The 72,089-nt window shown below is 39.2% G+C and overlaps 2 non-coding genes across 2 annotated transcripts; both read right to left on the reverse strand.

Annotated features, from left to right (window-relative positions):
• Positions 1–32,341: 32,341 nt before the first annotated feature.
• LOC130950822 (small nucleolar RNA R71) lies at positions 32,342–32,445 on the reverse strand. Its single transcript, XR_009073748.1, has one exon. It is a non-coding gene; the product is annotated as a small nucleolar RNA R71 (small nucleolar RNA).
• A 29,899-nt stretch (positions 32,446–62,344) lies between these two features.
• Positions 62,345–62,452, reverse strand: LOC130956175 (small nucleolar RNA R71). Its single transcript, XR_009077027.1, has one exon. It is a non-coding gene; the product is annotated as a small nucleolar RNA R71 (small nucleolar RNA).
• Positions 62,453–72,089: the final 9,637 nt, after the last annotated feature.

Genomic DNA, 72,089 nt, shown 5'->3' on the forward strand with positions numbered 1-72,089 from the left:
GCATTTCTTGGCGTTGAACTTTGAGTTATGACGTGTTTTGGGCGTTCAACTCCGGATCATGACGTTTTTCTGGCGTTTAACTCCAGACAGTAGCATGAACTTGGCGTTTAACGCCAAGTTACGTCGTCATTCTTTGCATAAAGCATGGACTATTATATATTGCTGGAAAGCCCTGGATGTCTACTTTCCAACGCCGTTGAGAGCGCGCCATTTGGAGTTCTGTAGCTCCAGAAAATTCATTTCGAGTGCAGGGAGGTCAGAATCCAACAGCATCAGCAGTCCTTTTGTCAGCCTTTTTCAGAGTTTTGCTCAAATCCCTCAATTTCAGTCAGAATTTACCTGAAATCACAGAAAAACACACAAACTCATAGTAAAGTCCAGAAATGTGAATTTAACATAAAAACTAAGGAAAACATCCCTAAAAGTAGCTTAAACTTACTAAAAACTACCTAAAAACAATGCCAAAAAGCGTATAAATTGTCCGCTCATCACAACACCAAACTTAAATTGTTGCTTGTCCCCAAGCAACTGAAAATCAAATAGGATAAAAAGAAGAGAATATACTATAAAGTCCAAAATATCAATGAATATTAATTTAATTATATGAGCGGGACTTGTAGCTTTTTGCTTCTGAACAGTTTTGGCATCTCACTTTTTCCTTTGAAGTTTAGAATGGTTGACTTCTCTAGGAACTTAGAATTTCGGATAGTGTTATTGACTTTCCTAGTTAAGCATGTTGATTCTTGAACACAGCTACTTATGAGTCTTGGCTGTGGCCCTAAGCACTTTGTCTTCCAGTATTACCACCGGATACACAAATGCCACAGACACATAACTGGGTGAACCTTTTCAGATTGTGACTTAGCTTTGCTAAAGTCCCCAATTAGTGGTGTCCAGAGATCTTAGGCACACTCTATTGCTTTGGATCATGACTTTAACCACTCAGTCTCAAGCTTTTCACTTGGACCTTCATGACACAAGCACATGGTTAGGGACAGCTTGATTTAGCCGCTTAGGCCTGGATTTAATTTCCTTGGGCCCTCCTATCCATTGATGCTCAAAGCCTTGGATCCTTGCTTTAAAATTTTCGCCCCTTCTCTTTTTTTTTTTTTCACTGCTTTTTCTTGCTTCAAGAATCAATTTCATGATGTTTTTCAGATCATCAATAACATTTCTCTTTGTTCATCATTCTTTCAAGAGCCAACAATTTTAACACTCATAAACAACAAGATCCAAAGACATATGCACTGTTCATTCATTCATTCAGAAAACAAAAAGCATTGTCACCACATCAATATGATTAAACTAAATTCAATAATAATTTCGAAAATTATGTACTTCTTGTTCTTTTGAATTAAAACATTTTTCTTTTAAGAGAGGTGAAGGACTAATGGATTTTATTTCATAGCTTTAAGGCATGGTTACACACTAATGATCATGAGAGAAAGACACAAAACATAGATAAACATAATAATTAAAAACCGAAAACAGAAAGAAATAAAGAACAAGGAATGAATCCACCTTTAGTGGCGTCTTCTTCTTGAAGGACCAATGATGTTCTTCAACTCTTCTATGTCCCTTCCTTGCCTTTGTTGCTCCTCCCTCATTGCTCTTTGATCTTCTCTTATTTCTTGGAGAATGATGGAGTGCTCATGATGTTCCACCCTTAATTGTTCAACATTATGGCTCAAATCTTCTAAAGAGGTATTGAGTTGCTCCCAATAGTTGTTGGGAGGAAAGTGCATTCCTTGAGGCATTTGTTGATGATGAACTTCCTCATGTTCTCCTTGAGGGCCGTGAGGAACTTCTCTTGTTTGCTCCATCTTTTTCTTGGTGATGGGCTTGTCTTCTTCAATGGAGACATCTCCTTCTATGATAACTCCAGCTGAGTAACATAGATGGCATATAAGGTGGGGGAAGGCTAGCCGTGCCATGTACGAAGGATTGTCAGCTATTTTGTAGAATTCATTGGAGATGACTTCATGAACTTCCACCTCCTCTCCAATCATGATGCTATGGATCATGATGGCCCGATCCACAGTAACTTCAGATCGGTTGCTAGTAGGAATGATGGATCTTTGGATGAACTCCAACCATCCTCTAGCCACAGGCTTGAGATCCAGTCTTCTTAGTTGGACCGGTTTGCCTTTGGAGTCTATTCTCCATTGGGCGCCTTCCACACAAATGTCCATAAGGACTTGGTCCAACCTTTGGTTAAAGTTGACCCTTCTTGTGTAGGGGCGTTCATCACCTTGCATCATGGGTAAGTGAAACGCCAACCTCACATTTTCCGGACTAAAATCCAAGTATTTCCCCCTAACCATTGTAAGATAATTCTTTGGGCTTGGGTTCATACTTTGGTCATGGTTCCTAGTGATCCATGCATTGGCATAGAACTCTCGAACCATTAAAATTCCAACTTGTTGTATGGGGTTGGCTAGGACATCCCAACCTCTCCTTTGGATTTCATGTCGGATTTCCGGATACTCATTCTTTTTGAGCTTGAAAGGGACCTCAGGGATCACCTTCTTCTTTGCCACAACATCATAGAAGTGGTCTTGATGGCTTTTGGAGATAAATCTCTCCTTCTCCCATGACTCGGATGTGGAAGCTTTTGCTTTCCCTTTCCCTTTTCTTGAGGAAACTCCGGTCTTGGGTGCCATTGATGGTGAATGAAAAACAAAAAGCTTAAGCTTTTTACCACACCAAACTTAAAATTTGCTCGTCCTCGAACAAAAAAAGAAAAGAAGAGTAGAAGAAGAAGAAGAGAAGTTGGTAGAGAGGGAGAAGAGAGGGTTCGGCTATGTAGGAGAATGTGGGGTTGTGTTGTGTGAAAATGAAGGGGAATTTGAAGGTTATTTATAGGGAGGGGGGAGGTATAGGTTCGGCCATTTTGGGTGGGAAAGGGTGGGAAATTGATTTTGAATTTTATGAAGGTAGGTGGGGTTTATGGGGAAGAGTAGATTGATGTGAATGGTGAATGGGGTAATTGGGAAGAGGAATTGAGGTGATTGATGAAGAAGATGTTGGGAATTGTGACATGAGGAATCACATCACAAAAACTAGGATTGGGAGGTAAGGTGGGAATATGTTAGGTGGGGATCCTGTGGGGTCCACAGATCCTGTAGTGGGGATCCTGTGGGGTCCACAGATCCTGAGGTGAAAACAAATACCATTCCTTCACCATATAGGCATGTAACATGCCTTCATGCACCATTCTGGCGTTCAAACGCCCATTGGTGCATGTTCTGGGCGTTAAACGCCCATGTAATGCTTGTTTCTGGCGTTGAACGCCAGTTTCAAGCTTGTTTCTGGCGTTCAGCGCCAGATTGTCCTCTGTGTGCGCATCCTGGCGTTTAACGCCAGGTTGTTGCTTGTTTTGGGCGTTCAGCGCCAGAATGGTGCTCTGTTCTGGCGTTAAACGCCGGCCAGATGCACCTTCTGGGCGTTGAACGCCAGCCCGTGCTGCCTCCAGGGTGAAAATTTTTTTCTTCTGTTTTTGACTCTGTTTTTAATTTTTTTTGATCTTTTCGTGACTTCTCACGATCATGTACCTAATTCAACACAAAAATAACAACAAAACAAAATAAAATAAAATTAGATAAATAAAATTGGGTTGCCTCCCAACAAGCGCTTCTTTAATGTCAATAGCTTGACAGTGGCTCTCATGGAGCCACAAGGTGATCAGGTCAACTTAAGTGTGGTATTCCCAACACCAAACTTAGAGTTTGGATATGGGGTTTGGACACCAAACTTAGAGTTTGGTTGTGGCTTCACAACACCAAACTTAGAGTTTGACTGTGTGGGCTCTTCTTGACTCTGAACTGAGAGAAGTTCTTTATGCTTACTCTCTTTTGTCACAGAGGGATGGCCATGTGCCTGAAACACAAGGTAATCCCCATTCAATTGAAGGACTAACTCGCCTCTGTTGACATCTATCACAGCTCCTGCTGTGGCTAGGAAAGGTCTTCCTAGGATGATGCATTCATCATCTTCCTTCCTAGTGTCTAGGATTATGAAATCAGTAGGGATGTAAAGGCCTTCAACCCTTACTAGCACGTCCTCTACTATTCCATAAGCTTGTCTTATGGACATATCTGCCAATTGTAATGAGAACAAGGCAGGTTGTACCTCAATGATTCCCAGCTTCTCCATTACAGAGAGTGGCATAAGATTTATTCCTGACCCAAGATCACATAGAGCTTTTTCAAAGCTCATGGAGCCAATGGTGCAAGGTATTAGAAACTTGCCAGAATCTTGTTTCTTTTGAGGTAGAGTTCTCTGAATCCAAGTATCTAGTTCACTAATGAGCAAGGGAGGTTCACTTTCCCAAGTCTCATTACCAAACAGCTTGGCATTCAGCTTCATGATAGCTCCTAAGTATTGAGCAAATTGCTCTCCAGTCACATCTTCATTATCTTCAGAGGATGAATATTCTTCAGAGCTCATGAATGGCAGAAGGAGGTTTAATGGAATCTCTATGGTCTCTGTATGAGCCTCAGATTCCTTTGGATCCTTAATAGGAAATTCCTTCTTGCTTGAGGAACGTCCCAGGAGGTCTTCCTCACTGGGATTTTCGTCCTCCTCCTCCTTGGTGCATTCGGCCACTTTGATTAAATCAATGGCCTTGCACTCTCCTTTTGGATTTTCTTCTGTATTACTTGGGAGAGTACTGGGAGGAGTGTCAATGACTTTCTTACTCAGCTGGCCCACTTGTGCCTCCAGATTTCTAATAGAGGATCTTGTTTCATTCATGAAACTAAAAGTGGCCCTTGACAGATCAGAGACTATTTTTGCTAAATTAGAATTGTTTTGTTCAGAATTCTCTGTCTGTTGCTGAGAAGATGATGGATATGGCTTGCTATTGCCTAGCCTATTACGTCCACCATTGTTAAAACCTTGTTGAGGTTTTTGTTGATCCTTCCAGGAGAAATTAGGATGATTTCTCCATGATGAGTTATAGGTGTTTCCATAAGGTTCACCTAAGTAATTAACCTCTGCCATGGCAGGGTTCTCAGGATCATAAGCTTCTTCAGAAGCTGCCTCTCTAGTACTGTTGGATGCATGTTGCAATCCATTCAGATTTTGAGAGATCATATTGACCTGTTGAGTCAACACTTTGTTCTGAGCCAATATGGCATTCAGAACATCAATTTCAAGAACTCCTTTCTTCTGAGGTACCCCATTGTTCACGGAATTCCTCTCAGAGGTGTACATAAACTGGTTGTTTGCAACCATGTCAATGAGTTCTTGAGCCTCTTCAGGCGTTTTCTTCAGGTGAATAGATCCACCTGCAGAATGATCCAATGACATTTTCGAAAATTCAGAGAGACCATAATAGAATATATCTAATATGGTCCATTCTGAGAACATGTCAGATGGACATCTTTTGGTCAGCTGCTTGTATCTTTCCCAAGCTTCATAGAGGGATTCACCATCTTTTTGTTTGAAGGTTTGAACATCCACTCTCAGCTTGCTCCGCTTTTGAGGAGGAAAGAATTTATCTAAGAATGCAGTGACAAGCTTATCCCATGAGTCCAGGCTATCCTTGGGTTGTGAATCCAACCATACTCTAGCTCTGTCTCTTACAGCAAAAGGGAAAAGCAAGAGTCTGTAGACTTCAGGATTAACTCCATTTGTCTTTACAGTGTCACAGATCTGCAAGAACTCAGTTAAAAACTGGTAAGGATCTTCAGATGGAAGTCCATAAAACGTGCAGTTTTGTTGCATTAAAGCAACTAGTTGAGGCTTAAGCTCAAAGTTATTGGCTCCAATGGCAGGAATGGAGATGCTTCTTCCATCAAACTTGGACGTTGGCTTTGTGAAGTCACCAAGCATTCTCCTTGCATTATTATTAGTATTTTCGGCCATCTCTTCCTCTTGTTCAAAATTTTCTAAAAGGTTGCTTCTGGCTTGTTGTAATTTAGCTTCTCTTAATTTTCTCTTCAGAGTCCTTTCAGGTTCTGGATCAAGTTCAACAAGAGTGCCTTTATCCTTGTTCCTGCTCATATGAAAGAGAAGAAAACAAGAAAAGAAAAAGGAAGCCTCTATGTCACAGTATAGAGATTCCTTTATGTTAGTAGAAGAAGAAAGGGTAGAAGAAGAGGGGGAGACAAAGAATGTAATGTAATGGAAGAAACACAACTGTGAAGATGGCAGAGATGTGAGATGAGATGTTAGGATATGAATGAAGAGAGGTGAAGAGAAGTGTTAGTAATTAAATAATTAAATAGAAGAAGAAAAGAGGAGGGAGATTTCGAAAATAATTTTGAAAAAGAAGTTAGTGATTTTCGAAAATTAAAGATAATAGTAATTAAAATTTAAACATGAAACAATTAATTAATTAAAAAGAATTTTTGTAAAAGAGAGAGATATTTTCGAAAATAAGAGAGGGAAAAGTAGTTAGGTGGTTTTGAAAAAGATAAGGAACAAACAAGAAGTTAGTTAGTTGATTGAAAGAGATTTGAAATCAAAATTGAAAAAGATAAGAAGATAGTAGGTTAGATAAGAGATTTTTGAAATCAAATTTTGAAAAAGGTAAAATTTTTTGAAAAAGATCAAATAAAAGATAGAAAAGATTTAATTTAAAAATTTTGAAATTATTTACTTCACTAACAAGAAACTACAAGATAAGATTCTAGAAATTAAAGATTGAACCTTTTTTAACAAGAAAGTAACAAACTTCAAATTTTTGAACCAATCACATTAATTATTAGTGCATTTTCGAAAATTACATATAAAGATAAGAAAAAGATTTTGAAAATGATTTGAAAAAGATTTTTGAAATTTTCGAAAAATAGAAAAAAAATGAAAAAAATATGATTTTTGAAAAAGATTTTGAAAAGATAAGATTTTTAAAATTGAAATTTTGACTTGATTTGTAAGAAACAACTAATTTTAAAAATTTTTGACCAAGTCAACTCAAATTTTCGAAAATTTGGAGGGAAATAAGGAAAAGATATTTTTGATTTTTAAATTTTTAAGGAAAAACACAAAAATGACCCAAAACATGAAAATTTTGGATCAAGACACAAGATGCATGCAAGAATGCTATGAATGTCAAGATGAACACCAAGAACACTTTGAAGATCATGATGAACATCAAGAACATATTTTTGAAAAATTTTTGATGCAAAGAAAACATGCAAGACACCAAACTTAGAAATTTTTAATGCATGGAAAATATGAATGCAAAAATGCACAAGAAAAACAAGAAAAGACACAAAACAAGAAATCATCAAGATCAAACAAGAGGACTTATCAAGAACAACTTGAAGATCATGAAGAACACTATGAATGCATGGAGTTTTCGAAAAAATGCAAGAAAAAATTTTTAAAAACATGCAATTGACACCAAACTTAAAAATTAACACAAGACTTAAACAAGAAACACAAAATATTTTTGATTTTTATAATTTTCTAATTTTTTTTTGTATTTTTACTAATTATTTTCGAAAATAAAGTTTTGAAAAACGAAAAATAAAAGAAAAATTTTTGAAAAAGATTTTTGAAAAGAAAAGTACCTAATCTGAGCAACAAGATGAACCGTCAGTTGTCCATACTCGAACAATCCCCGGCAACGGCGCCAAAAACTTGGTGGACGAAATTGTGATCAAAATTCTTGTATCATTTGTGATCAATGTTCTAATTATGGCACTGGTTGAATTCACAACTCCGTTCAACTAACCAGCAAGTGTACTAGGTCGTCCAAGTAATAAACCTTACGTGAGTAAGGGTCGAATCCACAGAGATTGTTGGTATGAAGCAAGCTATGGTCACCTTGTAAATCTCATTTAGGGAGATTAAAGAGTAATTGTGATTATCATTAAATAAAAAGGAATAATAAAAGGGATAGAATACTTATGTAGATTCATTGGTAGGAATTTCAGATAAGCGGAATGGAGATGCTGTAGAGCTCACGGACGCCTACTTTCCTATTCCTTCTACTCAATCCTTCTTACTCCTTTCCATGGCAAGCTTTGTATAGGGGTTCACCATCAGCTGTGGCTACTTTCTTCCTCTCGGGGAAATATCCTATGCGGCTGTCACTCGCACAGCTAACCAGTCTGGAGGCATCACCCATGGTTGATAGCTACATCCCATCCTCGCAGTGAAAGCTAATGCTCACGCACTCTGTCACAGTACGGCCAATCACCGGTTGGTTCCCTCCCCTACTGGAATAGAATCCATTGATTCTTTTGCGTTGTCACTACGCCCAGCAGGTTACAAGTTTGAAGCACGTCACAGTCATTCATTACCGGAATCCTACTCGGACACCACAGACAAGGTAGACTTTCCGGATTCCCAGGATCCTACTCGGAACACCACAGACATGGTTGGACTTTCTGGATCCTCATAAATGCCGCCATCCATCTAGCTTATACCACGAAGATTCTGTTGGGGAATCTAAGAGATACACATTCAAGCTTGTGTTGCATGTAGAACGAAAGTGGTTGTCAATCACGCGCGTTCATAAGTGAGAATAATAATGAGGGTTATCTAACTCATCACATTCATCATGTTCTTGGGTACGAATGAATATCTTGGAATAAGAATAGAAGAGATTTGAATAAAAGAAAATAGAACTTCATTAATCTTTGAGGTACAGCAGAGCTCCACACCCTTAATCTATGGTGTGCAGAAACTCCACCGTTGAAAATACATAAGCAAAGGGTTCAGGCATGGCCGAATGGCCAGCCCCCTAAACGTGATCAATGATCTCCTAAGATGAAGAATAAAACAAAACTGAGATCAAAGATGTCTAATACAATAGATAAATGTCCTATATATACTAGACTAGCTACTAGGGTTTACATGAGTAAGTAATTGATGCATAAATCCACTTCCGGGGCCCACTTGGTGTGTGCTTGGGCTGAGCTTGATCAATCCACGAGCTAAGGCATTTCTTGGCGTTGAACTTTGAGTTATGACGTGTTTTGGGCGTTCAACTCCGGATCATGACGTTTTTCTGGCGTTTAACTCCAGACAGCAGCATGAACTTGGCGTTTAACGCCAAGTTACGTCGTCATTCTTCGAATAAAGCATGGACTATTATATATTGCTGGAAAGCCCTGGATGTCTACTTTCCAACGCCGTTGAGAGCGCGCCATTTGGAGTTCTGTAGCTCCAGAAAATCCATTTCGAGTGCAGGGAGGTCAGAATCCAACAGCATCAGCAGTCCTTTTGTCAGCCTTTTTCAGAGTTTTGCTCAAATCCCTCAATTTCAGTCAGAATTTACCTGAAATCACAGAAAAACACACAAACTCATAGTAAAGTCCAGAAATGTGAATTTAACATAAAAACTAAGGAAAACATCCCTAAAAGTAGCTTAAACTTACTAAAAACTACCTAAAAACAATGCCAAAAAGCGTATAAATTGTCCGCTCATCAGGTAGCAGCAGAAGTTTGGGGAGGATCAACTAAATGAACTTGAGGAGTAGGGATCACCCTCCTTGGCCCAGAAGTGCCTGAGATCTGCTTCTTAGGAGGAACCTGAGAGGATCCTTCCCCAGCAGCCTTGGCCGAGATGTTCTGGGCAGCTGTAGCTTTCTTCGCCTTCTTAAAGGCCTTCATGGAATTATTATTCTTAACCATCTCTGAAAAACACAGCAAAAACCAAGTTACAAAACTGGAAGAAAAGAAACAAAATCAAACAAATAAAGCAAAGCAGAAGAAAGAAGAAGTCGACCACTACCCAGCTCAGCTCGGAGAAGTTTGGGATCCCCTAAAAACTTCTTTGTGTCGAGATGGGGAGGTTGCCCCCAATACTCCTCCAACACATTCACAAAGGCCTTCTCGACCTCATCAAGCATCTCCCATGAATATCTCGATACTACAACATTCTTTTGCCAGCATAGGGGGAAGGCAGGTTCATTATTCGACTCTAAGAAAAAAGGCCGAGCTCCCTCAACAACTCGGACCTTGAAATAATAGTTCTTAAAGTCCCTAAAGGACTCATCATAAATAGAAAAAACTTTCTTTCCTTGGGCAGACCAAAAAGAAATCCAAGAAGCTTTCTTTTTTGGAAGTCCCAGCTTTGGTCAAAACAAAGAGGTAAAGAAAGAGAGTTTGAGAAGGCTTGACATCCAATTCTTGGCACAATAACTGAAAGATCGTAATGAAGCCCCAGGAGTTCGGATGGAGCTGGGATGGAGCTACATTACATGACCACAGTAAATCGGTCTCGAAAGAGATAAAAGGAAGGGTAATGTTCATTTGGCTAAAAAAGTAGTCATAAGCAAAAAAAGGGCGTTCCCTCTGGGTCAGAGAAGGAAAGCAAACCCTCTCGTCGGGGTCAGGCGCTACCAACTCATAGTTCTTCTCTTGATCCCTACTACTACAAATCCAATGATGCTTCCTAAGCTACATACAGTATTCAAAATCGACCACAGAGACATACATCAAAACGAGGGAGTCCAGCCAGTCTGACATGTCCTCGAGAACTTTGGAGGATGTCTCGACAATATTTTTGTGAGCAGACATGGGCAACTAGTTCTACAGTAAGAAAAAGAAAAATGGGTTACTAACCAAAATAGCTCGGGCAAATCAAGAAATCAGCTCGAACAAATATGGATATAACTCAGACTAAAGCATACAATAATGAAAGGAGACCCCAGGACTCACACCAAGGTCCAAGGGCATCCTTTATAGGCAGTAACAGAGTAAGGACTCAGAAAAAATCTACAAGTCTACGTCTCGACATCTCTCAACAAGAAAATAATTCTCTTTCAACAAGTGACACTCTAAAAAGAAAGTCGCAAATCTAAAAGTTATCAAAATTGCAAAATCAAAAGGTCTATCAGCAAAGGGAGCTATCACATGCCAAATAGAAATAATCAAAGACACAACCTTTTTCAGAATTAGACAGTTCATTATTCCAAAGCTTCAAATCAGAGGACACAATCAGAGACAGTAACAACATGCAAAACCCTAAAATAGTATCAACTATCAGGAAAAGATTCATACAAATCGAAGAAACCTCAAAATAGTTCCGACACAGCAAATGAAGAAAGATTCAAACTTTTTCCAAGCAAAATCAAAACTTCCTCAAAATCTACATGAAAAAAAAGGCATCAAGGAATAAAGAATGAAAGCAAGAAAACCAACCTGTAAAGAAAGGCGACGAAGGTCAAAATGATGGCAAAACCACAATTACTCCTGAATGCGAAGGGGACACGAGGACGTGAAAGCTAGGGAGAAAGAGAACGAAGAGTCACAGATGAAACAGAAGAGCAGAGAGAAAAGGGGAAGTTACAGTAAGCGCGGAGAAAGGGAACTGAAGGGATGGTACTTTGAAATTTCAAAAAATGAAATAAGAAAGAGGGAAACGGCAAAACAAGAGTAAATGAAATCCTTAAAAGCCTTCACACATTCCCTAGAAAAACACAACGCACGATGCAATTAAAGGAGTGTGAAAACGTTCCGCATTTAAAATCACTAATGGGAGGTTTGATGAGCGGATAATTTATACGCTTTTTGGCATTGTTTTTAGTATGTTTCTAGTAGGATTTAGTTAGTTTTTAGTATATTTTTCTTAGTTTTTAGTCAAAATTCACTTTTTTGGACTTTACTATGAGTTTGTGTGTTTTTCTGTGATTTCAGGTATTTTCTGGCTAAAATTGAGGGACCTGAGCAAAAATCTGATTTAGAGACTGAAAAGGACTGTAGATGCTGTTGGATTCTGACCTCCCTGCACTCGAAGTAGATTTTCTAGAGCTACAGAGACCCAATTGGCGCGCTCTCAACGGCTTTGGAAAGTAGACATCCTGGGCTTTCCAGAAATGTATAATAGTTCATACTTTGTCCGAGATTTGATGGCCCAAACCGGCGTTCCAAATCAGCTCAAGAATGCCCGGCGTCAAACGCCGGAACTGGCACAAGAATGGGAGTTAAACGCCGAAACTGGCACAAAAGCTGGCGTTTAACTCCAAGAAAAGTCTCTACACATGAAAGCTTCAATGCTCAGCCCAAGCACACACCAAGTGGGCCCGGAAGTAGATTTTTATGTCATTTACTCATTTCTGTAAACCCTAAGCTACTAGTTCTCTACAAATAGGACCTTTTGCTATTGTATTTTCATCTTTGGATCTTAGATCATCTTTAGATCTTTGAATCTTTTGATCACGTTTTGGGGGCTGGCCTCACGGCCATGCCTAGACCTTGTTCTTATGTATTTTCAACGGTGAAGTTTCTACACACTATAGATTAAGGTTTGGAGCTCTGCTGTACCTCGAGTATCAATGCAATTACTATTGTTCTTCTATTCAATTCAGCTTGTTCTTATTCTAAGATCTTCATTCGTACCCAAGAACATGATGAATGTGATGATTATGTGACACTCATCATCATTCTCACTTATGAACGAGTGCCTGACAACCACTTCTGTTCTACAAGCAAACAAGGCTTGAATGTTTATCTCTAGGATCCCTTAATCAAAATCTTCGTGGTATAAGCTAGAATTGATGGCGGCATTCAAGAGAATCCGGAAGGTCTAAACCTTGTCTGTGGTATTCTGAGTAGGATTCAATGATTGAATGACTGTGACGAGCTTCAAAGTCCTGAAGGCTGGGCGTTAGTGACAGACGCAAAAGAATCAATGGATTCTATTCCAACCTGATTGAGAACCGACAGATGATTAGCCGTGCCGTGACAGGGTGCGTTAAACATTTTCACTGAGAGGATGGGATTGTAGCCACTGACAACGGTGATGCCTAACATACAGCTTGCCATGGAAAGGAGTAAGAAGGATTGGATGAAGATAGTAGGAAGGCAGAGAGATGGAAGGGACAAAGCATCTCCATTCGCTTATCTGAAATTCTCACCAATGAAATACATAAGTATCTCTATCTTTATGCTTTATTCATATATCATCCATAACAATTTGAATCTGCCTGACTGAGATTTATAAGATGACCATAGCTTGCTTCATACTAACAATCTCCGTAGGATCGACCCTTACTCGCGTAAGGTTTATTACTTGGACGACCCAGTGCACTTGCTGGTTAGTTGTGCGAAGTTGTGATAAAGAGTTGAGATTGCAATTGAGCGTACCATGTTGATGGCGCCATTGATGATCACAATTTCGTGCACTAAGTTTTTGGCACCGTTGCCGGGGATTGTTGAGTTTGGACAACTGACGGTTCATCTTGTTGCTTAGATTAGGTATTTTTCTTCAGAGTTCTTAAGAATGAATTCTAGTATTTCAAGGTGATGTTCTTATCATCACCAAAGCTGATTGATTCTCATCAATTTAGCTCTTGAATGCAATGTCCTGCTGAAGCTTGGCTAGCCATGTCTAATTTATTTAGACTAAAGCTTTAGACTAACATTGCATGATTCCTGGAATTCTCATTAAGAATTTTGATATCTTTACTTTCTTTTCCACTTAATTTTTGAAAAATCCAAAAAAAAATTTACAAAATCATAAAAACCAAAAATAGTGTATGTTTCTTGTTGAGTCTAGTGTCTCATGTTAAGTTTGGTGTCAATTGCATGTTTCTGTTCTTCTTGCATTCATTCATGTGTCTTAAGTGATCTTCAAGATGTTCTTGATGATTTCCTTGCTTTGATCTTTAAATTCTCTTGTCTTGAGTATTTTTGTTGTTTGTCATATGCATTCTCATTTTGTTAGTGTCAGTAGTATACAAACTTCTAAGTTTGGTGTCTTGCATGCATTGTTATTTGATTTTAGTTGCATTTTGATTATTCCTCATTAATTAAAAATCCAAAAAAAATTTAATTTGTGTCTTTTCAAGTCAATAATACAAAGAATTAAAGATTTAGAACATACAGCAGAGGAATTATACAGAAAAAGCTGGGCGTTCAAAACGCCCAGTGAGGAAGGCAAACTGGCGTTTAAACGCCAGCCAGGGTGTCTGGTTGGGCGTTTAACGCCCAAAAGGGTAGTGATTTGGGCGTTAAACGCCAGAATGTATACCATTCTGGGCGTTTAACGCCAGGATGGCACAAGAGGGAAGATTTTGTTTTTAATGCAATTTTTTTTTAAGTTTTCAAAATTTTTCAAAATTAAATCTTTTTCAAATCAAATCTTTTCAATCAAATCTTTTTCACAATCAATTTCTTTCCATTTTCAAAGATACTTGCTAACAATTAATGATTTGATTCAACATTTCAAGTATGTTGCCTTTTCTGTTGAGAAAGGTTTAATGTTTGAATCATATCTTTCCTTGTTAGCCAAGTCATTAATTTTCAAAATCAAATCTTCTTTAAATTGTTTTTCAAATCATATCTTCTCAATCACATCTTTTTAAAACCATAACTTTTCAATCATATCTTTTTAATCACATCTTTTTCAAAATAGTTTTCAATCATATCTTTTTGATTTCTAATTTCAAAATCTTTTTCAAAAATCACTTGATTTCTTTCCCACTTTTAGTTTTCGAAAATCAATAAGTTTTTCAAAATGTTTTTAAAATCTTTTACTTAATTTTCGAAAATTTTCCCCTCTTCTCACATCCTTCTATTTATGGACTAACACTCCTCCTCAATGCACAATTCGAACTCTTTCTCTCTTGATAAGTTCGAATTCTTCTACTTCTTCCTTCTATGTTTCTTTTCCTCTAACACCTCAAGGAATCTCTATACTATGACATAGAGGATTCCATATTTTCTTGTTTTCTTCTCTTTCATATGAGCAGGAGCAAAGACAAAAGCATTCTTGTTGAGGCTAACTCTGAAGCTGAAAGGACCTTGAAGCGAAAGCTAAGAGAAGCTAAGGCACAACTCTCTGCAGAGGACTTAAAAGAAATCTTCAAAGAAGAAGAACCCATGGCAGCCGAAAACAACAACAATGCCAACAATGCAAGGAAGGTGCTGGGTGACTTTACTGCACCTACTCCCGACTTCTATGGGAGAAGCATCTCTATCCCTGCCATTGGAGCAAACAAATTTGAGCTTAAGCCTCAATTAGTTTCTCTAATGCAACAGAATTGCAAGTTCCATGGACTTCCATTGGAAGATCCTCATCAGTTTTTAGCTGAATTCTTGCAAATCTGTGACACTGTCAAGACTAATGGGGTTGACCCTGAGGTCTATAGACTTATGCTATTCCCTTTTGCTGTAAGAGACAGAGCTAGAATATGGTTGGACTCACAACCTAAAGAAAGCCTGAACTCTTGGGAAAAGCTAGTCAATGCCTTCTTGGTAAAGTTCTTTCCACCTCAAAAATTGAGTAAACTTAGAGTGAAAGTCCAAACCTTCAGACAGAAGGAAGGAGAATCCCTCTATGAAGCTTGGGAAAGATACAAACAATTGATCAGAAAGTGTCCCTCTGACATGCTTTCTGAATGGAGCATCATAGGTATTTTCTATGATGGTCTGTTTGAACTGTCCAAGATGTCTTTGGATAGCTCTGCTGGAGGATCTCTTCATCTGAAGAAGACGCCTACAGAAGCTCAAGAACTCATTGAAATGGTTGTAAATAATCAATTCATGTACACTTCTGAAAGGAATCTTGTGAACAATGGGACGAATCAGAAGAAAGGAGTTCTTGAGATTGATATTCTGAATGCCATATTGGCTCAGAACAAAATATTGACTCAGCAAGTCAATTTGATTTCTCAAAGTCTGTCTGGAATGCAAGCTGCACCAGGCAGTACTAAGGACGCTTCATCTGAAGAAGAAGCTTATGATCCTGAGAACCCTTCAATGGAAGATGTGAATCACATGGGAGAAGCCTATGGAAATACCTATAATTCTTCATGGAGTAATCATCCAAATCTCTCATGGAAGGATCAACAGAGACCTCAACAAGGTTTCAACAACAATAATGGTGGAAGAAACAGGTTTAGCAATGGCAAGCCATTTCCATCATCTTCTCAGCAACAGACAGAGAATTCTAAGCAGAGCCACTCTGACTTAGCAACCATGGTCTCTGATCTAATCAAAACCACTCAAAGTTTCATGACTGAAACAAGGTCCTCTATTAGAAACTTGGAGGCACAAGTAGGCTCCATGACCTTTAAGAAGGCTCTGTGTGACCTAGGGTCAAGCATAAACCTCATGCCTCTCTCTGTAATGGAGAAGCTAGGGATCTTTGAGGTACAAGCTGTAAGAATCTCACTAGAGATGGCAGACAATTCAAGATAACAAGCTTATGGGCTTGTAGAGGATGTTCTGGTAAAGATTGAAGACCATTACATCCCTGTTGATTTCATAGTCCTAGAGATTGGGAAGTGCATGGATGAATCCATCATCCTTGGCAGACCCTTCCTAGCCATAGCAAAGGCTGTGATTGATGTTGACAGAGGAGAATTGATCATTCAAGTGAATGAAGAATCCTTTGTGTTTAAGGCTCAAGGATATCCCTCTATTACCATGGAGAGGAAGCATGAAGAGCTTCTCTCAAAACAGAGTCAAACAGAGCCCCCACAGTCAAACTCTAAGTTTTGTGTTGGGGGGCCACAACCAACTTCTAAGTTTGGTGTTGAACCCCCACATTCAAACTCTAAGTTTGGTGTTGGGAGGTTCCAACATTGCTCTGAGTATCTGTAAGGCTCTATTAGAGCCCTCTGTCCAGCTACTGACATTAAAGAAGCGCTTGTTGGGAGGCAACCCAATGTTATATTTATTTATCTTCCTTTATCATTTTATGTTTTCTGTAGGTTTATGATCATGAGAAGTCACAAAATCAGTTGAAAAAGCAAAAACATAATAAAAAACATAAAGAAAAATAGCACACCCTGGAGGAAGATCTTGCTGGAGTTTAAACGCCAGTGAAGGCAGCAAATGGGTGTTTAACGCCCAGTCTGGCACCATTCTGGGCGTTTAACGCCGGAAAGAGGCACCAGACTAGCGTTAAACACCAGAAAAGGACAAGAAGCTGGCGTTAAACGCCAGAAATGGGCACCAACCCGGCGTTTAACGCCAGAATTGGCATAAAGAGCATTTTTGCTCGCCACTTGGTATAGGGATGAATTTTCCTTGACACCTCAGGATCTGTGGACCCCACAGGATCCCAACCTAGCCCATCACCCTCTCTCTTCTTCTTCACCCATTCACCAATCACCTCAACCACTCTTCCCCAAAAACCCCTCACCTATCAAATCCCACTATTTTCTTCACCACTCACATCCATCCTTCATAAAACCTCACCTACTTCACCATTCAAATTCAAACCACTTTCCCTCCCAAACCCACCCATTCATAACCGAACCCTACCCCTCTCTCCACCCCTATATAAACCCATCTTCACTCCTTCATTTTGACACAACCTATACACTACTTCTCCCCTTTTAGCCGAAGCACAAAGCCATCTCCATCTCCTCTATTTCTTCTTCTTCTACTCTCTTCTTTCTTCTTTTGCTCGAGGACGAGCAAACTTTCTAAGTTTGGTGTGGTAAAAGCATTGCTTTTTATTTTTCCATAACCATTTATGGCATCCAAGGCCGGAGAAACCTCTAGAAAGAGGAAAGGGAAGGCAAAAGCTTTTACCTCCGAGTCATGAGAGATGGAGAGATTCATCTCAAGGGTGCATCAAGACCACTTCTATGAAGTTGTGGCCTTGAAGAAGGTGATCCCCGAGGTCCTGTTCAAACTAAAAAAGAGTGAATATCCGGAGATTCGACATGAGATCCAAAGAAGAGGTTGGGAAGTTCTTACCAACCCTATTCAACAAGTCGGAATCTTAATGGTTCAAGAGTTCTATGCCAATGCATGGATCACCAAGAGCCATAATCAAAGTGTGAACCCGAACCCAAAGAATTGGCTTACAATGGTTCGGGGGAGATGCTTAGATTTTAGTCCGAAAAATGTAAGGTTGGCATTCAACTTGCCCATGATGCAAGGAGATGAACACCCCTACACTAGAAGGGTCAACTTTGATCAAAGGTTGGACCAAGTTCTCATAGACATTTGTGAAGAGGGCGCTAAATGGAAGAAAGATTCAAGAGGGAAGCTGATGTGCGGAAAACGATCCGACACAAAACTCACCGGCAAGTGTACCGGGTCGCATCAAGTAATAATAACTCACATGAGTGAGGTCGATCCCACAGGGATTGAAGGATTGAGCAATTTTAGTTTAGTGGTTGGTTTAGTCAAGCTAATTAATCTTTGGTTGAGTGGTTTGTATTTAACAGAAGCGGTATTGCTTGGAATGTAAAGGGAGAAGGGAAAATTGCAGTAAATTAAAGAGCATGAAAGTAAACTTGTAGAATCTTAAAGAACAAGAAAGTAAATGACTGAAACTTAAAGTGCAAGAAATGTAAATTGCAGTAACTTAAAATGCAAGGAATATAAATTGCTTGAATGTAAAAGGGAATTGAGGAATGGGATTTCAGAATCTAAGCAAAGAGGAACTAAATTGCAACAATTAATAGAGCAGAGATTGAATTAAAAGCAATTAGAGCTCAAACAGTAAGGAAATCAAGTGCAGCAAAGGTTCACAGAAGAACCAAAAGGAAATTGGGATCTCAGGTCTCAAGAGACTAGAAAGCAAAGTCTAGATCTCAATTGCCTTCCCAGATCCAAGTTCACAAAGCAATTGACAAGAAATAGAAGAAGAAGCAGTAAAGGGAATGTAAATGGATTCAATTATGCAGAAGAGAAATTAAAGAGCTCTTGAGTGGAGATTGAGACAGAATTTCCTCAATTATTCACATCCAAAACTCAAAACAAGAAAAGTAAAAGTGCCCAAGTAAGAACGAGGAAGAAGAGAGATCAATTCTCCTCCCCAATTCTCTGAAATCTCAGTGAAGTCACCAAGAGAAGTTGCAAAGTTCAAAGCTCCAAAGAAAGTGCTAAATTCAAAAGTCAAGTAAAAGGTAAAATGTAAAAATTCTAATTACATCAAACTAACTCCTATTTATACACTTTCTATTCTTGGATCTTGGGATTTGGATGGGCTTTTGATTTGGTGAAGAAATGAATTAAATTGGATTTTTAATTCAATTTTTGGCCCAAGATCAATTGCTTCCAAGAGGCTGCCCTGCCCTTGCGGAGGGCAGGGCAGAAAATTGATGCGGCTGGCCCATGGTGCGTGCGCGTGGTGCGAGCTTGGTGCGCAGGATGCTGCCCTGCCCTCGCGGAGGGCAGGGCAGAAATTTCTGGTGCGCCATTCTTGATGCCTGTGCGCCAGATTGATGCTGCCGAAGCCTCCTTGGTGCGCCAGAATGGTGCCTTGGTGCACCACAACAAAATGCTGCCCTGCCCTCGCGGAGGGCAGGGCAGTGTTTCCAAATTGAAGCCCCGTGTTCGATCCTTGAGTGACGAACACGCTACTTCTTTTCTTTGATATTCTTGGCACCAAAGTGAGACTTAGTTTCTTATTTCCTCATGGTTCCGTGTTCGACTCTTGTGGTAAGCAATGGTGGGCTTTTTCTTTGAATTTTTCCTTTTTGAGAGCCCGATACTGCCCTTGTGGAGGGCAGGGCAAGGTTTTTCCTTCCTTTGATCCAAGGCACCATTTTGTGCTATGCCCTTGTCGTGGGCAGGGCAGAGTTGCCTCTTCTTGGCTTGCTCCCTTATGTTGCCCTCCTAGAGGGCAGTGTGCCCTTGTGGAGGGCAATGCTTGCTTCCTCCATTATGCGCCACACTTCTCCTTCCTTTGACCACGTTTTCTTCTCCTTGGGCCACACTTTCTTAGGCCACACTTTTCTCTTTTCTTCTTTTCTTCACCTACAATAAACCAAAACAACCACTCCAAGTATCACTAAATTCACAAGGCTTATAAATCAATTAAAAATCAATTAAATTTAGCTTAAACCTCATGAGTTAACATTAATTTCATGGTGGTTGTTTGATTTAAAGAAGTTATGCATTTTCACTCCAAATCAATTACTTAGGATGCAAGAAAGTGCATAAATGCTAATAAAACAAGTGAAATTAGCTTAAAAAAATGGGTATATGATGACTAGTCATCAGAAGCCGGTTCAACTAAGAAGGCATGACCTTAAGCTCGTGGCTAGGGGATGGTTGGAGTTTATCCAACGCTCAATCATTCCCACTAGCAACCGGTCCGAAGTTACTATAGACCGGGCCATCATGATTCATAGCATCATGATTAGAGAGGAAGTAGAAGTTCATGAGGTTATAGCCCAAGAACTTTATAAGGTGGCGGACAAGTCCTCTACTTTGGCAAGGTTAGCCTTTCCTCATCTCATTTATCACCTCTGTTATTCAGTTGGAATTAACATAGAGGGAGACACTCTCATTGATGAGGACAAGCCCATCACTAAGAAAAGGATGGAGCAAACAAGAGATCCCACTCATCATGAAGTCCCTGAGATACCTCAAGGGATGCACTTTCCTCCACAAAACTATTGGGAGCAAATCAACACCTCCTTAGGAGAATTGAGTTCCAACATGGGACAACTAAGGGTGGAGCACCAAGAACATTCCATCCTCCTCCATGAAATTAGAGAAGATCAAAGAATCATGAGAGAGGAGCAACAAAGGCAAGGAAGAGACATTGAGGAGCTCAAGCACTCCATAAGATCTTCAAGAGGAAGAACAAGCCGCCATCACTGAGGTGGACCCGTTCTTTAATCTCCTTGTTCTTTATTTTCCTGTTTTTCAAATTTTCATGCTTATGTTTATCTATGTTTGTGTCTTATTATCATTAGTGTCTTAGTGTCTATGCCTTAAAGTTATGAATGTCCTATGAATCCATCACCTTTCTTAAATGAAAAATGTTCTTAATTGAAAAAGAGAAGAATTGCATGAATTTTAAATTTTATAACAGATTAATTATTTTGATATGGTGGCAATACTTTAACTTCTGAATGTATGCTTGAACAATGCATATGTCTTTTGAATTTGTTGTTCATGAATGGTTGGCTCTTGAAAGAATGATGAAAAAGGAGACATGTTACTGAGGATCTGAAAAATCACAAAAAATGATTCTTGAAGCAAGAAAAAACAGTGAATAGAAAAAAAAAAGAAAAAAAAGGAGAAAAACGAAAAAAAAGAGAAAAAAGGAGAAAAACGAAAAAAAAAAAGAGAAAAACGAAAAAAAAAGAAAGGAAAAAAAAAGAAAAAGAAAAAAGTAATGAAGTTGTGATCCAAGGCAAAAAGAGTGTGCTTAAGAACCCTGGACACCTCTAATTGGGGACTCTAGCAAAGCTGAGTCACAATCTGAAAAGGTTCACCTAGTTATGTGTTTGTGGCATGTATGTATCCGGTGGTAATACTGGAAGACAGAGTGCTTTGGGCCACGGCCAAGACTCATAAAGTAGCTGTGTTCAAGAATAATCATACTTAACTTGGAGAACCAATAACACTATCTGGATTCTGAGTTCCTATAAAAGCCAATCATTCTGAATTTCAAAGGATAGAGTGAGATGCCAAAACTGTTCAGAGGCAAAAAGCTAAAAGCCCCGCTCATCTAATTAATACTGATCTTCATAGATGTTTTTGGAATTCATTGCATATTCTATTCTTTTTATCTTATTTGATTTTCAGTTGCTTGGGGACAAGCAACAATTTAAGTTTGGTGTTGTGATGAGCGGATAATTTATACGCTTTTTGGCATTGTTTTTAGTATGTTTTTAGTATATTTTAGTTAGTTTTTATTATATTTTTATTAGTTTTTAGTTAAAATTCACTTTTCTAGACTTTACTATGAGTTTGTGTGTTTTTCTGTGATTTCAGGTATTTTCTGGCTGAAATTAAGGGACCTGAGCAAAAATCTGATTCAGAGGCTGAAAAAGACTGCAGATGCTGTTGGATTCTGACCTCCCTGCACTCGAAGTGGATTTTCTGGAGTTACAAATACCCAATAGGCGCGCTCTCAATTGCGTTGGAAAGTAGACATCCTGGGCTTTCCAGCAATGTTTAATAGTCGATACTTTGTCCGAGATTTGATGGCCCAAACCGGCGTTCCAAATCAGCTCAAAATTGCCCAGCGTTAAACGCCGGAACTGGCACAAGAATGGGAGTTAAACTCCCAAACTGGCACAAAAGCTGGCGTTTAACTCCAAGAAAATTCTCTACACATGAAAGCTTCAATGCTCAGCCCAAGCACACACCAAGTGGGCCCGGAAGTGGATTTTTATGTCATTTACTCATCTTTGCAAACCCTAGGCTACTAGTTCTCTACAAATAGGACCTTTTACTATTGTATTTTCATCTTGGTAGCTATCTTTAGTCTTATGCTATCTTAGATCTTGAGGCTGGCCTCACGGCCATGCCTAGACCTTGTTCTTATGTATTTTCAACGGTGGAGTTTCTACACACCATAGATTAAGGTGTGGAGCTCTACTGTACCTCGAGTATTAATGCAATTACTATTGTTCTTCTATTTAATTCAGCTTGTTCTTGTTCTAAGATATTCATTTGCACCCAAGAACTTGATGAATATGATGATCCGTGACACTCATCATCATTCTCACCTATGAACGTGTGCCTGACAACCACCTCCGTTCTACCTTAGATTGAGTGGATATCTCTTGGATCCCTTAATCGGAATCTTCGTGGTATAAGCTAGAATTGATGGCGGCATTCAAGAGAATCCGGAAGGTCTAAACCTTGTCTATGGTATTCTGAGTAGGGTTCAATGATTGAATGACTGCGACGAGCTTCAAACTCCTGAAGGCTGGGCGTTAGTGACAGACGCAAAAGAATCAATGGATTCTATTCCAACCTGATTGAGAACCGATAGATAATTAGCCATGCTGTGATAGAGCATTTGGACCATTTTCACTGAGAGGATGGGACTGTAGCCACTAACAACGGTGATGCCCAACATACAGCTTGCCATGGAAGGGAGTAAGAAGGATTGGATGAAGACAGTAGGAAAGCAGAGAGACGGAAGGGACAAAGCATCTCTATTCGCTTATCTGAAATTCTCACCAATGAATTACATAAGTATCTTTATCTTTATGTTTTAATCATTCATCGTCCATAACCATTTGAATCTGCCTGACTGAGATTTACAAGGTGACCATAGCTTGCTTCATACCAACAATCTCCGTGGGATCGACCCTTACTCGCATAAGGTTTATTACTTGGACGACCCAGTGCACTTGCTGGTTAGTTGTGCGAAGTTGTGATAAAGTGTTGAGATTACAATTGAGCGTATCATGTTGATGGCGCCATTGATGATCATAATTTCGTGCACCAGCAGTTAAGTGACAGAACAACCTCTTGGTTTCTTCTTGCTTCCTACTTGTCATCATCAGTATTGGCCTTTATGTCTTTCCTTTGTGTTTCCACATGATGATGCATCTTACCCTCCAAGAGATTGAATAGCTCTTCTGCAAAGAATTTGAAAGTTGCTTGTTCCCCAAGCACTTAAGAGATGGTTATCATGCATGTATGCTTGTGATTTTCTAGACCTAAGTTGGTGTGGGAACACCAAACTTAGTTCCTCGCCTACTTCTCTATGTAGAAGAATCAAGACATACAGGAAACATTAAGTGTTTTTATAACGAAACTAGACTATAAGCTAGAAAATAGACAATTTAATAAAACAACTATGAACTAGAAACTAAACAAATGTTAAGTAGCTTCTCTGATTGTTTTGAGTAAGTGACTAATCATGCTGAGGTTTGTAATGTGTCCTTAATGAAATCTTTGGTGGAACACCAAACCTAGAATTACACATTCTCCCTCAAATTACTTTGGTGTGTAACACCAAACTTAGCTCCTTGTAATACAGAGAAATCTACTTAACTTCGTTATTGAAATAGCTAAGAAAGGAAAACTACCTCTAGTTGGGTTACCTCCCAACAAGCGCTCTTTTAGTGTCATTAGCTTGACATGTTACTGATGACTTTCTTCCTCTTCTTCCAATTTGTTAAGAGGAATGACCTCAGGGAAGAAGAGGAGCCAGCTAGTACCCCTTGTTTTGGCCTCTTCCTAGCAAGCTCCCTTTTGTCATTTGCCTGATTGAACTTGCTTGCTGAATCAGGGGTTGGATTGTTTGCAGTTGACCTTTTCTTCTTCATGAATGTTGTCCTTTGTATCTTGGTCACAATCCTCTTCTTAATGTTTTTGTTAGTTGCCTTCACTTATTGGATATTAAGGCTTGGGTGTTATGTGATTGTCGGAGTGTCATCTTCATCAAAAGCCTCTTGAGTTGGTAGTTCAATCAACCCTTCCTCTATGCAACTCTCTACTTCACTTGAGTGTGGATCCTCTTGATTGACTTCCTCCCTTTCTTCTGCATGATGTTTCATTGAGTCCTTTGGAAGAAATTTCTCATGTCCCTCTGTAACCTCAATTAGCTTCTGTGGATATGGAATCCTAGGCTCAAATACCTCCACAACCTCCTTCATTGAATGTTTACTTGATACAGGGACCTCTTCTTCCACTTTCTTACTCACAGACTGGTCCTCGTCCTCCTTGCTTAGCACTCTTAAGTGCTTCCTTGTTTGCTCGAAGTGCCTATCCATCTTATTGAAGAGGATTCCTCGTTCTTTCCAGTATTGTTCTTGAATTTCCAAGAATTGTCTAGTTCTCTCCTGAGTTTCTAAGACACTTTTAAGGAGATCCTCAGCTGATAGATTAAGGGACATTGGCTCAAGGGATGAAGGTTGAGAAAACTTTTGTGGACATGGATGTATTGCAGTGAAGTTGTGTTGAGGGATATGGAATGAATTTTGTGTATTGTGAAATGAATTTTATGAATGTTGAAATGAGTTTTCTGTGTAGTGTAATGAGTTTTGTGGTTGGTGAAATGAGTTGTATGGATTTTGGAGGGAACTTTATGTAGAGGCATAGTCATGTGACGAAGAGTTTTCAAATGAAAAACTGGGAGGTGCGGTTGGACAATTTTGCATAAATGAATTGAAGGTATGTTCAAGTGATGATGGCTCTTGATAAGTGGAGTATGGACTATTGAATGCTCTTTGATTTTGATCCTCCCACCCACAACTTGAATAATTGTTGGATTCATCACAATATGGATCATTTTGTGGTCCTGGGGAGCAATCTTGCATGAATGCATTGACAGCATAATCATGTGATGATGTCTCTTGATGAATATAGTATGGACCATTAAAATCTTCTTGATTTTGACCTTCCCAGCTACAACATGAGTAGTTGTTAGATTCATCAAAATATGGCACATACTATGTCTCTGGGAAGTGTCCCATTTCATTTGATTGTTCATACTCTATCATTCCTTGTTGATATTCTCATCCACCATTATCATAATGACATGAATCATTTTGTGGTGTTGGACAATATCCCATGCATTTGTCTTGATCATTTTATGGCTCTGAAGCATATCCCCACTGGGTGGATTGCTCATAATCTGTCATTTCTTGGTGATATTCCCAGCCACCATTAAGATAATGACTTGAATCATTTTGTGGTGGTGGGCAATATCCCATGAAATTTGTTGGATTAAAAGATGAGATAAACTCCATTTGAATTATGTAAGGGACAATCACCAATGAAAATTGAAATTACTCATATCACAGATGAGCATTTCTTAGTGAGGCAATAACGCAAACACCTAAGTATCAAGAGAAAATAAAAAAAATAAAAAAATTAAAAGAACTTAAATGACGAAAACAAGAAATACATAATTTAGACTTATCACCCACTTAATCATTGTTGATCTAAATCAATCCCCGGCAACGGTGCCAAAAAGCTTGATGAGGGAAAATCGATTCCACACAAACTAACTGGCAATTGTACCGGATCGCATCAAGTAGTAATAACTCACCAGAGTGAGGTCGATCCCACAGGGATTGATGGATCAAGCAACTTTAGTTGGGTGGTTAATCTAGTCAAGCTAGTGGTGAAAAGAGTTTGGTGAAATAGGCAAAATGAAAAGAAAACAGTAAATCAAAGGCAAGTAAAGAAGCTCAAAGAGAAATAACTGAGAACAAAGAGTCATCAGGGATTGGAGATATCATAATCCATCATGAATCAAATGGGTCTTAACTCCTTTCTCAATCATATGAGTAAATCTATGGCAAATTGTAATTGATTGAATCCCAATTCCTTGGCAATCCAATCTCTCTAATCACAATCAATCTTGCCAATTCCTTGATCCAATTGTCATGCGAAGAGGTTAAGTGCAAGTCTCTCATCTATAAGCCACACAAATTTTCAAGACCTCAATTCCTCCCAAATAGTGTTAGTCAAGAGAATTGTGAAGGATAGAGCCCCAATTTTAATGCCCATGATTCCCCTTCCGAGGCTCACACAAGCATTCAACAGATTCAAACCCCTTCCGGAGTGAATGAATCTCAACCAAAACAGAGGATATCCTATAGCTACACAAATGATTTGAGAAGAAGTTCACTCAATCATGTGAATTATAATAGAGCTCTTCCCCCTAATGAATTGAGGTTTAGTGGATCATAGCTCTAAGAACACTTGCAGAAAATTTAAATTGCAAGAAAATAAATCAAGCTCAATATGAACAGAAATGTAAACTTGCAGAAAGGTAAATTGCAGAAGAGAAGTGTAGGAAAGTGAAATTGCATAAACTAAACTAAGTTCAATTCAATACAAGTGAAATTTAAAATTACAGAAAAGAAATTCTAAGCTAAGCTCACTGGAGTCTCTAATCTTCCAAGAAAGCTCTGAAGTCACTAATCCTCCATCCTCTTTCTACTCTTACTCCTACTGCAGCCTATGTTTTTCATCTTCAAACATTCTTCTATTTATAGTCTTTTTCTTTTCCACAAATGGGTCTTCAGTACTTAGATGTGGGCCTTGGCCTTGATTGAAGCAAACTTGGAGTGGCTTTTTAGTAACGTTGACAAGCTAACGTTCATGACTTGCATGGTGCCATTTTGTATTGAAGTTGGCCTTAACGTTGGTGGCAACATCTGTGTATAAATGTTGGGTCAAACGTTACATAAAAAAATGAATTCTGGGTGTTAGCAGCAATGTTTGACTCAACGTTGGTGCACCAACGTTCGCTTATTCACGCGTGTCCATGGCCCACGCGTACGCATGAAGGATGAAACTTCGCCATTCCATGTGTGCGCGTCACCCACGCATACGCGTCCCTTGCCATTTTCTCATTTCCACACGTACGCGTCTTCCACGCGTAAACGTCATAAGAATTTTTTCCAAGGATGGCATCACGTACGTTGGACTCAATGTTGGACCCAACATTGGACCACCAACGTTTGCCTATCCACGCATACGCATGACCTACGCGTGCGCGCCGATTGGCTAAAACACCCATCCACGCGTACGCGTCGATGCAAATCTTCCAACTTCAGATTTTGATATTTTTTCACGCACATTGGAGGTAACGTTGGACCACCAACGTTGCCTCCAAAGTTGGCACACTTTCAGCCTCAACGTTGGACCCATAGTTGGAGTCCAACTTTGGCTCCAACTATGGTCTCTTGATTTGAAGTTGGGGTCATAGTTGGAGTCCAACTTTGGCTCTAACTATGCACCTCTTCATCTTCATCAAAGTTTGAGGTAACATTGGACCACCAACTTTGGCTCCAATGTTACCTTCTCTTCTTCTTCCTTGCCATTCCTCTGCTCCTTTCCACCTATCATCAACCAAACAAATGCATCAAAGCCTTGGTATAATCACCAAATTTTGCATTATTCATAACATCAACTAAATCTTGCAAAAATCTCATGAAAATGCATAAAATTAACAATATTTGATTGAATCAAGACAAGCATGAATTTCTCATCTAAACACTTATTTATTGCCTAAAAATGCATGAAAACCAAGTAAAATAGATGAAAAAGGCTTGTGAAACTAGCCTAAGATGACTTGTCATCATTGTCTTCTAACAAGCGCTTCTTTAACATCATTAGCTTGATGGTTGGCTCCTTACGGAGATTGATATGGGCTCAGAATTTTGCCCCTTATAGTGAATTTTCTTCCTGTCCTCTCATGGATGAGCTCCACATGCTCTAGAGACAAGACACGACTCACTATATGTGGTATGACTGGCTTCTTGGTGAAGAAAACTCTCATGCCAGGTGAGAGGCCTTCAGTGGGGACTTCCTTATCCCTCCATCCTTTAGGTACTTTCTTCTTAGTACCATTGCTCATAGTGCTTGTTGATGGCTACCCAACACCATACTTAGAATTTATGTTTGGGGCTTTAGCAAAGCTCTGCACTGAAAGAGATGGTTGGAACATTAAGTGTTGTATAGTTATCTCTTTTTTTTTAGAGGGAGAGTTCGGGTAAGGCATCTTGAACAAGATGTGATTCTCCCCTAGTTGTAAAATTGGAAGTGGCTAGGAAAGGTCTTCCAAGGATGATGGATTCATCCTCATCTTCCCTAGTATTTAAGATAATGAAGTTTGCAGGGATGTAAAGGTTTTCAACCTTCACCAAGACATCCTCTACTAAGTTATATGCTTTCTTTATTGACTTGTCTGCCATCTCTAGTGAGATGTTTACCGCTTCTACCTCAAAGATTCCCAACTTCTCCATTACAGAGAGTGGCATGAGGTTTATACGTGACCCTAGGTCACATAGAGCCTTCTCAAAGGTCATGGTGCCTACGGTGCAAGCGATTAAGACGCGTCCGGGATCCAGAAGCTTCTGAGGTAGCTTCTGTTTAACCAAAGCATTGAGTTCTATGGCAAGTAGGTTCTTCCTCAAAGGCTTTGTACCAAACGGCTTGGCATTCAGCTTCATGAGAGCTCCTAGGTAACGAGCAACTTACTCTTCCCTAGTGTCCTTGTCCTCATCCGAAGATGAGCATTCATCAGAACTCATGCATTGCAGGAGTGCATGCAAAGGAACCTTTATGGTCTCTATATGAGCCTTGGCTTCTTATAATTCTTGGATGGGAATTTCTTCACTGGATGCTGAACACTCAGTAGGTATGACATTACTGGAATTCAATGCCAGGTTTGGTGGCTCTTTGGGCATTGATCGCCCATTATGAATCCTTTCACTGGCGTTCAACGCCAGTTTCTTTGCCAAGTTGGGCGTTGTACGCCCAGTAAGACCTTCCTTACTGGCGTTTAACGCCAGAGTCCCTGCCAGTTTGGGCATTGAACACCCAGTAAGGGCTTCTTCACTGGCGTTCAATGCCAGCTTTGATGCCTGTTTGGGCATTGAATGCCCAGTGAGGTATTTCGCATTGGCGTTCAACGCCACCTTCGGTGCCAGCTTGGGCGTTGAACGCGCAGTGAGGTTTTCTTCACTGGCGTTTAATACCATCTCAGTCTATCCAGATTCGGTCGCAGCCTCTATGGTGATGGCCTTACACTCTTCTCTTGGGTTCACTTCAGTGTTACTAGGAAGAGTGTCAGGAATAGCCTCAGGGATTCTCTTGCTCAGTTGACTAACTTGTACCTCTAAGTTTCTAATGGAGGATCTTATTTCAGTTATGAAACTATGAGTAGTCTTAGAGAGGTTGGAGACTATAGTTACTAAGTCAGCAAGGTTCTGCTTAGGGGTCTCCATATGTTCTTGAGAAGATGGGAATGGTGGTCTATTGTTGAACCTATTTTGGTTCCTTCCACCTTGATTGTTGTTGAAGACTTGCTGAGGCTTCTGTTGATCCTTCCATGAAAGGTTAAGATGATTTCTCCATGAGGGATTGTAGGTGTTTCCATATGGTTCTCCCATATAGTTCACCTCTTCAATATAGATCAGGATCATAAGCTTCTACTTTAGAGAAAGCTTCCTGAGTGCTACCAGCTGCAGTTTGCATTTCAGTCAAATATTGAGAGATCATATTGACCTGCTGGGTCAATATCTTGTTCTAAGCCAATATGACATTCAGAGTGTCAACTTCAAGAACTCTTTTCTTCCGAAGGACCCTATTACTCACAGGGTTTTTCTCAGAGGTGTACATGAATTGGTTGTTTGTAACCATCTCAATAAGTTCTCTTGCTTCTTGATGAGTGGATAATTTATACGCTTTTTGGCATTGTTTTTAGTATGTTTTTAGTATGTTTTAGTTAGTTTTTATTATATTTTTATTAGTTTTTAGTTAAAATTCACTTTTCTAGACTTTACTATGAGTTTGTGTATTTTTCTGTGATTTCAGGTATTTTCTGGCTGAAATTGAGGGACCTGAGCAAAAATCTGTTTCAGAGGCTGAAAATGACTGCAGATGCTGTTGGATTCTGACCTCCCTGCACTCTAAGTGGATTTACTGGAGCTACAGAAACCCAATTGGCGCGCTCTCAATTGCGTTGGAAAGTATACATTCTGGGCTTTCCAGCAATATATAATAGTCCATACTTTACCCGAGATTTGATGGCCCAAACCGGCGTTCCAAATCAGCTCAAGACTGCTCAGCGTTAAACGCCGGAACTGGCACAAGAATGGGAGTTAAACGCCCAAACTGGCACAAAAGCTGGCGTTTAACTCCAAGAAAAGTCTCTACACATGAATGCTTCAATTCTCAGCCCAAGCACACACCAAGTGGGCCCGGAAGTAGATTTTTATGTCATTTACTCATCTTTGTAAACCCACCCTAAGCTACTAGTTCTCTACAAATAGGACCTTTTGCTATTGTATTTTTCATCTTGGTTCTTCTGGTTCCCTCTCTGGGGCCGAAGCCAATGATCACTATTATCACTTATGTATTTTTAACGGTGGAGTCTTTACACACCATAGATTAAGGTGTGGAGCTCTACTGTACCTCGAGTATTAATGCAATTACTATTGTTCTTCTATTCAATTCAGCTTATTCTTGTTCTAAGATATCACTTGTTCCTCAACTTGATGAATGTGATGATCCGTGACACTCATCATCATTCTCACCTATGAACGTGTGCCTGACAACCACCTCTGTTCTACCTTAGATTGAGTGAATATCTCTTGGATCCCTTAATCGAAATCTTCGTGGTATAAGCTAGAATTGATGGCGGCATTCAAGAGAATCCGGAAGGTCTAAACCTTGTCTGTGGTATTCTGAGAAGGATTCAAGGATTGAATGACTGTGATGAGCTTCAAACTCCTGAAGGCTGGGCGTTAGTGACAGACGCAAAAGAATCACTGGATTCTATTCCAACCTGATTGAGAACCGAAAGATGATTAGCCGTGCTGTGACAGAGCGCGTTGAACATTTTCACTGAGAGGACGAGACTATAGCCACTGACAACGGTGATGCCCAACATACAGCTTTCCATGGAAAGGAGTAAGAAGGATTGGATGAAGACAGTAGGAAAGCAGAGAGACGGAAGGGACAAAGCATCTCCATACGCTTATCTGAAATTCTCACCAATGAATTACATAAGTATCTCTATCTTTATTTTATGCTTTATTCATAAATCATCCATAACCATTTGAATCTACCTGACTGAGATTTACAAGATGACCATAGCTTGCTTCATACCAACAATCTCCGTGGGATCGACCCTTACTCGCGTAAGGTTTATTACTTGGACGACCCAGTGCACTTGCTGGTTAGTTGTGCGAAGTTGTGATAAAGAGTTGAGATTGCAATTGAGCATACCATGTTGATGGCACCATTGATGATCACAATTTCGTGCACCAAGTTTTTGGCGCCGTTGCCGGGGATTGTTTGAGTTTGGACAACTGACAGTTCATCTTGTTGCTTAGATTAGGCATTTTTCTTCAGAGTTCTTAAGAATGAATTCTAGTGTTTCAAGGTGATGTTCTTATCATCACCAAATCTGATTGATTCTCATCAATTTAGCTCTTGAATGTAATGTCCTGCTGAAGCTTGGCTAGCCATGTCTAATTTCTTTAGACTGAAGCTTTAGACTAACCTTGCATGATTCCTGAAATTCTCATTAAGAATTTTGATATCCTTATTTTCTTTCAATTTTTGAAAAAATCCAAAAAAATTACAAAATCATAAAAACCAAAAATGTTTTCTGTTTCTTTTCCTCTGACACCTTAAGGACTCTCTATACTGTGACATCGAGGATTCCATATTTTCTTGTTCTCTTCTCTTTCATATGAGCAGGAGCAAAGACAAAAGCATTCTTGTTGAGGCTGACCCTGAACCTGAAAGGACCTTGAAGCGAAAGCTAAGAGAAGCTAAAGCACTACTCTCTGTAGAGGACCTAACAGAAATCTTCAAACAAGAAGAAGACATGGCAGCAGAAAACAACAACAATGCCAACAATGCAAGGAAAGTGCTGGGTGACTTTACTGCACCTACTCCCGACTTCTATGGGAGAAGCATCTCTATCCTTGCCATTGGAGCAAACAACTTTGAGCTTAAGCCTCAATTAGTTTCTCTAATGCAACAGAATTGCAAGTTCCATGGACTTCCATTGGATGATCCTCATCAGTTTTTAGCTGAGTTCTTGCAAATCTGTGACACTGTCAAGACCAATGGGGTTAACCCTGAGGTCTACAGACTTATGCTATTCCCTTTTGCTGTAAGAGACAGAGCTAGGATATGGTTGGATTCGCAACCTAAAGAAAGCCTGAACTCTTGGGAAAAGCTAGTCAATGCCTTCTAGGCAAAGTTCTTTCCACCTCAAAAATTGAGTAAGTTTAGAGTGGAAGTCCAAACCTTCAGACAGAAGGAAGGTGAATCCCTCTATGAAGCTTGGGAAAGATACAAACAATTGATCAGAAAGTGTCCATCTGACATGCTTTCTGAATGGAGCATCATAGGTATCTTCTATGATGGTCTGTCTGAACTGTCCAAGATGTCATTGGACAGCTCTGCTGGAGGATCTCTTCATCTGAAGAAGACGCCTGTAGAAGCTCAAGAACTCATTGAAATGGTTGCAAATAACCAATTCATGTACACTTCTGAAAGGAATCCTGTGAACAATGGGACGAATCAGAAGAAAGGAGTTCTTGAGATTGATACTCTGAATGCCATATTGGCTCAGAACAAAATATTAACTCAGCAAGTCAATATGATTTCTCAAAGTCTGTCTGGAATGCAAGCTGCACCAGGCAGTACTAAGGATGCTTCATCTGAAGAAGAAGCTTATGATCCTGAGAACCCTTCAATGGAAGAGGTGAATTACATAGGAGAACCCTATGGAAACACCTATAATTCTTCATGGAGAAATCATCCAAATCTCTCATGGAAGGATCAATAGAGACCTCAACAAGGTTTCAACAACAATAATGGTGGAAGAAACAGGTTTAGCAATGGCAAGCCTTTTCCATCATCTTCTCAGCAACAGACAGAGAATTCTAAGCAGAGCCACTGACTTAGCAACCATGGTCTCTGATCTAATCAAAACCACTCAAAGTTTCATGACTGAAACAAGGTCCTTCATTAGAAACTTGAAGGCACAAGTGGGACAGCTGAGCAAGAAAATTACTGAACTCCCTCCTAGTACTCTTCCAAGCAATACAGAAGAAAATCCAAAAGGAGAGTGCAAGGCCATCAACGTGGCCGAATTTGGAGAGGAGGAAGAGGCAGTGAGCGCCACTGAGAAAGACCTCAATGGACGTCCACTGACCTAAAAATGAATTAAAAAAATGAGGAAAAATGGAAATCTGAGGCTCACACTGAGACCATAGAGATTCCATTGGATTTACTTCTGCCATTCATAAGCTCTGATGAGTATTCTTCCTCTGAAGAGGATGAATATGTCACTGAAGAGCAAGTTGCTAAATACCTTGGAGCAATCATGAAGCTAAATGACAAGTTATTTGGTAATGAGACTTGGGAGAACGAACCTCCTTTGCTCACCAAAGAACTGGATGACTTGACTAGGCAGAGATTACCTCAAAAGAGACAAGACCCTGGGAAGTTCTCAATACCTTGTACGATAGGCTCCATGACCTTTAAGAAGGCTCTGTGTGACCTAGGGTCAAGCATAAACCTCATGCCTCTCTCTGTAATGGAGAAGCTATGGATCTTTGAAGTACAAGCTGCAAGAATCTCACTAGAGATGGCAGACAATTCAAGAAAACAAGCTTATGGACTTATAGAGGATGTTCTGGTAAAGATTGAAGACCATTACATCCCTACTAATTTCATAGTCCTAGAGACTGGGATGTTCATGGATGAATCCATCATTCTTGGCAGACCCTTCCTAGCCACAGCAAAGGTTGTGATTGATGTTGACAGAGGTGAACTGATCATTCAAGTGAATGAAGAATCCTTTGTGTTTAAGGCTCAAGGATATCCATCTGTAACAATGGAGATGAAGCATGAAGAGCTTCTCCCAAAACAGAGTCAAATAGAGCCCCCACAGTCAAACTCTAAGTTTGGTGTTGGGAGGCCACAACCAACTTCTAAGTTTGGTGTTGAACCCCCACATTCAAACTCTAAGTTTGGTGTTGGAAGGTTCCAACATTGCTCTGAGCATCTGTGAGGCTCAGTGAGAGCCCACTGTCAAGCTACTGACATTAAAGAAGCGCTTGTTGGGAGGCAACCCAATGTTATATTTAATCTATTTTCCTTTGTTATTTTATGTTTTCTGTAGGTTGATGATCATGGGAAGTCACAAAATCAATTGAAAAAGCAAAAACAGAATGAAAAACAGAAAGAAAAATAGCACACCCTGGAAGAAAACATTGCTGGCGTTTAAATGCTAGTAAGGGCAGCAAATGGGCGTTTAACGCCCAGTCTGGCACCATTTTAGGCGTTTAACGCCAGAAAGGGGCACCAGACTAGCGTTAAATGCCAGAAAAGGGCAAGAAGTTGGCGTTAAACGCCAGCAATGGGCATCAGCTCGGTGTTTAACACCAGAATTGGCATGAAGAGCATTTTTGCTCGCCACTTGGTGCAGGGATGAATTTTCATTGACACCTCAGGATCTGTGGACCCCACAGGATCCCCACCTACCCCACCACCCTCTCTCTTCTTTACCCATTCACCAATCACCTCAACACCTCTTCCCCAAAAACCCCTCACCTATCAAATTCCACTATTCTCTTCACCACTCACATCCATCCTTCATAAAACCCCACCCACCTCACCATTCAAATTCAAACCACTTTCCCTCCCAAACCCACCCATAATGGCCAAACCATACCCCTCTCTCCACCCCTATATATTCCCATCTTCACTCCTACATTTTCACACAACCTAAACACTACTTCTCCCCCTTTGGCCGAACCATAAAGCCATCTTCATCTCCTCTATTTCTTCTTCTTCTACTCTCTTCTTTCTTCTTTTGCTCGAGGACGAGCAAACTTTTAAGTTTGGTGTGGTAAAAGCATTACTTTTTATTTTTCCATAACCATTTATGGCATCCAAGGCCGGAGAAACCTCTAGAAAGAGGAAAGGGAAGGCAAAAGCTTCCACCTCCGAGTCATGGAAGATGGAGAGATTCATCTCAAGGGTGCATCAAGACCACTTCTATGAAGTTGTGGCCATGAAGAAGGTGATCCCCGAGGTCCCTTTCAAACTCAAAAAGAGTGAATATCCGGAGATCCGACATGAGATCCGAAGAAGAGGTTTTCTTACCAACCCCATTCAACAAGTCGGAATCTTAATGGTTCAAGAGTTCGATGCCAATGCATGGATCACCAAGAACCATGATCAAAGTGTGAACCCGAACCCAAAGAATTGGCTTACAATAGTTTTGGGGAAATGCTTAGATTTTAGTCCGGAAAATGTAAGGTTGGCATTCAACTTGCCCATGATGCAGGGAGATGAACACCCCTACACTAGAAGGGTCAACTTTGATCAAAGGTTGGACCAAGTCCTCATAGACATTTGTGAAGAGGGCGCTCAATGGAACAGAGATTCAAGAAGGAAGCCGGTTCAATTGAGAAGGCATGACCTCAAGCCCGTGGCTAGGGGATGGTTGGAGTTTATCCAACGCTCAATCATTCCCACTAGCAACCGGTCTGAAGTTACTATAGACCGGGCCATCATGATTCATAGCATCATGATTGGAGAGGAAGTAGAAGTTCATGAGGTTATAGCCCAAGAACTTTATAAGTTAGTGGACAAGTCCTCTACCTTGGCAAGGTTAGCCTTTCTTCATCTCATTTGTCACCTCTGTTATTCAGTTGGAATTGACATAGAGGGAGACATCCCCATTGATGAGGACAAGCCCATCACTAAGAAAAGGATGGAGCAAACAAGAGATCCCACTCATCATGAAATCTCTGAGATACATCAAGGGATGCACTTTCCTCCACAAAACTATTGGGAGCAAATCAACACCTCCCTAGGAGAATTGAGTTTCAACATGGGACAACTAAGTGTGGAGCACCAAGAACATTCCATCCTCCTCCATGAAATTAGAGAAGATCAAAGAATCATGAGAGAAGAGCAACAAAGGAAAGGAAGAGACATTCAGGAGCTCAAGCACTCCATAAGATCTTCAAGAGGAAGAACAAGCCGCCATCACTTAGGTGGACCCGTTCTTTAATTTCCTTGTTCTTCATTTTTCTGTTTTTCGAAAATTATGCTTATGTTTATCTATGTTTGTGTCTTATGGTCATTAGTGTCTTAGTGTCTATGCCTTAAAGTTATGAATCCATCACCTTTCTTGAATGAAAAATGCTCTTAATTGAAAAAGAGAAGAATTGCATGAATTTTGAATTTTATAACAGATTAATTATTTTGATGTGGTGGCAATACTTTGACTTCTGAATGTATGCTTGAACAGTGCATATGTCTTTTGAATTTGCTGTTCATAAATGTTGGCTCTTGAAAGAATGATGAAAAAGGGGACATGTTACTGAGGATCTGAAAAATCATAAAAATGATTCTTGAAGCAAGAAAAAGCAGTGAATTAAAAAAAATGAGTATATGCGAAAAAAAAGAGAGAGAAAGAAAAAAATAATAATTAAGTTGTGATCCAAGGCAAAAAGAGTGTGCTTAAGAACCCTGGACACCTCTAATTGGGGACTCTAGCAAAGCTGAGTCACAATCTGAAAAGGTTCACCCAGTTATGTGTCTGTGGCAAGTATGTATCCGGTGGTAATACTGGAAGACAGAGTGCTTTGGGCCACGACCAAGACTCATAAAGTAGCTGTGTTCAAGAATCATCATACTTAACTAGGAGAATCAATAGCATTATCTGGATTCTGAGTTCCTATAGAAGCCAATCATTATGAATTTCAAAGGATAAAGTGATATGCCAAAACTGTTCAGAGGCAGAAAGCTAAAAGCCCCGCTCATCTAATTAATACTGATCTTCATAGATGTTTTTGGAATTCATTGCATATTCTCTTCTTTTTATCTTATTTGATTTTCAGTTGCTTGGGTACAAGCAACAATTTAAGTTTGGTGTTGTGATGAGCGGATAATTTATATGCTTTTTGGCATTATTTTTAGTATATTTTAGTTAGTTTTTATTATATTTTTATTAGTTTTTAGTTAAAATTCACTTTTCTGGACTTTACTATGAGTTTGTGTGTTTTTCTGTGATTTCAGGTATTTTCTGGCTAAAATTGAGGGACATGAGCAAAAATCTGATTCAGAGGCTGAAAAGGACTGCAGATGCTGTTGAATTCTGACCTCCCTGCACTCGAAGTGGATTTTCTGGAGCTACAGAAGCCCAATTGGCGCGCTCTCAATTGCGTTAGAAAGTAGACATCTTGGGCTTTCCAGAAATATATAATAGTCGATACTTTGTCCGAGATTTGATGGCTCAAACCGGCGTTCCAAATCAGCTCAAGACTGCCCGGCGTTAAACGCCGGAACTGGCACAAGAATGGGAGTTAAACGCCCAAACTAGCACAAAAGCTAGCGTTTAACTCCAAGAAAAGTCTCTACACATGAAAGATTAAATGCTCAGCCCAAGCACACAAATAGGACCTTTTGCTATTGTATTTTTCATCTTGGTTCTTCTGGTTCCCTCTCTGGGGCCGAAGCCAATGATCAATATTATCACTTTTGTATTTTCAACGGTGGAGTCTCTACACACCATAGATTAAGGGCTAGAGCTCTGCTGTACCTCGAGTATTAATGCAATTACTATTGTTCTTCTATTCAATTCAGCTTATTCTTGTTCTAAGATATCACTTGTTCCTCAACTTGATGAATGTGATGATCCGTGACACTCATCATCATTCTCACCTATGAACGTGTGCCTGACAACCACCTCCATTCTACCTTAGATTGAGTGAATATCTCTTGGATCCCTTAATCGGAATCTTCGTGGTATAAGCTAGAATTGATGGTGGCATTCAAGAGAATCCGGAATGTCTAAACCTTATCTGTGGTATTTTGAGTAGGATTCAAGGATTGAATGACTGTGACGAGCTTCAAACTCTTGAAGGCTGGGCGCTAGTGACAGACGCAAAAGAATCACTGGATTCATTGAGAGGACGGGACTGTAGCCACTGACAACGGTGATGCCCAACATACAGCTTGCCATGGAACGGAGTAAGAAGGATTGGATGAAGACAGTAGGAAAGCAGAGAGACGGAAGGGACAAAGCATCTCCATACGCTTATCTAAAATTCTCACCAATGAATTACATAAGTATCTCTATCTTTATTTTATGCTTTATTCATAAATCATCCATAACCATTTGAATCTGCCTGACTGAGATTTACAAGATGACCATAGCTTGCTTCATACCAACAATCTCCGTGGGATCGACCCTTACTCGCGTAAGGTTTATTACTTGGACGACCCAGTGCACTTGCTGGTTAGTTGTGCGAAGTTGTAATAAAGAGTTGAGATTGCAATTGAGCGTACCATGTTGATGGCGCCATTGATGATCACAATTTCGTGCACCACTTCTGCAGGCATTTTCTTCAAGTGGACTGATCCACCTGCAGAGCTGTCCCATGATATTTTGGACATCTCAGAAAGACCATCATTGAAGATGCCTAGGATAGACCTTTATGAGAGCATGTCAGAAGGACATCTCCTGATCAGTTGCTTGTATCTTTTCCAAGCTTCATAGAGGGATTCACCTTCTTTCTGTCTGAAGGTTTGAACTTCCACTCTGATTTTGCTCATCTTTTGAGGAAGGAAAACTTTGGCCAAGAAAGCATTGACTAAATTTTTCCAAGAGTCTAGGCTTTCTTTAGATTGAGATTCCAACCATATCATAGCTCTGTCTATAACCGCAAAAGGAAAGAGCATAAGTCTGTAGACCTTAGGATCCACTCCATTGGTCTTAACAGTGTCACAGATTTGCAATAATTCAGATAAGAATTGATGTGGATCTTCCGGTGGAAGTCTATAGAACTTGCAGTTCTATTGTATTAGAGAGACTAATTGAGGCTTAAGCTGAAAATTGTTTGCTCTAATTGCAGGTATGGAGATACTTCTCCCATAGAAATTAGAAGTTGGTATGGTGTAATCACCAAGAACCTTTCTTGCTTCTCCTCCATTATTAGCATTGTCTGCCATGTTTTCAACTTCTTGTTCAAAAATTTCTATGAGGTTTCCTTTGGAATGTTGGGCCTTAGCTTGTTGCAAACACTTCCTCAGGCTCCTCTCAGGTTTATGATCAAGATCAAAGATAGATTCTTTATCCTTGTTCCTGCTCATAAACAAGAAAAAGAAAACAAGAAGGAAGAAGAATAGGAGCTCTATGTTCAAGAATAGAGGACTCCCTGTGAGATGTGAAGAAGGAAGAAGAATGAAAATAGAGAAGAGAGAAGAAGAATTCAAATAAAGGAGAAGAAGAATTCGAAAATTAGAAGCAAAAAGAAAGAATATTTTTGTTTTTATTTTATTTATTAGTTAAATTCGAAAATAAAAACTAATTAACTAAAAAGATTTAAAAATTAAATAATGAATTTCAAAAAAGAAGAGAGAGAAATAGAGAAGTTATTTTTGAAAATTAGAAGAGAGAAGAATTAGTTAGGAAGTTTTGAAAAAGAAGAAAGAGAAAACAAGTAAGTAATTAAGAAAGATTTAAAAACAAGATAAAATAGAAGATTAGAAAAGATTTGAATTTAAAATTTGAAATTTAAAAAGATTTGAAAAATATTTGATTTTTAAAATTCGAAATTTGAAAAGATAAGGATTTGAAAAGATTTGAAAAAGATTTTGAGATAAGGTTTGAAATTTGACTTTTGGAAAAGATTTGATTTTTGAAATTAAAAATTTGAAATTTTAAGTTTTAAATTTTGAAATTGAATTTTAAAATTTGAATAAGATAAGATAAGATTTTGAATTTTAAAGAAAGAAAAAAAGATAAGATTGTAATTTGAAAAAGATATGATTTTGAAAAGATTTTATTTTAAAAAGATTTTAATTTGAAATTTAAAACTAAGATAAGATAAGATAATGATTTTAAAATTAAAATTTAAGAAATTTGTTGATTTTTTCAAAAATTAAGATAAAAAAGATAGAAAAGATATTTTTTTGATTTTTTGAATTAATGAAGAAAGAGAAAAACAACCAAAAGACACCAAACTTGAAATTTTTAGATTTAAGACACTTAGAATTCGAAAATTGTAAAGAAAAACACCTAAAGACACTAAACTTAAAATTTTTAAAATTAGAAAAGAAAACACAAGAACAACTTGAAGATCAAGAGCACAAAGAACACTTTTTTGAAAATTCAAAGAAAACAAGAACACACAAAGGACACCAAACTTAAAACTTGACACTAGACTCAAACAAAAGACACTATTTTTTGAAAATTTGTAGAAAGAAAAAAAGAAATTCGAAAGACTCAGGCACGAAACAAAATACTCAAACAAAAGATCAAGATTAAAGAAAAGAAAAGGTTTTGAAAAATTTTTGATTTTTTTTTATTTTTCGAAAAAGAAAATAAAAGACTCAAACAAAATTGAAAACAATACCTAATTTAAGAAAAATGATAATCCGTTAGTTGTCCAAACTCAAATGATCCCTAGCAACGGTGCCAAAAACTTGGTGCGGGGAATTACACTTAGCTCAATTGAACCAACAAGTAGACATCCAGAGCTTTCCAGCAATATATAATTGTCCATACTTTATTCGTGATTAGACGATGTAAACTGGCGCTCAACGCCAGTTCCATGTTACTGTCCCGCCAGAAACACGTCACGAACCGGAGTTGAACGCCCAAAACATGTTACAACTTGGCGTTCAACTCCAAAAGAAGCCTCAGCTCGTGGATAGATCAAGCTCAGCCCAAACATACACCAAGTGGGCCCTGGAAGTGGATTTATGCATCAATTACTTACTTTTGTAAACCCTAGTAGCTAGTCTACTATAAATAGGATAGTTTAATATTGTATTATATATCCTAGATTGTATTTTTGATCCGGTGATCACGTTTGAGGGCTGGCCATTTGGCCATGCCTGAACCTCTTTCACTTATGTATTTTCAATGGTGGAGTTTCTACACACCATAGATTAAGGGTGTGGAGCTCTGTTGTACCTCAAGTTTTAATGCAATTACTATTATTTTCTATCCAATTCGATTTATTCCTGTTCTAAGATATTCGTTGCACTTCAACTTGATGAATGTGATGATCCGTGACACTCATCATCATTCTCACCTATGAACGCGCGTCACTGATAACCACTTCCGTTCTACCTTAGACCGGGCGCATATACCTTAATCAGAATCTTCGTGGTATAAGCTAGAATTGATGGCGGCATTCATGGGAATTTGGAAAGTCTAACCTTGTCTGTGGTATTCCGAGTAGGATTCTGGGATTGAATGACTGTGACGAGCTTCAAACTCTTGAAGGCTGGGCGTTAGTGACAGACGCAAAAGAATCACTAAATTCTACTCCAACCTGATTGAGAACCGACAGATGATTAGCCGTGCTATGACAGAGCATTTGGACCTTTTTCACTGAGAGGATGGGATGTAGCCATTGACAACAGTGATGTCCTACATACAGCTTGCCATGGAAAGGAGTAAGAAGGATTGGATGAATGTAATAAGAAAGTAGAGATTCGGAAGGAACACAGCACCTCCATGCACCTATCTGAAATTCCCCCCATTGGATTACATGAGTAACTTTATCTTTATTTCCTGTTTATTTTATTTATCTTTTGAATATCTAATCCAATCATATTTGAATCAGCCTGACTGAGATTTACAAGATGACCATAGATTGCTTCATACCAACAATCTCCGTGGGATCGACCCTTACTCACGTAAGGTATTACTTGGACGACCCAGTGCACTTGCTGGTTAGTTGTGCGGAGTTGTGACTAAGTGTGATTCATGTTTGAGAGCGCTACCAAGTCTTTGGAGCCATTGTTGATGATCACAATTCCATGCACCAAGTTTTTGGCGCCGTTGCCGGGGATTGTTCGAGTATGGACAACTGACGGTTCATCTTGTTGCTCAGATTAGGTAATTTTCTTTTTATTTTCTTTTCAAAATTCTTTCAAAAAAATTTTTCTCTATTTTCGTTTTTCAAAATATAATTTTCGAAAAAAATAATAAAAATACAAAAAAAAAATCATAAAATCATAAAAATAAAAAATATTGTGTTTCTTGTTTGAGTCTTGAGTCAACTTTTAAGTTTGGTGTCAATTGCATGCTTTAAAAATTTTTCTTGCATTTTTCGAAAATTCATCCATTCATGGTGTTCTTCATGATCTTCAAGTTGTTCTTGACAATTGTTCTTGTTTGATCTTGATGTTTTCTTGCTTTCTGTTTTTTGTTGTTTTTAATATGCATTTTTCGTTTGTTAGAGTCCATGCATTAAAGATTTCTAAGTTTGGTGTCTTGCATGTTTTCTTTGCATCAAAAATTTTTCAAAAATATGTTCTTGATGTTCATCATGATCTTCAAAGTGTTCTTGGTGTTCATCTTGACATTCATAGTGTTCTTGCATGCATCATGTGTTTTGATCCAAAATTTTTATGTTTTGGGTCATGTTTGTTGTTTTTCTCTCTCATCATTAAAATTCAAAAAAATCAAAAAAATATCTTTTCCTTATTTCTCTCCAAATTTTCGAAATTTTGGGTTGACTTGGTCAAAAAAATTTTAAAAATTAGTTATTTCTTACAAGTCAAGTCAAATTTTTAATCTTAAAAATCTTATCTTTTTATCATATCTTTTTATCTTATCTTTTATCATATCTTTTTTAAAATTTTATCTTTTTCAAAAAAAAAATTTGATTTCAAAATATCTTACCTAACTTCTTATCTTCTTATCTTTTCAAATTTGATTTTAATATCTTTTTCAACTAACTATTTGACTTTTTGTTTGCTTCTTATCTTTTTCAAAACCACCAAACTACTTTTTCCTCTCTAATTTTTGAAAATATCTCATCCCTTTTTCAAAAATTCTTTTTAATTAATTAATTGTTTTAATTTTAATTCTATCTTATCTTTTGTTTTCAAAAATCATTTAACTTCTTTTCAAATTTATTTTCGAAATTTCTTCCCTCTCCCCTTCTTCTATTTATTTATTTATTTACTAACACTTCTCTTCACCTCTCTTCATCTCAAATCACTGCCCCTACCTATTCATTCTTCCTCACTCCTATTCCCTTTCTTCTTCTACTAACATAATGGAATCTCTATACTGTTACATAGAGGATTCCTCTTTCTTTTCTTGTTCTCTTCTTCCCTATATGAGCAGGAACAAGGAAAAAGGCATTCTTGTTGAAGCTGATCCTTAACCTGAAAGGACTCTGAAGAGGAAATTAAGAGAAGCTAAATTACAACAATCCAGAGACAACCTTTCTGAAATTTTCGAACAAGAAAAGGAGATGGCAGCCGAACCCAACAACAATAATGCAAGGAGGATGCTTGGTGATTTCACTAAACCAACTTCCAAATTTGATGAAATAATCATCTCTATTCCGGCCATTGGAGCAAACAATTTTGAGCTGAAACCTCAATTAGTTGCTCTAATGCAACAGAACTGCAAGTTTCATGGACTTCCATCTGAAGATCCTTATCAGTTTTTAACTGAGTTCTTACAGATTTGTGAGATTGTTAAGGCAAATGGAGTAGATCATGAAGTCTACAGGCTCATGCTTTTCCCCTTTGCTGTAAGAGATAGAGCTAGAACATGGTTGGACTCACAACCTAAAGATAGCCTAGACTCCTGGGATAAGTTGGTCACGGCCTTCTTGGATAATATCTTTCCTCTTCAAAAGTTGAGCAAGCTTAGAGTGGATGTTCAGACCTTCAAGCAAAAAGATGGTGAATCCCACTATGAAGCTTGGGAAAGATACAAGCAGATGACCAAAAAGTGTCCTTCTGACATGTTTTCAGAATGGACCATATTAGATATATTCTATTATGGTCTATCTGAGTTTTCCAAAATGTCATTGGACCATTCTGCAGGTGGATCCATTCACCTAAAGAAAACGCCTGCAGAAGCTCAAGAACTTATTGACATGGTTGCAAATAACCAATTCATGTACACTTCTGAGAGGAATTTCGTGAATAGTGGGACGCCTCAGAGGAAGGGAGTTCTTGAAATTGATGCTCTGAATGCCGTATTGGCTCAGAATAAACTGTTGACTCAACAAGTCAACCTGATCTCTCAAAGTCTGAATGGATGACAAAATACATCCAACAGTACTAAAGAGGCAGCTTCTGAAGAAGCTTATGATCCTGAGAACCCTGCAATAGCAGAGGTAAATTACATGGATGAACCTTATGAAAACACCTATAATTCATCATGGAGAAATCATCCAAATTTCTCATGGAAGGATCAACAAAAGCCTCAATAAGGCTTTAATAATGGTGGAAGAAACAGGCTAAGCAATAACAAGCGTTTTCCATCATCTTCTCAGCAACAGACAGAGAATTATGAACAGAGCCCCTCTAACTTATCAAACATAGTCTCTGATCTGTCTAAGGCCACTTTAAGTTTCATGAGTGAAACAAGATCCTCTATTAGAAATTTGGAGGCACAAGTGGGCCAGCTGAGTAAGAAAATCATTGAAAATCCTCCCAGTACTCTCCCAAGCAATACAGAAGAGAATCCAAGAGGAGAGTGCAAGGCCATTGATGTAATCAATATGGCCAAATGCATAAGGGAGGAGAAGGACGAAAATCCTAGTGAGGAAGACCTCCTGGGACATCTCTCAAACAAGAAGGAGTCCCCTATTGAGGACCTAAAGGAATCTGAGGCTCAAAGAGAGACCATAGAGATTCCACTAAATCTCCTTCTGCCATTCATGAGCTCTGAAGACTATTCTTCCTCAGAAGAGGATGAAGATGTGATTGGAGAGCAAGTTGCTCAATATCTAGGAGCTATCATGAAGCTGAATGCCAAGTTGTTTGGTAATGAGACTTGGGAAGGTGAACCTCCCTTTCTCATTAGTGAACTAGATACATGGGTTTAGAAAATCTTACCTCAAAAGAGACAAGATCCTGGCAAATTCTTAATACCCTGTACCATAGGCACCATGACCTTTGAAAAAGCTCTGTGTGACCTAGGGTCAGGCATAAATCTTATGCCACTCTTTGTAATGGAGAAACTAGGGATCATTGAGGTACAACCTGCCTTATTCTCATTACAATTGGCAGACAAGTCAGTAAGATAAGCTTATGGATTAGTAGAGGACATGTTAGTAAAGGTTGAAGGCATTTACATCCCTGCTGATTTCATAATCCTAGACACTAGGAAGGAAGAGGATGAATGCATCATCCTTGGAAGACCTTTCCTAGCCACATCAGGTGCTGTAATAGATGTTAACAGAGGAGAATTAGTCCTTCAAATGAATGGGGACTACCTTGTGTTTAAGGCACACGACCATCCCTCTGTAACAAAAGAGAGTAAGCATGCAGAGCTTCTCTCAGTACAGAGTCCGAAAGAGTCCCCACAATCAAACTCTAAGTTTGGTGTTGGGAGGCCACAACCAAACTCTAAGTTTGGTGTTGAGAAGACCCCACATTCAAACTCTAAGTTTGGTGTTGGGAGACCTTCATCATGCTCTGAACTTCTCTAAGGCTCCAAGAGAGCCCACTGTCAAGCTAGTGACATTAAAAGAGCGCTTGTTGGGAGGCAACCCAATTTTTATTTATTTATCTAATTTTATTTTTATTTTGTGTTTTAGTAGGATCATGATCACGATGAGTCACGAAAAAATATTAAAATTAAAAACAGAATAAAAAATAGCAGAGGAAAAATCACACCCTGGAGGAAGGACTTACTGGCGTTTAAATGCCAGTAAGGTGCATTTGGCTGGCGTTCAATGCCAGAACAGAGCATGAATCTGGCGGTGAACGCCAGAAACAAGAAACATCCTGGCATTTGGACGCCAGGAATGTGCCCTGAGGAAAGTTGGCGCTGAACGCCAGTAACAAGCATGAAACTGGCATTCAACACCAGAAACATGCTGCACATGGGCGTTGAATGCCCATAACGTGCATCACTTCGGCGTTTAAATGCCAGAATGGTATGTTAAGGCATTTTACATGCCTAATTGGTGCAGGGATGTAAATCCTTGACAACTCAGGATCTGTAGACCCTACAGGATCCCCACCTAACATATTCTCCCCTCTTCTCAACATTCATTCTCTCTTTCCAATAAACACTCTTCCCAAAATCCTTCACCAATCACCTCAATCTCTCTTCCCAATTACCCCCTTCACCACTCACATCCATCTACTCTTCCCCATAAACTCCACCTACCTTCAAAATTCAAAAATCTTTCCCACCCAAACCCACCCTAAATGGCCGAACTTACCCTCTTGCCCCTCCCTATATATACCCCTCCATTCTACTTCATTTTCACACAATACAACCCCCTCTTCTATACCTTGGCCGAAACACACACCTCCCCTTTTCCTCCATATTTTCTTCTTCTTCTTCTTTTCTTTCTTTTCTTGCTCGAGGGCGAGCAATATTTTAAGTTTAGTGTGGTAAAAGCATAAGCTTTTTGTTTTTCCATAACCATTGATGGCACCCAAGGCCGGAGAATCCTCTAGAAAAGGAAAAGGGAAGACAAAAGCTTCCACCTCCGAGTCATGGAAGATGGAAATATTCATCTCCAAAGCCCATCAAGACCACTTCTATGATGTTGTGGCCAAGAAGAAGGTGATCCCTGATGTCCCTTTCAAGCTCAAGAAAAATGAGTATCCGGAGATCTGACATGAGATCCAAAGAAGAGGTAGGGAAGTTCTAACCAACCCCATTCAACAAGTCAGAATCTTAATGGTTCAAAAGTTCTATGCCAATGCATGGATCACTAGGAACCATGATTAAAGTATGAACCCGAGTCCAAAGAATTATCTTACAATGGTTCGGGGAAAATACTTAGATTTTAGTCCGAAAAATGTGAGGTTGGCATTCAACTTGCCCATGATGCAAGGAGATGCACGCCCCTACACTAGAAGGGTCAACTTTAATCAAAGGTTGGACCAAGTCCTTATGGACATATGTGTGGAAGGAGCTCAATGGAAAAGAGACTCCAAAGGCAAGCCGGTTCAACTAAGAAGACTGGACCTCAAGCCTGTGGCTAGAGGATGGTTAGAGTTCATTCAACACTCCATCATCCCCACTAGCAACCGATCTGAAGTTACTGTGGATCGGGCCATCATGATTCATAGCATCATGATTGGAGAGGAAGTAGAAGTTCATGAAGTCATCTCCCATGAATTCTACAAAATAGCCGATAAGTCCTCTACTTTGGCAAGGCTAGCTTTTCCTCATCTTATTTGCCATCTATGTTACTCAGTTGGAGTTATCATAGAAGGAGACATCCTCATTGAGGAGGACAAGCCCATCACTAAGAAAAGGATGGAGCAAACAAGAGAGCCCACTCATGGAGCCCAAGGGACGCATGAAGAAGCTCATCACCAAGAAATCCAGGAGATGCCTTAAGGGATGCACTTTCCTCCCAACAACTATTGGGAACAACTCAACACTTCCTTAGAAGATTTGAGTTACAATGTGGAACAATTAAGGGTGGAACATCAAGAGCACTCCATCATTCTCCATGAAATAAGAGAAGATTAAAGAACAATGAGGGAGGAGCAACAAAGTCAAGGAAGGGATATAGAAGAGCTTAAGGACATCATTGGTCCTTCAAGAAGAAGACGCCACTAAGGGGGACTCATTCATTGTTCTTATTTCTCTGTTTTTTTTATTTTTATGCTTCATGTCTATTTATGTTTTGTGTCTCTACTTCATGATCATTAGTATGTAGTAACTATGTCATAAAGCTATGAATAAAATTCCATAAATCCTTCACCTCTCTTAAATAAAAAAATGTTTTTAATTCAAAAGAACAAGAAGTACACAAATTTCAAAAATTGTCCTTGAATTTAATTTAATTATATTGATGTGGTGACAATACTTTTTGTTTTCTGAATGAATGCTTGAACAGTGCATATTTTTTATCTTGTTGTTTATGAATGTTAAAATTGTTGGCTCTTGAAAGAATGATGAACAAAGAGAAATGTTATTGATGTTCTAAAAAATCATGAAATTGATTCTTGAAGCAAGAAAAAGCAGTGAAAAAGCAAAAGCTTGCGAAAAAAAATGGCAAAAAAAATAGAAAGAAAAAGAAAAAGCAAGCAGAAAAAGCCAATAGCACTTAAAACCAAAAGGCAAGGGTAAAAGGATCCAAGGCTTTGAGCATCAATGGATAGGAGGGCCCAAGGAAATAAAATCTAGGCCTAAGCGGCTAAATCAAGCTGTCCCTAGAGAAGCCAATCATTCTGGAAAACAAAATGCTTAGGGCCACGACCAAGACTCATAAAAGTAGCTGTGTTCAAGAATCAACATACTTAACTAGGAGAATCAATAACACTATCCGAAATTCTATGTTCCTAGAGAAGCTAATCATTCTAAACTTCAAAGGAAAAAGTGAGATGCCAAAACTATTCAAAAGCAAAAAGCTACAAGTCCCGCTCATCTAATTAGAATTAATATTCATTGATATTTTGGAATTTATCGTATATTCTCTTCTTTTTATCCTAATTGATTTTCAGTTGCTTAGGGACAAGCAACAATTTAAGTTTGGTGTTGTGATGAGCGGATAATTTATACGCTTTTTGGCATTATTTTTAGGTAGTTTTTAATATAATCTAGTTACTTTTAGGGATGTTTTCATTAGTTTCTATGATAAATTCACATTTCTAGACTTTACTATGAGTTTGTGTGTTTTTCTGTGATTTCAAGTATTTTCTGGCTGAAATTGAGGGACCTGAGCAAAACTCTGACAGGAGGCTGACAAAGGACTGCTAATGCTGCTGGAATCTGACCTCCTTGCACTTGAAATGGATTTTCTGGAGCAACAAAACTCCAAATGGTGCGCTCTCAACGGCGTTGGAAAGTAGACATCCAGAACTTTGCAGCATTATATAATAGTCCATACTTTATTCGTGATTAGACGATGTAAATTGGCGTTCAACGCCAGTTCCATGTTGCTGTCTTGAGCCAAACGCCAGAAACACGTCACGAACCGGAGTTGAACACCCAAAACACATTACAACTTGGCGTTCAACTCCAAAAGAAGCCTCAGCTCGTGGTTAGATCAAGCTCAGCCCAAACAAACACCAAATGGGCCCTTGAAGTGGATTTATGCATCAATTACTTACTTCTGTAAACCCTAGTAGCTAGTCTAGTACAAATAGGATAGTTTACTATTGTATTAGATATCCTGGATTGTATTTTTGATCCGGTGATCACGTTTGGGGACTGGCCATTCGGCCATGCCTGAACCTCTTTCACTTATGTATTTTCAATGGTGGAGTTTCTACACACCATAGATTAAGGGTGTGGAGCTCTACTGTACCTCAAGTTTTAATTCAATTACTATTATTTTCTATCCAATTTGATTTATTCCTGTTCTAAGATATTCGTTGCACTTCAACTTGATGAATGTGATGATCCGTGACACTCATCATCATTCTCACCTATGAACGTTCGTGACTGACAACCACTTCCGTTCTACCTTAGACCGGGCGCATATCTCTTGGATTCCTTAATCAGAATCTTTGTGGTATAAGCTTGAATTGATGGCGGCATTCATGGGAATCCGGAAAGTCTAACCTTGTCTGTGGTATTCCGAGTAGTATTCCGGGATTGAATGACTGTGACGAGCTTCAAACTTCTGAAGGCTGGGCGTTAGTGACAGACGCAAAAGAATCACTGGATTCTACTCCAACCTGATTGAGAACCGACAGAGGATTAGCCGTGCTGTGACAGAGCATTTGGACCTTTTTCACTGAGAGGATGGGATGTAGCCATTGACAATGGTGATGCCCTACATTCAACTTGCCATGGAAATGAGTAAGAAGGATTGGATGAATGTAATAACAAAGTAGAGATTTGAAAGGAAGAAAGCACCTCCATGCACCTATCTGAAATTCCCACCATTGGATTACATGAGTAACTTTATCTTTATTTCCTGTTTATTTTATTTATCTTTTGAATATCTAATCCAATCATATTTGAATCAGCCTGACTGAGATTTACAAGATGACCATAGATTGCTTCATACCAACAATCTCCGTGGGATCGACCCTTACTCACGTAAGGTATTACTTGGACGACCCAGTGCACTTGCTGGTTAGTTGTGCGGAGTTGTGACTAAGTGTGATTCACGTTTGAGAGAACTACCAAGTCTTTGGAGCCATTGTTGATGATCACAATTCCGTGCACCAAAGAACAAAGATACATCGTAGAATAGAGAATCAGACACGATTGAGATAAAACAGTAATGCTTTATTAATCCATAAAACTCAGCAGGGATCATCCCCCTCAACCTAGGAGATTTAAAAACTCATACTGATAGAAAATACAATGATAGAATTCAAAATATGATAGGTCCTCCTCTTGATGAGAGGTGTAAAAGTCTTTTAATACTAAACTAATGACTAAGGATTACATAAGAAGGGTAAAAAACAGTCTTTTAGTGCGGACATCCACTTTCGGGGCCCACTTGGTGACTGTTTGGGTTGAGCTTGATTGAGATCCACGTGCTAGGAGGGCTCCAGAGCGTTGAATGCTGGCTAGGGACACCGTTTTGGGTGGTGGACACTGGTCTCTTCTCCTTTGGGTGTTGGACGCCAGAATAGGATAGGAGGCTGGTGTTCAATGCCAGTTTTGGGCTTTTAATTATGAAGAAAAGTATAAACTATTATATATTTCTCGAAATCTCTGGATGTTAGCTTTCCATAGCCATTGAGAATGCTCCATTTAGACTTTTTTAGCTCCAGAAAAGCACTTTCGAATGCAAGGAGATCAGATCTAGATAGCATCTACAACACTTTCTCTGTCTCTGAATCAGACTTTTGCTCCATCTCCTTAATTTCAGCTAGAAAATACCTGAAATTGCATAAAAACACAGAAACTCAAAGTAGAATCCAAAAATGTGAATTTTGCACTAAAACTTATGAAAAACATAATAAAACTTAAATAAAACATTACAAAAATTATATGAAAATGATGCCAAAAAGCGTATAAAATATCCGCTCATCAGCCATAGGTGTGAATGGAAAGTAAAAAGTAAGGCTTTTCCAATACCAAACTTAAAAGCCTTGTTTGTCCTCTAGCAAAATATGAAGAACAGAGAAGAAAATAGTAGTAGAAGAAGAAGAGAATAGAGGAAGAAGGGGTTATTTATAAGAGTGGGAAAAGGTGGGTTCGAATGAATGGGTGGGAATTGGGTAGGAAATTTTGAATTTAAAGTGGGTGGGGGTTGGTGGGAGTTATAATGGTTTTGGGAAGTGATATGGGTGTGATTAGGTTAGGGTTTATAGGGAAGAGTGTGTGGGGAAGAGAGAGAAGAAGGTGGGGTAGGTGGAGATTCTGTGGGTCCCACTGATCCTGGGGGCTAGGCAATTCAAGTTTCCTGCCCCCTTGTGGGCATTGAATGCCTAGCTCTTGCTCTTGGCTGGCGTTCAACGCCAGCTATGTGCCTCTCATTGGGCATTAAATGCCCTTGAGGGACCTCCTTCCTGGCGTTCAATGCCAGGTCTGTGCCTCTGTTGGGGCATTGAACGCCCAGGTTTTACCTCCTGACTGGCGTTCAACGCCAGCTTCAGCCTCTCTGGCTGGCATTCAACGCCAGCAATGTGCTCTCTGGGTGGCGTTCAACGCCAGTAATGTGCTCCATAGATGGCGTTCAATGCCAGCAAGGTTTCTGTTCTAGGGTGTTCTGTTTCCAACTCTGACTATTTTTGTTTCTGTTCTAACTACTGCACATGATTACAAACTTAAACAAATATAAAAATTAAACTGAAATAACTTAAATAAACTTAAAGAAATACAAGAAAACATTAATTATTGATGGGTTGCCTCCCAACAAGTTCTTCTTTAACATCACTAGCTTGACATTTAGCTCCTTGCAGAGATGGATAGGGGCTCAGAATTTTGCCCTTTACAGTGAACTTCTTGCCTGTCCTCTCATGGATAAGTTCCACATGTTCCAGAGACAGGATCTTGTTCACAGTGTGTGGAATGACTAAATTGTCTGTGAAGACAACTCTCATGCCTGGTGAAAGACCTTCAGTGGGGATTTTCCTATCCCTCCAGCCTTTAGGTACTTTCTTCTTAGTAACTTTGTTCTCAGTGCTTGATAATGGCTGCCCAACACCAAACTTAGAATTGGTGTCTTGGGGCTCTGTATAACTTTGCATTGAGAGAGAGGATTGGAACACTAAGTGTTGCACAACTATTTCTCATTTGTTAGAGGGAGAGTTAGGGTTAGGCATCTTGAACAAGAAGTGGTCCTCCCATAACTATAGAATCAACTCTCCCTTTGCTACATCAATGATGGCATTGTCAGTGGCTAGGAAGGGTCTTCAAAGGATGATGGATTCATCCTCTTCCACCCCAGTATCCAAGATTATAAAGTCTACAGGGATGTAAAGGTTCTCAACCTTTACTAAGACATCTTCTACATGACTATAAGCCTTTTTTATTGACCTGTCTACCATCTCTAGTGAGATTCTTGCAGCTTGATGATGAACGGATATTTTATACGCTTTTTTACATCATTTTCATATAGTTTTTAGCATGTTCTGTTTAAGTTTTATTATGTTTTCATAGTTTTTGGAGTAAAATTCATATTTTTGGATTTTACTATGAGTTGTTGTGTTTTATGGTGATTTCATGTATTTTCTGGCTGAAATCTGAGAGTTTTAACAAAGTCTAATTCAGAGGCAAGGAAAGCGTAGCAGATGCTATTAGGATCTGGCCTCTGTGCATTCAAGCAAGCATTTCTGGAGCTACAGATATCCAAATAGAGTATTCTCAATGAATATGGAAAGCCAAAATTCAAGGATTTCCAGAAATATATAATAGTATATACTTGTCTTTGGAGATGAAGGCCCAAAATTGGCGTTCAACGCCAGCCATCTACCCCCTTCCTGGCGTTGGATGCCCAAAAGGGAGCAGCTGGCGTCCAACGCCCAAAGACGTGTCCCTAGCCAGTGTTCAACGCCCAAGAAGCCTACCATCACATGGAGACACCCTTAGCTTAGCCCAAACACTCACCAAGTGGGCCCTAGAAGTGGATTTTTGCACTACATGCCTAAGCCTATCATATTTCTGTAATCCTTAGCTATTAGTTTAGTATAGGAGATGATCACCCTTGTTTTAGGATCTTCGACCACCATAGAACATTATTTCATATTTTCGAGTTTTATTGTACAGTATGAGCCACTAAACCTCCTAGGTTAAGGTTAGGAGTTCTGCTGAGTTTTATCGATTAATAAAAGTACTACTGTTCTATTTCAATTAATGTTTGATTCTCTCCTAAGATGTATCTTCGTTCTTCAACCTTATGAATGAGTTGAACTGTCGCAAGTTATCTCTATTCTACATGGGTTCAACGAACGTCTTACATCGGATATCAATGAAATACTAGCTTGAGGATACGTCTCTTAGACAGCTAATCCATGACTTTTTTGGGGACTTCTCGAGACATCAGTTCAGCCGAGGTATGGGGAGATTAGGGTCTTTGTGGTAAAGGCTAGAACCAAGGGGTAGCATTCTCTAATCTAGAAGATTTGACCTTGTCTGTGGCATTTTGAGTAGGATTGACAATGAGCAAAAGCATAGGTTTGGATTTTCGCACTAAAAAATAGGATTGACGTTGCAAGTATAGTCCAAACCCAACAATTGATCATCAATCAAATGTAAATTCAAAAGATAGTCATAATCAGAACACAATAACCGGGAGTTTTAAATCCCGGGTCGTTCTCCCTAGGATGCAATTGAGATGTCACACTTACGGTTGTGAGAAAATGGGGTTTTGCCAAAATTAAAGAACGAAAGATTAAAGTAACTTAGGAAATAAAAGAACTAAGCAATGATCAAAATTGGAAATTAATGCAAGCGGAAAGGAAACAAGATCTAAACTAGTGTAAATGCTATAAATGCATAAAAGAAGCCTTGACTTGGGAGTCAGGATCCAAGAAATCCTATCATTGCCATAACCACAACTATGATAATTATGATGATTCAATCTCGCCTAGTTAACCCTTAACATCGAGGAGTAAGTCAAGCAAGCATAATTGACCTTAATCCATAAGTCCTAACCAACTTACCAAACTAGTTGATAAAAGGCTAGCGTCAATGGAAACAAGAATCAACTAACTACCCAAGAATTACCATTAAATGTCGGACATTATACCTATAGTATCCTAGGAACTCAAACCACAAGCCAAGGTGTGAAAATCTACTCAAAACTCATAATTGGCATTTTCACAAACACCTAATGTGCATAAAAGTAAAACATGGGAAATTGCAAGGAAAATTGGAAAACTATAACCAACTATCAACAAAACCAAATATAAACAAGTAATTAAGCATAAAGAAAGCATAAAACACTAAATTCATCAATCAAAACTTCAAGAACTCAAAATTGCAAATATAAACAAAGCACTTGAACCATAGGAAAATAAAAGCAACTATGATGTAATTAAAGAGAAATTAAAGAGTACTTACAAAAGAGTTGATCAACTTCTAAAATTAAAGCTTGCTATAAAATGCTACATGGAAACTACATAAACCCTAGGAGAGCTCTCTACTCTACACTACTCCTACTCCTAATACTATGAAATTAAACTATCTAAGTGAGCAAAAGCCAAATGCCTTCAAATGTGTTGAAATCCCGTTTATATAGCCCTTCATTTCAGCCTTCTAGCCTTCCAAAATGGGCCAAGAGGCCTTAGAATTTACGCAGCACATGTTTCATTAATAAAATCATGTGCAGTGTCCTGTGCGTATGCACAGGTACTTGTGCGCATGCACCCATGAAAATTCATTCTTGTGCGCATGCGGGATTGTGTGCACGCACACTTCTCTGTGTGTGCTTTTCCTTGTTTTCTTCATGTTTTCTCTCTTCTACATGCTTTCTTCCACTTTTAGCCATCCATTCTTGCCTAAATGACCTGAAATCACTCAACAAACATATCACGGCATCGAATGACATAGAAGGGAAATTAAAATCACTACTCTAAGCATTAAAAGGCATGTTTTCACATTTAGGATCAAATTAGGGGCAAAACACAAAAGTATGCTATTTTGGTGCTTAAGTGTGAGTTTATGTGATAGAATCCATCCAAATTGAGTCAAAATATATCGAAAAATATGGACTCATCAATTCCCCCACACTTAGATAATAACATGTCCTCATGCTAAACCAACAAGGAGAATGATCAAAGGGGTAATCAACTTATTAAACGCAACTATCTATATGCATGTAATTATGTATATATTATATATCAATCTATGTCCTATTGGTTTGGTGAAACAAATAGTCCAATTCCAAGCAAGAGTATAGACATTTTAGGGCTAAGCAAGGAAATAGTTCAATACAAACAAAATATAGAGAATTGATTCAAGTCATCAAAATGAAGCAACTTGCAAGAATGCATGACAAGAGGTGTGGATGCATAAAATTGAGTAATTAAACCCTCACTAGGTGTGTATACACTCTAATCACTCGGTGTCTAAGGGTTTAATCACTCAAGTCTCATTATAATTAGGCATTCAAGAATTTGCTTTTCTTCTAACAATCAACAAACAAATGATCCATGAATGCAATTATCATGAGGACTTCATATGGTTGTAATGGGATTAGGGTAAAGGTGGAACAAATATGGATAAGTGGACTAAAATGATTGAATCCTTGATTAGTTTAAGTATCCAACTCAACCTATATCAACCAAATCAAAACAAAATGCAATCCTAACCTTCCATAATTTTTTTTCACCAACTCTCATGTATGCTTTTCACAAAACACCACATATGCATTCCATTATTTGTTTCTTTTCTCTTTGGTGAACTTTCATCACTTTTTATTGATGAAGGTTTTGATTTTTTTTAGAGATAAATGCATAGGGTTTAGTAGTTCATACATGAGTGTTCCCATTTTCCAAAATTTTCAATGAGATACCCAAATTAAACATTTTCCTTCACTACTAATGTTTCCCAAAGTTCCCCCACACTTAAATGAAACACACCCTTCAACCTAAGCTAATCAAGGATACAATCCAAGGTAAATCATGGTTTTCCACTTAAGGTTATGATGTGCTAATATCAAGAAAAATGGGGTAAATAAAGCTCAAAAGGGGTTAACAATGGTATATGCACAGGGTAGGCTATATGGGCAAAGTAAGCTTTTAATCAAAGATGGCCTCAATCATGCTCAATACAATTTAAAACATCAATCATTGGAAATAAAGAATCAAGCAAAACTAAGATTACAATCATAGAAGAGGTATAGCACAATGAACAAAATTAGTGGTTAAAATGTGTAACCACTCTATATAAGCTCAAAAAACTCACAAGGTATTTGTTCTTTACTTTTCTATGTTCCATAAAAATTCATTCAAGTAAATTTTAAAATAGTTTTCCAATCAATTCAATAGAATGCCCTAAAACAAAATTCTTGGAAATCTTGTGTTGTTTTTCACCAAAATTATTTCCTATATGTATGTATGTATGTTGTGATTGATGCAAATTTCGAAAAATTTCCTAGTTCTTTTCCTAATTTTCAACATCACAAAAATTAACATGAATAATTAGGACAAAATCGAACTAGGCATATGCTATTCACGTCATCCAATCACAATCCATATCTATAAAATATATACCATGCAAAAATGCATAATGCAATAACTATGGATGAGAAAAGATGTATGTACTAAAGGAAAATGCAATGCAACAATCAAAGACACTCTAAATATATACAAGAAACATAATAAAAGAAAACAAAAATAAAGTGCAAAGTGTTCGGAAAAGAACGTTTACGCCCCAAAATGATGAATCATCTCCCACACTTAAATGTTGCACGGTCCTCCGTGCACGAAGACAATTCGGGGAGAATGTCTCTAGATTACTCCACCTTTGACTGGTGGAGGCGGGGGCTCGGGTTGTAGTAAACATGCCAAGCTCAATGCATTCTTGGCATCTCCGTCTTCGGCATCTTCCTCGTCTCCCAGCTCCGTGCCTTTATGTCTCATCCTCAAAAAGAATAAATAAGGTATAATTAGAATCATCGGGCAAGTAGCACAAAAAGGTAAAGGAAGGGGGCAAATACATTGTATGCTTGGAGCAAAAAGAAAACAAACAAGAATTTAATTGAGGAAGTTTGCATAGTGGTGTGGCATGATCAAGATTAGCCATGTGTGCATTCCAATTAAGCGCTCGGTTGGAACACACACAACGGCCGGTTAAAATGGCATCCACACAATCAAATGGTAAGCATGAGTTCCTCAATTAAATGGCCTAAGATGCAAGCAAGAGATGAGAATCAATTAAACACAAGCAAACTTAGGCAACTACAACAAGAGTGAATTGAATGTAGGAGTTATTGGATATTGAAGTTGTGCAAGTGAAAGAGAAAAATTGATATAAAATAGCACAATAAACAATAACCAATGCAATGATGAAGGGAAGCTACCTATTCATCCCAAAGAATAAGGCAATAATCACATGGGAAGGTGCTTGCTACAAAAAGTGACAAGTCTCGATAAGAATCAAGTCGAGTCAACTCAAACAAATGCAAAGCATTAACAAGGAGCAAATACCTTGTGATATGATTATATTGACTTAAAAACCATGATGAACAAGCAATTCTATTCAATTCACTAAATTCAATATGTACTTGTTAAAAGTTGCACCAAATAAGAGACAAAAAGTCAATTTCTAATTTAATTTGGTGCAAGTAACTCAAGACAATGAACAACTACATTATTGAAATTTCAATCCCAAAACAACATCATAATCATTCAAAAGTGCACAATTCTTAATTAAATTGCCAAACAAGGATATAGTCTAACACATATGGTCGTGACAACACATGCATTAAACAAAAAGTTCATTCAGACATTATGTCAAACAAATAGTATGTAGTGCAAAAATTCCACAACTTCGAACCAAAATTCAAATATCAACAACCCATAAACCAAAAATTTGAACACTTGCAATTCAACAAACAAACAATTAAACAAACCTGAGCTAAATTACTAAAGTTAAATAAAGAAAATAGAAAGCAAGAAAAAGATAGGGAACAGTGGCACTTATGTTAGCCACTGCGAAGCTCACGGCGGTGGTGCTTCGCCGGAGAAGAGAAGAATAAGAGAAGAAAAAAAAGAAGGAAGAAAAAAGAATAAGAAAAGAGAAGAAAAGAGAAGAAAGAAGAAAGAAGAAAGAAAACGGCAAAACAGGGAACTCTTTCTCATTATCGCCCAAGATTCGACCTGTGCGTACGTACACTAGGGAAAGAGAGGGTATGCGAGCGCACATCAGTGTGCGAGCACTGCAACCAAAAGGGGTGTTGCAGACTGTGTGGGTGCACAAAGTGGTGTGCGCGCGCACAAGAGAGACAAAGTGGGTTATGCCCACGCACAAGAGGTGCGTGAGCTGCGTGTAGAGGGGATGTAAAGACGTGTGCGTGTGCACGATCCTGTGCGCACGCACAGAGGACATACTATTTTTTTGAATCAAGTAAAATGACCATGTGTGCATACGCACAAGGTAGTATGCGTACGTACATAATGAAAATGTGCTGGGGTGCAGCCGCACAGGTGATGAGCAGATAATTTGTACCCTTTTTGGCATTGTTTTTAGTATGTTTTTAGTATGATCTAGTTAGTTTTTAGTATATTTTTATTAGTTTTTAGTTAAAATTCACTTTTCTGGACTTTACTATGAGTTTTTGTGTTTTTCTGTGATTTCAGGTATTTTCTGGCTGAAATTGAGGGACCTGAGCAAAAATCTGATCCAGAGACTGAAAAGGACTGCAGATGCTGTTGGATTCTGATCTCCCTGCACTCAAAGTGGATTTTCTGGTGCTACAGAAGCCAAATTGGCGCGTTCTCAACGGCGTTGGAAAGTAGACATCCTGGGCTTTCCATCAATATATGATAGTCCATACTTACCCAGATTTGATGGCCCAAACCGGCGTTCAAAGTCACCCTCAGAATCCCAGCGTTAAACGCCGGAACTGGCACCAAAATGGGAGTTAAACGCCCAAACTGGCATAAAAGCTGGCGTTTAACTCCAAGAAGAGTCTCTACAAAATGCTTCATTGCTCAGCCAAGCACACACCAAGTGGGCCCGAAATGGATTTGATGTCATTTTACTCATCTCTGTAAATCTTAGGCTACTAGTTTCTATAAGTAGGGACCTTTTGCTATTGTATTTCATCTTTGGAATCTTTGGACATCTAGTTCTTAGATCATTGGTGAGGCTGGCCTCACGGCCATGCCTAGACCTTGTTCTTATGTATTTTCACGGTGGAGTTTCTACACACCATAGATTAAGGTGTGGAGCTCTCTGTACCTCGAGTATTAATGCAATTACTATTGTTCTTCTATTCAATCCGCTTGTTCTTTGTCCATATCACTTGTTCTTCAACTTGATGAATGTGATGATCCGTGACACTCATCATCATTCTCACCTATGAACAAGGTGACTGACAACCACTTTTGTTCTACGAGCAACCAAGGCTTAGTGAATACTCTTGGATTCCTGATACACGATGCATGGTTGATCGCCTGACAACTGAGTGCTCGCCTGACAACGGCCAGCCATTCCGTGAGATCAGAGTCTTCGTGGTATAGGCTAGAACTGATGGCGGCATTCAAGAGAATCCGGAAGTCTAACCTTGTCTGTGGTATTCTGAGTAGGATTCAATGATTGAATGACTGTGACGTGCTTTAAACTCCTAGCAGGCGGGGCGTTAGTGACAGACCAAAAGAATCACTGGATTCTATTCCGGCCTGACCGAGAACCGACAGCTGATTAGCCTATGCTGTGCAGAGCATAGGAATGTTTTCACTGAGAGGATGGAGGTAGCCACTGACAACGGTGAAACCCTTGCATAAGCTTGCCATGGAAGGAGTAAGAAGGATTGGATGAAGACAGTAGGAAAGCAGAGAGACGGAAGGGAAGGCATCTTCATACGCTTATCTGAAGTTCCTACCAATGAATCACATAATACCTCTATCTTTATCTTTATGCTTTATTCGTATATCACATACCCATTTGAGTCTACCTGACTAAGATTTACAAGGTGACCATAGCTTGCTTCATACCAACAATCTCCGTGGGATCGACCCTTACTCGCGTAAGGTTTATTACTTGGACGACCCAGTGCACTTGCTGGTTAGTTGTGCAAAGTTGTGTTTATGCCATGGTATTGAGCACCAAGTTCTTGGGGCCATTACTAGGGATTATTTGAGTTGTGAAAAGTAGTGATCACAATTTCGCACACCAAGTTTTTGGCGCCGTTGCCGGGGATTGTTCGAGTATGGACAACTGACGGTTCATCTTGTTGCTTAGATTAGGTATTTTTCTTCAGAGTTCTTAAGAATGAATTCTAGTTTCAAGGTGATGTTCTTATCATCACCAAAGCTGATTGATTCTCATCAATTTAGCTCTTGAATGCAATGTCCTGCTGAAGCTTGGCTAGCCATGTCTAATTCCTTTAGACTAAAGCTTTAGACTAACATTGCATGATTCCTAGAATTCTCATTAAGAATTTTGATACCTTTATTTTCTTTTCCATATAATTTTCGAAAAAGCACAAAAAAATTACAAAATCATAAAAACCAAAAATATTTTATGTTTCTTGTTTGAGTCTAGTGTCTCATCTTAAGTTTGGTGTCAATTGCATGCATTCATTCATGTGCCTTAAGGATCTTCAAGATGTTATTGATGATTTCTTACTCTAATCTTTAAATTCTCTTGACTTGAGTGTTTTGTGTGTCTCATATGCATTCTCATTAGTGTCAGTAGTATACAAACTGCTAAGTTTGGTGTCTTGCATGCATTGTTATTTGATTTTAGTTGCACATTGATTATTAAAAATCCAAAAATATTTTTAATTTGTGTCTTCTCAAGTCAATAATACAGAGAATTGAAGATTCAGAACATACAGCAGAGGAATTGCACAGAAAAAGCTTGGCGTTCAAAACGCCCAGTGAAGAGGACAGACTGGCGTTTAAATGCCAGCCAGGTACCTGGTGGGGTTTAACGCCCAAAAAGGTAGTGCATTGGGCGTTAAACGCCAGAATGTGCACCATTCTGGGCGTTTAACGCCAGGATGGCACAAGAGGGAAGATTTGTTTCAAATCAATTTTTTTCAAGTTTTCAAAGTTTTTCAAAATCAATCTTTTTCAAATCATATCTTCTCAATCAAATGTTTTCAAAATCAATTCCTTTCCTTTTTCAAAGATACTTGCTAACAATTAATGATTTGATTGAACATTTCAAGTGTGTTGCCTTTTCTGTTGAGAAAGGTTTAATGTTGAATCATATCTTTTTTGTTAGGCAAGTCATTAATTTTCAAATCAAATCTTTTTAAAATTGTTTTCAAATCATATCTTTTCAATCACATATTTTTAAAACCAATCATATCTTCTTAACCTCATCTTTTTCAAAATAGTTTTCAATCAAATCTTTTGACTTCTAATTTCAAAATCTTTTTCAAAATCACTTGATTTCTTTCCACTCTTATTTTCGAAAATTAATTAGTGTTTTTCAAAATGTTTTCAAATTCTTTAACTTAATTTTCAAAAAAGCTCCTCCTCTCTTCTCACATCCTTCTATTTATGGAGTACCACTCTTTCTTAATGCACAATTCGAACTCTATCTGATTAAGTTCGAATTCTTCTACCTCTTTCTTCTATTTTTCTGTTCTTCTGACACCTCAAGGAATCTCTATACTGTGACATAGAGGATTCCAGACTTTCTTGTTCTCTTCTCTTTCATATGAGCAGGAGCAGAGATAAGGGCATTCTTGTTGAAGCTGACCCTGAACCTGAAAGGACCTTGAAGCGAAAGCTAAGAGAAGCTAAGGCACAATTCTCTGCAGAGGACCTAACAGAAATCTTCAAAGAAGAAAAAGACATGGCAGCCGAAAACAACAACAATGCCAACAATGCAAGGAAGGTACTGGGTGACTTTACTGCACCTACTCCCGACTTCTATGGGAGAAGCATCTCTATCCCTGCCATTGGAGCAAACAACTTTGAGCTTAAGCCTCAATTAGTTTCTCTAATGCAACAGAATTGCAAGTTTCATGGACTTCCATTGGAAGATCCTCATCAGTTTTTAGCTGAATTCTTGCAAATCTGTGACACTATCAAGACCAATAGGGTAGACCCTGAGGTCTACAGACTTATGCTATTCCCTTTTGCTGTAAGAGACAGAGCTAGGACATGGTTGGATTCACAACCTAAAGAAAGCCTGGACTCATGGGAAAAGCTAGTCAATGACTTCTTGGCAAAGTTCTTTCCACCTCAAAAATTGAGTAAGCTTAGAGTGGAAGTCCAAACCTTCAGACAGAAGGATGGAGAATCCCTCTATGAAGCTTGGGAAAGATACAAACAATTGATCAGAAAATGTCCTTCTGACATGCTTTCTGAATGGAGCATCATAGGTATTTTCTATGATGGTCTCTCTGAACTATCCAAGATGTCTTTGGATAGCTCTGCTGGAGGATCTCTTCATTTGAAGAAGACGCCTACAGAAGCTCAAGAGCTGATTGAAAATGGTTGCAAATAACTAATTCATGTACACTTCTGAAAGGAATCCTGTGAACAATGGGACTAATCAGAAGAAAGGAATTCTTGAGATTGATGCTCTGAATGCCACATTGGCTCAGAACAAGATATTGACTCAACAAGTCAATTTGATTTCTCAAAGTCTTTCTGGAATGCAAAATGCACCAAGCAGTACTAAGGATGCTTCATCTGAAGAAGAAGCATATGATCCTGAGAACCCTTCAATGGAAGAGGTGAACTACCTAGGAGAACCCTATGGAAACACCTATAATTCTTCATGGAGAAATCATCCAAATTTCTCATGGAAGAATCAAGAAAGACCTCAACAAGGTTTTAACAACAATAATGGTGGAAGAAATAGGTTTAGCAATGGCAAGCCTTTTCCATCATCTTCTCAGCAACAGACAGAGAATTCTAAGCAGAACCCCTCTGACTTAGCAACTATGGTCTCTGATCTAATCAAAACCACTCAAAGTTTCATGAATGAAACAAGGTCCTCCATTAGGAATTTGGAGGCACAAGTGGGACAGCTGAGCAAGAAAATTACTGAACTCCCTCCTAGTACTCTCCCAAGCAACACAGAAGAAAATCCAAAAGGAGAGTGCAAGGCCATCAACATGGCCGAATTTGGAGAGGAAGGAGAGGAAGTGAACGCCACTGAGGAAGACCTCAGTGGGCGTGCACTGACCTCCATGGAGTTCCCCAATGAGGAACCATAGGAATCTGAAGCTCAAAATGAGACCATAGAGATTCCATTGGACTTACTTCTGCCATTCATGAGCTCTGATGAGTATTCTTCCTCTGAAGAGGATGAGTATGTCACTGAAGAGCAAGTTGTTAAATACCTTGGAGCAATCATGAAGCTAAATGACAAGTTATTTGGAAATGAGACTTGGGAGAATGAACCTCCTTTGCTCACCAAAGAACTGGATGACTTGTCTAGGCAGAAATTACCTCAAAAGAGACAAGATCCTGGGAAGTTTTCAATACCTTGTACCATAGGCACCATGACCTTCAAGAAGGCTCTGTGTGACTTAGGGTCAAGTGTAAACCTCATGCCTCTCTCTGTAATGGAGAAGCTAGGGATCTTTGAGGTGCAAGCTGCAAGAATCTCATTAGAGATGGCAGACAACTCAAGAAAACAAGCTCATGGACTTGTAGAGGATGTTTTGGTGAAGATTGAAGACCATTACATCCCTGCTGATTCCATAGTCCTAGAGACTGGGAAGTGCATGGATGAAACCATCATCCTTGGCAGACCCTTCCTAGCCACAGCAAAGGCTGTGATTGATGTTGATAGAGGCGAACTGATCATTCAAGTGAATGAAGAATCCTTTGTGTTTAAGGCTCAAGGATATCCCTCTGTCACCATGGAGAGGAAGCATGAAGAGCTTCTCTCAAATCAGAGTCAAACAGAGCCCCCACAGTCAAACTCTAAGTTTGGTGTTGGGAGGCCATAACCAAACTCTAAGTTTGGTGTTGAACCCCTACATTCAAACTCTAAGTTTGGTGTTGGGAGGTTCCAACATTGCTCTGAGAAAATGTGAGGCTCCATGAGAGTCCTCTGTCAAGCTGCTGACATTAAAGAAGCGCTTGTTGGGAGGCAACCCAATGTTATATGTTATCAATTTTTCTTTGTTATTTTATGTTTTTTGTAGGTTGATGATCATAAGAAGACACAAAATCAATTGAAAAAGCAAAAACAGAATGAAAAACAGGAAGAAAAACAGCACACCCTGGAGGAAGAACCCACTGGCGTTTAAACGCCAGTGAGGCTAGCAGTTGGGCGTTTAACGCCCAGTCTGGCACCATTCTGGGCGTTTAACGCTAGAAAGGGGCACCAGACTGGCGTTAAACGCCAGAAAAGGGCAAGAACCTGGCGTTAAACGCCAGGAATGGGCACCAGCCCGGCGTTTAACGCCAGAATTGGCTCAAAACGTGATTTTGCATGCCATTTGGTGCAGGGATGACTTTTCCTTGACACCACAGGATCTGTGGACCCCATAGGATCCCCACCAACCCCCACCACCCTCTCTCTTCTTCACCTATTCACCAATCACCTCCATACCTCTTCCCCAAAAACCCTTCACCTATCAAATCCCTTCTTTCTCTTCACCACTCACATCCATCCTTCATAAAACCCCACCCACCTCACCATTCAAATTCAAACCACTTTCCCTCCCAAACCCACCCTCACTTGACCGAACCTTCCCCTTCCCCCTCCCCTATATATACCCTTCCTCACCCCTTCATTTTCACACAACCTAAACACCACTCCTCCCCCTCTTTGGCCGAACACAAAGCCATTCCCTTCTTCCTCATTTCTTCTTCTTCTACTCTCTTCTTTCTTCTTTTGCTCGAGGACGAGCAAACCTTTTAAGTTTGGTGTGGTAAAAGCGTTGCTTTTTCGTTTTTCCATAACCATTTATGGCATCCAAGGCCGGAGAAACCTCTAGAAAGAGGAAAGGGAAGGCAAAAGTTTCTACCTCCGAGTCATGGGAGATGGAGAGATTCATCTCAAGGGTGCATCAAGACCACTTCTATGAAGTTGTGGCCTTGAAGAAGGTGATCCCCGAGGTCCCTTTTTCACTCAAAAAGGGTGAATATTCGGAGATCCGACATGAGATCCGAAGAAGAGGTTGGGAAGTTCTTACCAACCCCATTCAACAAGTCGGAATCTTAATGGTTCAAGAGTTCTATGCCAATGCATGGATCACCAAGAACCATGATCAAGGTATGAACCCGAATCCAAAGAATTATCTTACTATGGTTCGGGGGAAATACTTGGATTTTAGTCCGGAAAATGTAAGGTTGGCATTCAACTTGCCCATGATGCAAGGAGATGAACATCCTTACACTAGAAGGGTCAACTTTGATCAAAGGTTGGACCAAGTCCTCACTGACATTTGTGAAGAGGGCGCCCAATGGAAGAGAGATTCAAGAGGGAAGCCGGTTCAATTGAGAAGGCATGACCTCAAACCCGTGGCTAGAGGATGGTTGGAGTTTATCCAATGCTCAATCATTCCCACTAGCAACCGGTCCGAAGTTACTCTAGACCGGGCCATCATGATTCATAGCATCATGATTGGAGAAGAAGTGGAAGTTCATGAGGTTATAGCCCAAGAACTCTATAAGGTGGCGGACAAGTCCTCTACCTTAGCAAGGTTAGCCTTTCCTCATCTCATTTGTCACCTCTGTTATTCAGTTGGAGTTGACATAGAGGGAGACATCCCCATTGATGAGGATAAGCCCATCACTAAGAAAAGGATGGAGCACACAAGAGACCCCTCTCATCATGAGATCCCTGAGATGCCTCAAGGGATGCACTTTCCTCCACAAAACTATTGGGAGCAACTGAACACCTCCCTAGGAGAACTGAGTTCCAACATGGGACAACTAAGGGTGGAGCATCAAGAACACTCCATCATCCTCCATGAAATTAGAGAAGATCAAAGGATCATGAGAGAGGAGCAACAAAGACAAGGAAGAGACATTGAGGAGCTCAAGCACTCCATAGGATCTTCAAGAGGAAGAAAGAGCCGCCATCACTAAGGTGGACCCGTTCTTTAATCTCCTTGTTCTTTATTTCCTGTTTTTCGAAAATTAATGCTTATGTTTGTCCATGTTTGTGTCTTGTGATCATTAGTGTCTTAGTGTCTATGCCTTAAAGTTATGAATGTCCTATGAATCCATCACCTTTCTTAAATTAAAAATGTTCTTAATTGAAAAAGAAAAAGAATTGCATGAATTTTGAATTTTATAGCATTTTAATTATTTTGATGTGGTGGCATTACTTTTGTCTTCTGAATGTATGCTTAAACAGTGCATGTGTCTTTTGAAGTTGTGGTTCATGAATGTTGGCTCTTGAAAGAATGATGAAAAAGGAGACATGTTACTGAGGATCTGAAAAATCATAAAAATGATTCTTGAAGCAAGAAAAAGCAGTGAATACAAAAAAGAAAAAAAAAGAAGAGGCGAAAAAAAAACCGAAAAAAAAAGAAAAAGAAAGAGAAAAAGAAAGAAAAAGAAAGAATAAAGTTGTGATCCAAGGCAAAAAGAGTGTGCTTAAGAACCCTGGACACCTCTAATTGGGGACTCTAGCAAAGCTGAGTCACAATCTGAAAAGGTTCACCCAATTATGTGTCTGTGGCATGTATGTATCCGGTGGTAATACTGGAAGACAGAGTGCTTTGGGCCACGGCCAAGACTCATAAAGTAGTTGTGTTCAAGAATCATCATACTTAACTAGGAGAATCAATAACACTATCTGGATTCTGAGTTCCTAAAGAAGCCAATCATTCTGAGTTGCAAAGGATAGAGTGAGATGCCAAAACTGTTCAGAGGCAAAAAGCTAAAAGTCCCGCTCATCTAATTAATACTGATCTTCATAGATGTTTTTGGAATTCATTGCATATTCTCTTCTTTTTATCTTATTTGATTTTTAGTTGCTTGGGGACAAGCAACAATTTAAGTTTGGTGTTGTGATGAGCGGATAATTTGTACCCTTCTTGGCATTGTTTTTAGTATGTTTTTAGTATGATCTAGTTAGTTTTTAGTATATTTTTATTAGTTTTTAGTTAAAATTCACTTTTCTGGACTTTACTATGAGTTTTTGTGTTTTTCTGTGATTTCAGGTATTTTCTGGCTGAAATTGAGGGACCTGAGCAAAAATCTGATCCAGAGACTGAAAAGGACTGCAGATGCTGTTGGATTCTGACCTCCCTGCACTCGAAGTGGATTTTCTGGAGCTACAGAAGCCCAATTCGCGCGCTCTTAACGGCGTTAGAAAGTAGACATCCTGGGCTTTCCAGCAATATATGATAGTCCATACTTTGCCCAAGATTTGATGGCCCAAACCGGCGTTCAAAGTCACCCTCAGAAATCCCAGCGTTAAACGCCGGAACTGGCACCAAAATGGGAGTTAAACGCCCAAACTGGCATAAAAGCTGGCGTTTAACTCCAAGAAGAGTCTCTACACGAAAATGCTTCATTGCTCAGCCCAAGCACACACCAAGTGGGCCCGGAAGTGGATTTTTATGTCATTTACTCATCTCTGTAAATCTTAGGCTACTAGTTTTCTATAAGTAGGACCTTTTGCTATTGTATTTTCATCTTTGGAATCTTTGGACATCTAGTTCTTAGATCATTGGGAGGCTGGCCTCACGGCCATTCCTAGACCTTGTTCTTATGTATTTTCAATTGTGGAGTTTCTACACACCATAGATTAAGGTGTGGAGCTCTGCTGTACCTCGAGTATTAATGCAATTACTATTGTTCTTCTATTCAATTCCGCTTGTTCTTTGTCCAAGATAACACTTGTTCTTCAACTTGATGAATGTGATGATCCGTGACACTCATCATCATTCTCACCTATGAACAAGGTGACTGACAACCACTTTTGTTCTACGAGCAACCAAGGCTTTAGTGAATATCTCTTGGATTCCTGATACACGATGCATGGTTGATCGCCTGACAACCGAGTGCTCGCCTGACAAACGAGCCAGCCATTCCGTGAGATCAGAGTCTTCGTGGTATAGGCTAGAACTGATGGCGGCATTCAAGAGAATCCGGAAGGTCTAACCTTGTCTGTGGTATTCTGAGTAGGATTCAATGATTGAATGACTGTGACGTGCTTCAAACTCCTAGCAGGCGGGGCGTTAGTGACAGACGCAAAAGAATCACTGGATTCTATTCCGGCCTGACCGAGAACCGACAGCTGATTAGCCTATGCTGTGACAGAGCATAGGAACGTTTTCACTGAGAGGATGGGAGGTAGCCACTGACAACGGTGAAACCCTTGCATAAGCTTGCCATGGAAAGGAGTAAGAAGGATTGGATGAAGACAGTAGGAAAGCAGAGAGACGGAAGGGAAGGCATCTTCATACGCTTATCTGAAGTTCCTACCAATGAATCACATAAGTACCTCTATCTTTATCTTTATGCTTTATTCGTATATCACTATACCCATTTGAGTCTGCCTGACTAAGATTTACAAGGTGACCATAGCTTGCTTCATACCAACAATCTCCGTGGGATCGACCCTTACTCGCGTAAGGTTTATTACTTGGACGACCCAGTGCACTTGCTGGTTAGTTGTGCAAAGTTGTGTTTATGCCATGGTATTGAGCACCAAGTTCTTGGGGCCATTACTAGGGATTATTTGAGTTGTGAAAAGTAGTGATCACAATTTCGCACACCAACAGGTCATGCGAGTGCTGCGAATAGAGCGCGTGCAAACAGGTGTGTGTACGCAGACATTTGTGCGCGCACATAGATAGGGAAAAACAGCGGAAGTGTGCGTACGTACAAGCCTGTGCACACGCACAGAACTCTATTTCTGCAACATTTTTAAAGCCTCTAAGGCACCAACCATGACATCGATCAAAGGTTTTCAACTCCAAAACACATCATTCTTCAAAAACACATGATCAAACATAAAATTCGACTAAATTAAACCTAGAAATCAATCAAACCAAGATAATCAAAGTGACAAAATTCACCAAACAAGAACTAAAAGAAAGAAGGGTTGAAAGGATATTACCATGGTGGGGTGTCTCCCACCTAGCACTTTGGTTTTAAGTCCTCAAGCTGGACTTTTGAGTGAAGATTGTGTCATGGTGGCTTGTGCTTCCACTCATCCTTGAGTTGCCACCCGTGTTTGTTCTTCAAAAATCCTCCAGGATCCCAAACAAAGTGCATTAAGCTCCCAAGTAACCTCAAGCAAGACATTGGGATCCATAATTGTTCGTTATAAAGATGTATGCCCGTATCCCACACTTTGGTTTCTCTATCAACCTCTTGTTGACTTTCACTTGTGCCCTTAGATGAATAACCTCTTAAAGCACCTTTGAAGCACCCACCCAAGTGTTGGACTCCTCCAAATTGAACCTTGCACCATTTATGCCTTGAATTCCGTTGGCAACCAACACATATCCCTTGACCATTCGACATACCAAGAAGCACCTTAAGTTGATAATCCGTTTCCAAGAGAGAAAATTGATGTGGGCCTATGAAGCTCACTGAAGAAATTGTTACCCACTTAATTTGTCCTTGGGGTGGAGTTATCTTATTAAGCTCTTGCACTCTTGCTTCCACTTCATGGGTAATCTCCTCATGCTCACTACTTTTTTCTAGCTCTTCCCTTTCTCTCTCAAACTCCAAGGGGAAGGCTTCCTCAAGATCATCAAGGGGGTTGACCAAGGTGGAAAAAAAATCATTAATGATGCAATACACTTCTTGATCAAACTCTCTCAATTCTCTATTTACCTCTTCCGATTCACTAGTTCTACCTTCCTCCTCTTTTTGCAACTCTTGTTCTAGCTCTTCTTTCCCTTGAGGCTCCATGTTCTCCTCCTCACTACACTCCTTCTTTGTTCCTCCACATTCTTCAAAGGGAATGTCTTGATTGCTTGAGTGTAGCAAGGTCAAGCAGTGAACCGCTTCGGCCATGGTGGCCATGAACTCCCCTTGCTTCCTTCGGAACCCTTCTTGCTCTTGGAAGAATGCTTGAAGGTCTTGTTCTTCTTGGGCAAGGGTTGGAAAACTTCATATTGGGGTGGAAGAGAAGGTTCAAAAGTTGGGAGAAAGGTTGTATATGTGGGATGTGTGTCATGTGGGTGGGGATATTGAGGTGGTGTATAAGGAGGTAATGGTTCATATGGTTGGTAGCAAGGTGTATAGACATTTTGGTTTCATGGAGGTGTATGGCGTGGTGCTTGAAGGTTTGGTGGTTGAGGGTTGTGTATGGGGTATCCTTCATATCCTTGGGTTTGATATTCATATAGGGGAGAGTTTGGCTCATTGTAGCATGAGGAAGGTGTTTGCCATGAGTGTTGCTCATACACAATTGGTTCCTCCCTAAATTGATTCTCCCACTCCATGAAGCAATCCCAATTTGAATTCATCATACCCTACAAAATACTCACAACCAAGCTCCAAGCAACAAGGGTGATAACTCATAGAGAAAATAGAAAATGAAAGCAAAAGACATCAATAAAAAAGAAATCAAACACCTAAATATTAGCAAAAACAACCAAACAACCAAAGAGAAAACTATTTACACTATCAACATTTTTACAACAACCTAAGATATAACACCAATTCATCTCTGGCAATGGCCCTAAATTTGACAATGAGCAAAAGCATAGGTTTGGATTTTCGCACTAAAACATAGGATTGACGTTGCATGTATAGTCCAAAACCAACAATTGATCATCAATCAAATGTAAATTCAAAAGATAGTCACAATCAGAACACAATAACCGGGAGTTTTAAATCCGAGTCGTTCTCCCTAGGATACAATTGAGATGTAACACTTTCGGTGGTTTTGCCAAAATTAAAGAACGAAAGATTAAAGGAACTTAGGAAATAAAAGAACTAAGAAATGATCAAAATTGAAAATTAATGCAAGCGGAAAGGAAACAAGATCTAAACTAGTGTAAATGCTATAAATACATAAAAGAAGCCTTGACTTAGAAGTGAGGATCCAAGGAATCCTATCATTGCCATAACCACAACTATGATAATTATGATGAGTCAATCTCGCCTAGTTAACCCCTAACATCGAGGAATAAGTCAAGCAAGCACAATTGACCTTAATCCATAAGTCCTAACCAACTTACCAAACTAGTTGATAAAAGGCTAGCGTCAATGAAAACAAGAATCAACTAACTACCCAAGAATTACCACTAAATGTCAGACATTATGACTCTAGTATCCTAGGAACTCAAACCACAAGTAAAGGTTTGAAAATCTACTCAAAAATCATAATTGGCATTTTCACAAACACCTAGTGTGCATAAAAGTAAAACATGGGAAATTGCAAGGAAAATTGGAAAACTATAACCAACTATCAACAAAACCAAATATAAACAAGTAATTAAACATAAAGAAAGCATAAAACACTAAATTCATCAATCAAAACTTCAAGAACTCAAAATTGCAAATATAAACAAAGCACTTGAACTATAGGAAAATAAAAGCAACTATGATGTAATTAAAGAGAAATTAAAGAGTACTTACAAAAGAGTTGATCAACATCCAAAATTAAAGCTTGCTATAAAATGCTACACGGAAACTAAGCTCTCTACTCTACACTACTCCTACTCCTAATACTATGAAATTAAACTATCTAAGTGAAGTAAAGCCTAATGCCTTAAAATGTGTTGATATCCTCTTTATATAGCCCTTCATTTTAGCCTTATAACCTTCCAAAATGGGCCAAGAGGCCTCAGAATTCCCGCAGCACGTGTTTCATTAATAAAATCACGTGCAGGGTCCTGTACGTACGCACAGATGTGTGCGTACGCACATTTGGCTGAAAGTTGACATGTTCGTATGCACAGGTGCATGTGCGCATGCACACATAGAAATTCATTCAAGTGCACACTGAAGAACTGAAGATTGATGGTTTAGAAGTTATAGTAAACTCTCGTTGTAAGTATAGTTACTAAACCAAGCATTCAACCTTCGTACAAATGTTTTGGTTGTCACAA

The sequence above is a fragment of the Arachis stenosperma genome, chromosome 1 (assembly GCF_014773155.1).
Source record: "Arachis stenosperma cultivar V10309 chromosome 1, arast.V10309.gnm1.PFL2, whole genome shotgun sequence".
Lineage (NCBI taxonomy): Eukaryota > Viridiplantae > Streptophyta > Magnoliopsida > Fabales > Fabaceae > Arachis > Arachis stenosperma.